Source organism: Thunnus albacares, chromosome 10, assembly GCF_914725855.1.
Source record: "Thunnus albacares chromosome 10, fThuAlb1.1, whole genome shotgun sequence".
NCBI classification, from domain to species: Eukaryota; Metazoa; Chordata; class Actinopteri; order Scombriformes; family Scombridae; genus Thunnus; species Thunnus albacares.
Window position 1 is genome coordinate 7,111,852 of NC_058115.1, and position 72,089 is coordinate 7,183,940.

At 40.1% G+C, this 72,089-nt stretch overlaps 6 non-coding genes across 6 annotated transcripts; all 6 read right to left on the minus strand.

The window, feature by feature from the left end:
- Positions 1-17,633: 17,633 nt before the first annotated feature.
- trnal-uag lies at positions 17,634-17,715 on the minus strand. The gene has a single exon. It is a non-coding gene; the product is annotated as a tRNA-Leu (tRNA).
- Positions 17,716-18,689: 974 nt separating this feature from the next.
- On the minus strand, positions 18,690-18,771 carry trnal-aag. Its single transcript has one exon. It is a non-coding gene; the product is annotated as a tRNA-Leu (tRNA).
- A 663-nt stretch (positions 18,772-19,434) lies between these two features.
- On the minus strand, positions 19,435-19,516 carry trnal-uag. Its single transcript has one exon. It is a non-coding gene; the product is annotated as a tRNA-Leu (tRNA).
- Positions 19,517-20,488: 972 nt separating this feature from the next.
- On the minus strand, positions 20,489-20,570 carry trnal-aag. Its single transcript has one exon. It is a non-coding gene; the product is annotated as a tRNA-Leu (tRNA).
- A 663-nt stretch (positions 20,571-21,233) lies between these two features.
- On the minus strand, positions 21,234-21,315 carry trnal-uag. Its single transcript has one exon. It is a non-coding gene; the product is annotated as a tRNA-Leu (tRNA).
- A 972-nt stretch (positions 21,316-22,287) lies between these two features.
- Positions 22,288-22,369, minus strand: trnal-aag. Its single transcript has one exon. It is a non-coding gene; the product is annotated as a tRNA-Leu (tRNA).
- Between the last annotated feature and the right edge of the window lie 49,720 nt (positions 22,370-72,089).

Sequence of the window (72,089 nt, forward strand, 5' to 3'; positions counted from 1 at the left end):
TCTTTGAATGCTGGGTACTATGTCTTTTTTTCCATATATTTTGCGACACTAATCTCTTTAGGCTGTAAGTGGATGCTGTAATGTTCAGCAAGATGTTTGAGTGCCTCTTCATTCAGGAACTAGTCTGAGGCAAGGTGACATGCCTGTATGCCCATCAAGATTTTTTCCTCGACTCCAGGAAAAACTCTTCTCAAGCTCCTCCATCATTCTATCAAGAAGTGATAGATTCTCTTCAGTAGTGAGGTCTGACCTTGTGCCACAAGATGTCTCGACTACATAGTCCTCCATGTTTTTTTCTGCTTCTTCCTATGTCCCAGTACCATGAATATCAAGATCTTCACATAGGGCCTTGATCTTCTCATACACTTCATGTGCTTTCTCTGAACTGCCATTTTGTATCCTATTGTTGAAATCAACTGTTTCTTTCTGTAGGTCTTTGTGCAGGCCCTGAGTAACTGAGAGCAGTGTCTCAAACATTACAAGCATGTAGGTGGTACTGAATCTGCAAAGCTTGCTTTCCAGTCCCTTAGCTAGAGGTACTGAAATGCTCCCTAAGGTCTGGATCAAAGCAGGGAGGTATTGTAGCGTGGCATTCCCAGACTCATCTGGCATGCCCAGCAAGTCTTGGACAGCTTGATAAGTTCTCTGTCCCCTACCCCTAGTTGCTTCTTAAAGGCTTGTAATTTATGATGGTGGACAAGAGATGTGGAAAAGAAAGAGTAGAGACACTCCAGGAACTCAAAGAAGTTGCATGCCTCTGGGATGGCTTTGCAAGTGGAGCAAGACTAAGTTCATGGGCATGGCAGTGGATATATAGTGCCTCTAGATGCTTTTGTCTGAATCAAGCTTGTACACCTTTCACTGATCCAGTTATAACAGAAGCACCATCATAGAATTGAGCAACGCATGTAAAGTGTCTTATTCCATGTTTCTCAAGTTCCTTCTCTATGGTGTCAGTGATGGAGCTAGCATCAAATGCCTCAAGCTGGGGAAATCCAAGGAATCTCTCTTCCAGCGAGCCCTGTGGACTAATGCATCGCACACAATGCAAACTGCGCTGAATGATGATCCCTTGCTTTATCCACCATTATCAGGTACATTTTTGCCTCTTTAATCTCAGAGATGATCCTTGAAGTTATAACATCAGAGGTGCTTTGAATCATCTCATTTTGATATGATGGTGAGAGGTAGGTTACATATGAAAGTGGTTTGTATTTTGTTTGTATGTTTGCAGGAAAGGATCAAACTTCTCAAGAAGCTGTATGCACTCCATGAAATTCCCTTGATTGTCACTGTCTGGTGCTTCATTGTGACCTTGAAAAGCAATCCCCTGCATCCCAAGAAAGGCTGTTACTGCTCCTATACATTTGAGATACTAGCTACGATCCACAATCTCACTGATGTTTGCAGCTTTTAGCTGCTCTGTGATGTCCCACCGGACCTGTGTGGCTTTAAAGCTCTTCAAACACTTCACTGAGGCCTTGTGCATGTTGGATTTTTCATGCTCCCTAAAAGAATCTAATGCTGTCTTCCAGTTTGTGTAACCTGTGGTGGTAAGTGTATCCTTCTGATCCCTTGCCTGTTTTCATTTGCCATGTAATCTCCACATGAAGCAGAATGCTGCATTGGTAGTTATAGAGTATTCCAGCCACTCAAATGTGTCAAACCAACTTGGTTGGAATTTGCAAGCCAAACATGCAGTGATGTTTTACTTGCCCAGGCCTTGTATCTGCAGTCCCTAAATCAGTTCAGTTGGGATGTTTCCTGTTGCCTCTTGGGATATTTGCAGCCTTCTGTTCTGGTCTCCCTCATCTTTACTGTCTATTTTATCTCCCTCTTCTGTCTCCTTTCCTTCTGTATCTCCTCTTCTCCCTTCCTCCTCTATCCTGCCTGGCTCATCTGTGATAATTGTATCAGTAGACACAAAAAATAATGATCAATTATTTTGTCGCTCCTGTTCCTGTTTACTTTAGTTCAGTTTAGTTTAGTTTAGTTTAGTCTAGTCTAATCTAGTCTAGTTTAGTTTAGTTTATTTTATATTAGTCATTTTCAATGTATACAATTCAAATACACATGTAAATAACAGGTATGTGATTGGCAAAGCCCAGAAAAGCAGGAAAAGATACAGTGTGCACAGCATGGCCCAGAATTTTATATATTTCATATTATTAGCCATAGTTAACAACAAACACTTTCAACTCATTTACTACAAATCCTGTATAACTGTATACATATCGTCTCAAGACTCAAGAGGTTGTTGCTGAGCCCCTGAGGGGACATGAGCAACCACAATATTTCACTTTCTGTTGCTCACTGGGTTATTTCAAGTGTGTGCTGTAGACAACTGTACTGGTTTATTTGTATGACTATCCACATTGCGCAAGGCAGAAAACATTTTAAATGTTTAAATTGTCGTCTAAAGCGCCAAGGGTTTGGTAAATGCCAGTAAATAGTCAGCGCCATGAAGTGGGATGAACTAAATTAGCTGCCAGCTAGCATTAAAGCTACTTGAAAGTGAAACGATACATTCTCTAAGACAGTGGACAGAACAATTCGCCCAGAAACAAGGTGCCTGTCAAAACCTGCTCATAACAATTACTTTTTTCCCTAGCAGCACATCTGTGTCGTTAGTTGGCGGCTAATGTTAACAGCTGCTTGTAGTCTGAAGGCTGCGCATGGCAAATAAAACACAAACATGCATGCTCACTTTGTCTTATAAAATACACCAAACAACACACACATAATTTCGCTGAAAATCTCACTTAAAGGCAACCCCCAGTTCCCCTTTTAGAGAGAAATCCCAAATTTCTCCCAGCAAGTTCTCCGCTGTTGAACTCATCAGCCAAGAATGCGCCAGCTGCCTTGTTCCCACTCTTAAGTCTTAACTTACCTGCTCTCACTCCTGCTCCTGTTGTGCTGGTATTTTTCTTGGAAAACCAATTCCATCCTGGTGTCCATTTTGGCTTTGCGTGACGCTGCGTGACACAGCAGTGTCGGCTGTGTCACTCACATCACAATGAGCACTTGAGCATCACTGACGGGCTGTCAGACATGGTCACAGGTCAAAAATCACATCAATCACAAATAGGTTTATATGTAAGGGCGGGGCCGCCATCAGCGACTCAGTGGGCAAGTTTAAATGAGCAGGCACAGCCCGGACAGAGAGACCTGTCAGCCAATAACACACAAGTATTTCCATGTATTTTCCTGTAAAACTTCTCTGATTGGTTTTGCCTCCTTTCTGTTCACTTAAGGTACAAAATTATAATACTGCTGTCTTCTTTAGTGACAAACTGCTCAAATTAGAGAATTATTTGGGGCTACAGCCCCGGATGCCCAGGCCAGGCAATGCCTTTGACTGTAACAACAGAAAACTTGAAGATTAACTGGTTAGTTTAATAAATGTAACTGTTACCTTTGGTTTATTTCCACACATCTGTTAAAAAACAGCTGCAGCTTTGTCACCCAAACATGCTTACAATGTAAGGCTGTTAGCACAGTGTTTGCATCCTGTGTATTTGATAGCATGATGTTAGCATGAGGTTAAATTAATACTGTGAAACATGTAAGTATACTGTACAGGCCCAGCAGAAAATATAAACTCATCCCTAAAGACTTTCATGGTGTTTCTCTGTTCCCCCTTTGTCAGATTTGCTGTTATGTCATGTTTGGCATCTCTCCCGACCAATCCTGAACCAGCATTCAATCTATGCACTCTATGCATTGCCTCTGTGCACTCCCTGTTGGCATCTACATCCTATCGGACTCAAACTTAGCTTTATAGCACTTACTCATGTTGTTCTCTCCTGACTAGATCCCTGCTTGTGTTGTATCAGCTCTCAGATGTATGTCGCTTTGGATAAAAGGATCTGCTAAATGAAATTGTAAGATTGTAAGCATTCATTGGACCACAAGGCATTCTGGGGATGCAGGCCCAGCAAGGGCATTTAGTGTCTCCCCATATGCTGAGAAGTACGGAAAGCACGTTGGGACACTCTTTACTCAGTCCAACGCCTGCAGTACATTTTAAATAACCTGATAGGTAGCTTTAAATCAGCACACCTTGTTTTGATGGTCAAAACTGCAATCTTTTAGTAGTTTCACCATATAACAACTATGTAATGCAAACAACATCCAAGTTTCATTTCTTAAAGTGTACACACAAAAAAGACACACACACACACACACACACACATTCACACACAAAGTGGGCACAGATGCATACGTGCACATGCTGTACATAAATGTAAATAGATTAGTTTACACACTGTAGCCTACTTTACCACTGCTGCATTGTACAATCCATTCACTGTGAGGAAATGAGAGTCATCAATATTATATATTGGGGTTTTCTATTTTGTTTGTGTGTGTATGTGTATGTGTGTTTGCATGCACATCTCGTCTCATATTGATTCAGACTGCAGGCTACAAACCAGTCAGCTAACATGCTTCTGAATAAAATAAATCTGGCCTTAGAGGCAAAGGCTCCTCACACAGAGCTGTCATATCCCCTTACTCTATGTCTCCCTCACACACACACACACATGCACAAACACACACATACACAGTGACGTTCATCGTTCATCTGCCCACTGGTGCGATTGCGGCAGCAACACTGAATGATTAATCACACCTGAGTTCAGGCGTGTGTGTGTCTGTAACACAGAGAGAGCAAGCGAGACCAGATGAGATCAGATGAGATCAGATGAGGGAAGAAGAGAAGGATGTGTGTTCTGTCTCTCAACTCCTTACATGATCTGCAGCTCCTCTGACAGAAAGAAGGGAGACAACAAACACACACACACACACACACACACACATAAACCCAACTAACTCAACCCGCTGGTGAAATGCTTTGGGCCAGGCTGTACTACAGGCACTGTTTTGCTTCTCTTTTTGAAGGCAGTGATGTGCAACACTTTTGGACAAGATGTTGCTGATAGGCAACATTTGTACATGTTGTTGTCTCAGAGTTGTTGTCTTACTGACATGAGACATCCTGAAAATATCTGAGCAGACATCACCTTTGGTACATACTGTATATTGCTTATACAACATCAGTTTACAGATAAACATAACGTCAGTACTGCATGATACTGCAGTTAAATTAAAACCAAAACCATCCCTGATCCAGTATGTGTTGCTGTGTGGTAAGTCAAATTAAAAAGTTACTTTCCTATAGTTCTGTGTTTAAGTACCATTACAAGATTAGAGTAAGGACTGTAGCACAATTTAAACAAGTTAAATCATTTAACCACTAATGCATTTTCATTGTACCTCATGCGGTATATAGTGATGATGGCTTATCAAATGTTAGAGGTGCAAGAAGAGAGGGTCTGCTGTGCAGTAAAATATGAGTGCAGTTTTGATCTTATTAGACTACACAGTAAAATTATCCTTTTTTGTAGTTTAGTGTCCTACTCTGCAAAGGTCTTAAGAGAAGGCTTTTCAGAGGTGGGATCCATATCTCCTGGAACTACTGTTTTATAGAGCTTTTTACAGACGACATTTTGACATGTCAACTTAAGAACACAGGTCACAGGTGTAAATAATAAAACTAATGATAGCTGAATTCCAGTTACACTGTCATGGCTTACTGGGGCAGTTAAATAGAACAGGGCCACCGTTAATATTATTGGTAAACCCCGTGCTTTTCCTGCTATAACAAGATGCCTGCTGTGAAAAAGATTTGTCTCTCTTTTTGATATACTCAGGACTCCCTGGAAATCAGTATTAATACTCAGTGGATCATCCCGGTGAAATAAAATAAAATTAGTTGAATACTCAGTTTAAAGTTGCATTATCACATTTTTAATTAACAATGGTTCAAATGACGTAATGTGTCTCATTGTGACACACCAACAGAGAATTATTAAGCAACTCTGTACTTCCTCTCAGCTCTACAGAGCATTTCAGCGCCTTACAGCTTACTGTTTTGGTTTTACATCCATGACTTTACTGTTTAGGTTGAGTCTTACAGCTCTCATCAACCTAGTTTCCAGCAGGAGCAGGCAGCTGCTTTCAGGGAAAAAACTCTGATAAACTGTATACCCCCTGCCCAGTACCAAAACAGCAGACAGACAATGTTAGCAGCTAGCTGGTGAACATAGTGGAGCATTTAACAGCTAAAGAGACAGATATTTCTCTCAGAAATTGGAGACCAAAGCAGAGCTAAAAGAAGAGTGAGTATTGGACCTTAATTTGTCAGGTGGCCAGAGGCATTAGTCCAAATGAATGTTAATGTTGCTCCGTGTCTGCTGGACGTGTAAATACGCAACTGCTTGCTAACACATTCACCATATCAACTTTATGAGGTGATAATGTCAGTGTTGTGTTTACAGCATTTTGCACTGCCCCAAGTGGCCAAAATAATCAACTAATGCAGCTTTTAAACGACGTTAATTTAAAATATTAAAGTGAAAAGTTACTTCAATAAAGTAATGGCTTCTTCTTGTATGATGCACTTAGTTTAATGCTTTGTAAAAACAAGATGTTTAAAGAAAATCTGAAACAAGTTGCTTTATATTAAAGAAAGTGGAATTATCTTACCACTGAGGCAGAAATGGTAAGTGTTACATGAAATGACATGGATGTTGTTTTTTGCCTAAATGAAATCTAAAATCTGCTTCAACCACTCATGTACCCTCAGATTTTTCATCATGATCTGGCCTACTTTTAAAAAAACACAGAATACACAGCAAAAACACATTATCCCTGAAGTACATTTTATGAACACATTTTCATTACTCTCAACCTGAAATTGCTAATTTCACAAAATTGCCTTAAAGGACCAGTGTGTGGGTTTTAGTGGCATCTAGCGGTGAGCTTGCAGATTGCAACTAGCTGAAACCCCCTCCCCTCCCCCTCCTCTTCCAAGTGTGTAGGAGAACCTACGATGGCCAAGAAACTCGCAAAAAACGTGAAAGGTCTCGAGCCAGTGTTTGCTTTGCCCATTCTGGACTACTGTAGAAACATGGCAATGTAACATGGCAGGCTCCATGGAAGAGAACCCACTCTCTGTGTAGATACAAAGGGTTCATTCTAAGATAAAGAAAACACAGTGATTCTTATTTTCAGCTGCTTACACACTAATTAAAACATACTTATGAATATTATATTCCATTTCTTCCAAGTCTCATCCACTAGATGCCACTAAATTCTACACACTGCACCTTTAATTTTAAGATAGACAGGGGTAAAAGGTAACAGTTGCAGTTCCAAATTTTGCATTGATGGTCAAGGTGTAATCCCCAATTTGAAGAGGCGGCGTGTTCTTGCTGTATTGTACTTGTTAGGCTACACAAACCATTTTTTTCTCCATTTCATAAAGTCATGTGTCCACTCTCATTTTGTGTTACAAGCTCAATTTTTCCCCAGGATTTTGATCTATTTACAGGTGGCTTCAGATATTCTTTCATCTCTGGATTTTAAAATTCCCATTTTTGAACTACATTCTCTGCATGCTGCATATTCAAGCATGATGTGTAATTTTTAATTCATAGCCTTAGTGCATCAACATTTTGTTCAACAGTTAGAGATATTAACACAAGGGTGTTTCATGATGAGACCTCATTTAAAATGTTTTAAATAGGCTTTTACAGAGGTCAATAGTAGGTCTTAGTGTTCTAAGTTTGCTATGTTTGAAATTGCTTTGTGATTCAGTATTAATATGGTCTAAAACACTTGAAGAATAAATTCATTCACCTGAAATGCATCACTAATATTCTATGACATGCAAGCTCACAGGAGTAAGAGGAGAGTTCCAGATGCTGCACACACTGTGGGCTGCACACACACACACACACAAGTGCACACACTCCTAGTGGTGCTAATAGGCAATGGTGAATCAAATGAATAAATTATTTTCTGTCCTTATCCACTCAGTGAGGATAAGGAAATCCATTCTGTGTAATGGCTGTGGCTGTAAGGATAGCAGCAAACGATTACTCTGTGTCTAATCGCTTAGGGTGGCCATAGTAGAGTCACTTATCATATTTCTAATGAATAAGCTATATACTGTAAAGGTTCAGATGTGGAGGTTTATTTGAAAGCACCCACTGTTTCTGCTTTTCCCATCTGTACAGTATAGAGTGTTTAGTAGAGGTAAACACATTTTAGTTAGAAGCATAGCTCTAGAGATGGCACTGTCATCTGACTGGTCCGTTGGTCCAATACTTTTGTGTAATATTCATATTTTTACCCACTGGAGCTGCATCATAATGCCTGATATGATAGCTGTTTTCTATTCATTTATTGCTCATTTCATTATGTGATGGAATGATGTGCACCTCTGGTGTTGTCTATACAGAGATCCAGGTGTGGTCAATAATTTTTTGTTATTTCCAACCATGTGTGGTTGAAACCACATTATTTTACATCATTATTCCTGACTGAATAAAGGATTATAATATACTTTTTTTCCTGTGTTTTGCCTATGAGTGCCGGAAGTACATCTTTTTTCTGTGATTAGGTTTTGCAGCTTCCAAGAGCACCTTTAAGGTTCATGGACCTTCTGCATGTGAAACTGATCACTAAATGAGTTTAGAATGAACTGTTCTAAAGATGATGCAAGTCTGACATAAAGCTGAGCCTTACAAGCTGAGTCGGAGATATTCTAATTTGGCTATTATACAAAACACAAACCATATTCATTTAGGTAACCATCCTAAGGCCAAAGTTTATATATTTACCCCACCAGTGATCTAAGCAGGGGCACAAATTCAGCCACCTGATGCCAAAATAAAGATGTAACATGCAACTGTTTTGTTTGGAAAACATACAGATTCAATTTAAAATCTGAAATATCAAATTATAATATTAATAAGTGTAACAACAGCTCAATCTATACTAATACAGCAATGTGAGATAGGATATGGTGCTTTTGATCACCACTAATATGATTACCACTGTACATGCATTTCCATGATGTGTCATAATGTTTGCATTAATTACTTCACTGTTAACTTAGCATGCCAAAACAGGGCTGGTTGCCAGTAGCTGCAAATTACAAGTCAGCTGCTGATTACACATGTAAAAATAAAACAAAAACACAGGCAGAGGTATAGCAGAAACTGCACGTCTGAATTAACTGAAGAGGTTTCAGAAGATAAACTGTCTGATGATGAACCATTTCCTTGTTTCAGTTATTCCAATAATAAAAGGTTATTCGAAAGTATTACAGTGCATGTTTCTCAAGATTAACACTACTAATACCCCACAAAGAGACTGTATCTGAATTTGGGCCCACACTGTGATTTCTGCCTACACTACTGGTAGGAGCAGTCAGAGAGGACACATGTTTGTTAAGCTCATCTTTGAGTTGAAAACTAAGCATGTAAACACAAAATTCACTGGTATTGTTCACATAGGAGTAGTTTCACTGAAGTTTATGTCATTACTTTTGTAGAGAATGAACAGTCAGATAGTAGCAGGAGCTGGGCAACAAGGTGGAGGAGAGAAAGCAGGTAGTTCAACAGCAGCAAGGCCAGAAACAGATGATGAATCAGGAAGTTCAGGCAGTTTGGAGTCTGAAAATGATCAGGAAGAAAGAACAAATGATGATATGCCAGAATGCTGGCATGCCAGCAAGCAAAGGACAAGAAGGAGCTTTATCCATAGCTTGTATATCAAGGTAAAGCACTTCAACTTGCAACAAGCGGCTGGACCAAAGATTGGTGGAAAACACAAGCATGTTGCAGAGCAGTGGATCAAGGTAAAGATGGTTACGTCAGGAATAACAAAAAGTGCACAACAACAGTCTCTCAGTAAGAAATTCTTCAGACATTCACAAGGCAGCTGAGAAAACAATGGAAACCCTGACTGCTGAGATGATGAGGGATCAGTTTCTGGCCACTGACAGGGTGTTTAGAACCACTGAACATCCAAATCCTGATTGGATTGGACATGGGAATGACTTTACATTCAGAAAAATCTTGTGCAAATATTAGCCAGCACATATCAAGAGAAATATGTACTTGCAAGTGTTCGAGAAAGCAATTCAAAGATTCCCATTCCAGTTCATGAGTCAACCAGCATCAGCAAAAAATCAGTACTAATAATCTATGTCAGAGCATGTGTAGACAACAACGAAGAGCCACTGACATTCTTTTTGGATATTGTAGAGCTCCCTGCCACCACTGCAGAGGTAATTCATACAATGTTGCTCAGTAACCTGTCTCACAATGGCTCTACAGAAGACATTTTAAAGGGGCGGCTTGTTTGTTTTGCATGTAATGGTGCCTCAGTCATGCTTGGAAGAAAGTCAGATGTGGCGACCAGAGTGGTCTACCAGTTTGCCGGCATTTTCATCTGGCACTGTATGACCACCTCTTAGAGCTGAGTGTAGGTGATGCTGTTGAGGAGGCTGCAGGTCTCAACCAATTTCGGTCTTTCTTTGATAAACTGTACAGCCTCTATCATACATGTGCTAAAAACCAAAGAGAGTTGACTGCATGTAGTGAAACACTTTCAGTGCAGTGTCAAAACATAGGGTGAATTTTGAGCACAAGATGGGTAGCTTCCAACTACAGAACTGTGAAAACTGTCTGGCAACAGTACCCAGACCTATGCACTTTTCAGAAGCATCTGTGGACCCAAACCGAAGCTCTTTAGAAAGGGTCATGTTTCATGGTTCTACCTCTCCCTGCAAGGTAGAAGTATGACACTTTACAAAGCAGATGCATCATTCAGTTGACAGATTCGGGCACTGAAATCCACGGCTGCCTCCTCGGAGCTAAAAGCACAGGAGGTACAGCAGACAGTGGAGTTAAACATCTTTAAAACAGTTGCACTAGAACAAAAAAACATGAGACATGACCATGCAATTAACCAGGGGTTGTTTTGAATACCCTGGCTAGATGTCTTGAGCAAAGAATGGGGTGTTTATCAGGCAAGCTGTGCAACAGAGACATCAGCAGTTCCTCGCCAACATCAAAACCCTGCAGCCTTCCAATTGGCCAGAGGAGTGTGGGGTGAGATATGCTGAAGCAGAGGTGCTGGAGCTCTGCACTTTCTTCAAGCTTGAGAGTTGAGAGGCATGAGGGAATATTTTGACACAGTCAAGGCCACTGGTGAGAAAAGTAGGACTCTAAAGGAGCTAAAGCACAACACACTTGTCATCTCCTCTACAGAATGCGAACATGGCTTCAGCCAAATGAATATTATAAGTGTAATGAGGGCCACCATGGAACTCAAAAGCTTATCAGCTTTGATTTTCAGTAAATGTGTTGGTCCTCTGTAGTCTTGGCTTCAGAAAAAACACATCTTGGCTAGCAACCTCCAGGCAAGAGCATGCAAAAACAAACTGCAAAAGCACAATTATGAGCCAATATGGAGTCTGTTGTGAGCAGCTAAATGATAGTAGTGATAGTGAAGATTGGAGTCAGAATCTTGTACAGCGCTCATATAATGGTTTCACAGAGAACACAAACTTGTTCTTTTTTCATAGATCCCACTCCCTTTGCTGGTTATTTCAGGGATGCAAATATTTCATATTTATTTGATGTTCAAGTTTTTTCTAAGATGAGTTTTATCTGACATTAACTAACTTTAATGGGCTACATTAGGCTATAATGTTCTCTATCTATGCTGCACAATGTTCATTATGTGTCCTTCAAGGAATTTAGATGGTGAAAGTTTTTGAGGGGTCATGTGGGTCATGTAACTCAAAATGGCCTTGCTTGTAGTGTATTGTGAGAAACATGAGAAAACCCTGCCTGAATAAACTCAGTCCACTGCATAAAATTTAAAGGTGTATTTACTCATTACTTTAATATACAGTTATAAAAAGACAATTATTGAAGGGAGAGAGGGAAAATAATTGAATAAAATGGAATTGTAGAATTAGAAGTGTCACAGTTATGATTAAGGCATCCTGCAACAATGTCCTTTGGGACGTGTACATGGCAGTGTGTGTTGGTTTGTGGTGTGGAGGCAGGGAGGTGCTACCACTGGGCCATCCCTCCTGTTAAAAATTAATAAACTGCTTACTGCATACAATCCATGTCACACTTTACCAGAACTATGTTGTAAACAGAGATTTAATCTCTTAGTTAACAATGATCATTTGTAGCAGCCCGTCCTCACAAGAAAAATAGGTCAGTATAGGTCTAGAATTCAGGCCGATATATAGTTACATTTGAGTGACAAATGCCATCTAGCAGCCGTAGTGATTATGACCCAGGGAAGTGACACAGTTCAGATGACGTCAATATAAGGTGACTTCCTTATTAGGAGAAGGTGGGTTTGGTGGATGGCTAGATAGCTAGTTAGATGACAAAAGATGCAGAAGAGAGATGCAAAAAGTGGACTTAGCTGTAGGAGACCGCAGTTAGACCGCTGTTCCCTTCCTGTTTCCAACTGTGAGTCAGGGCATTTAAAAAAAAAAAAACGATGTTAAGGTTTTGTTTAATTTTGCCATGATGACGAAGGTTGTGTAACTTTAAAGTTATAATCTTGAAGATTTCATTAAAATAAATTTCTGTTAAATCTTAAGTTAAGTTATCTATCCCCGAATGAGGTAACACAATGGTGATTGAGCCTATGGCCCGCTGATGAAAGCTCTTGCATTTTCAGTATTATGATTGTTACAAACCGGGTGTTGGTGATGACTTTCCCACCATGCATTCAAATCAGCAGAGCTGATGCAACAGACTCGCTCTTTATTCGCTTGTGTGTGAAGCAGTTTGTCTTTAAAAGCTATTTCTTATTGGCTTTTTACTTGTGAACCCTTTATTGCACATTCACACACACACTGTATGTGCAGCACACACACATGAAGGGCTGAGCCCTGCCCCTCGCTGCTCCTCAGAGCAGAGAAAAGTAGGCAAAGTAGCGCGGCTGTAAATGACAGCAAAACACAGTAAATACTCTCACACTGAGCTGAAATGAAAAAAGTACACATAATTTAAGTAAATAGTATAAATAATAATAATTTTGCTGTCATTTGATCCCAACCAGTCAAAGCAGATGGCCACGCACCTAGAGCTGGGTTCTGCTTGAAGTTTCTTCTTGTTAAAGGGGAGTTTTTCCTTGCCACTGTTGCCAAGTGCTTGCTCATGGGGGAATAGTTGGGTCTCCGTAAATTAAAGAGGACAGTCTAGACCTGCTCTATGTGAAAAGTGCCCTGAGATGACTTTTGTTGTGATTTTATAATTAAAATTGAATTGAATTGAATTGAATTGAATTGAATTGAATTGAATTGAATTGAATTGAATTGAATTGAATTGAATTGAATTGAATTTATGGTCACGCCATATCCTCTCCTCTCCACTCCACTTGTGTTTCAATGAGGGCTCCTTGTGTGTGTGCTGCATACACAGCAGAGCAGAGGACAGTGAACCAGGTGAAGTACTTGAGTTGATGACAACAACATTCGTTACGTTACTGTAAGTGCAATAAAAGCTTTGCTTGTAAAAAGCCAATAACAGTAATTTATTAATGTAATCTGCGCAAAAGAATAACACACCTGCAATTACCGCTTATTGCCATATGGTGATGCCAAAGAGAATGAAACAGAGATCTTTGAGATTATAACTTTAAGGACGTACTAAATAAATTATGTTTCAAGTGATCATTTTAACCCAAACCATGATCTTTCCCAAACCCTAGCCAAGTGGTTTTTGTGCCTAACCTAACCAGACCTTAACCACTGTGTTATCACACCATAAAACATCATTATTTTTTAACAGTGATTTGTAACGGTTTTGGAAAGCCACATTTTATGCTCCTATTTTGGTAAGAAGCATATCACACTACTGTGGGTCATTCTGTAAAACAGTAGTCCTCGCCAAAGGGCGAGGACCCTATTGTTAGGGCCTGAGCACCAAAGGTGCGAAGGCACTATTGTATTTCATGTGTTTGTTTCTTTATCATTACGGGACATCACACCTAAATTTGACCCCCTAAACATGCTCAAAAACTCTAAATATTAACCCCTAAAGTGCCAAAATGTGCTCTCTAGTGCCACCTATGTAACTAAAATGGCAGCCACGGCCCGTATGAATGTTGTAGAGAGATTAAACTAAAACTCAATTATTCGTCTCATCAAATCATATGCTGACACCCCTGACCTAAATCCAACAGGATGTCCGCAATTAAACTTTCAAAATAAGACTTTGCCCCAATTTTGGCCCCTGAACAAACGCTATCTCCTCCAAGGGCGTTAATGGTATCGGCTTCAAACTTTAATGGGTGACTTATGACACTATGGTGAAAAAAAAGTTGTTAAAAACTTTGTAATAACTCCCAATGGTTTGGATTTTATAAGCCCTGAAAGTTGCAGTGCCACATCACACCTTATAATGTAAAACAATGGGGAGGCAATCTATGGGCATGGACTTTATGTCAAACAGAGGGTTCTGACGACTAAAGTATAAGTCTGACCACTTTCAAACCTGTATCAATGGATTCTCAATGAAATTTCCTTCTAAAATGACTAAATATGATTTTTAATGTAAGATTTGGCCAAAATAATAGGATTTATGAGGAGATTTCACAAAAAGTGTACTCTAAAATCCTCCTCTCCAACTGCTTCTGGTGAAACATTCCGCAATACACACTCATTATAAAATCACAGGAGGAGCAAGAAAAGACTTTAAAACTCACACTCTAATATCTCAAAAACAATAAAAGATAGACAAAACATGTAAATTCAAGATTTGTAGGTCAAAGTCTTGTGACTCATTTAAAGTTCAAATGAAGTTTGTATCTAAAACTATGTGGAAGCAGTAAATGTTCAAAAAGGTGTGGGTTCGCTTACACTGTCCATTCAAATATATGAGCATTTTTCTGTGTCCAGCTGCAGTTACTTATTGTCTCTACACTCCTGACAGTACACATTTCAATCAAACTTTGACCAAGTCATGTGGGTTAAAAGTCTTTCCTTTTCTAAAAATAGACTTGATGAAAATTAGGAAAATATTTTGTTTTACACACAAACTCATCAAGAGTTTTCAATTTACTAAATGAAATTCAAGTGAATGGGCCCAAAACTTGCATCATTTTGATGACACAGATGTGAGCAAGACAGACATGTCTCACCCTGCAGAAAACTCTCATCCTGTCAATCAAACTTTCAAAATAAAAGCACACCACACTTGTAAGAAATATCCCTCATTTTTAAAAAGCAAAATGATCTGACCCTGACAGGCCAGAGTGCAAGATCCTGACCAACGCTGCTTGCATTATTATTTGGATCGGATTTTATGGCAATTTAATTAAAATAGTTTGTTGTGAGGTGGAAGAAATATTAGAATCACCTTTTCATACGATAACACACATCACAAAGTACATTCTCAAAAAGTACCATATAACACAGTCAACGCATATAACTTAAGTGGTATAAACTACAACTGAACCTGTAGAATATTGATGAAACCAGAGCAGAAAACGGAGCTAAATATCATTATCCTGCTAATAACTTAAAGGTTACTGTCTCTCTCTCTTTCTCATTTATGAAACCGTGTGTACAGTTTATTAATCCATCACTCTGTTTGTAACTCCATGCTCTATTTAGTACTATGACTCTACAGTTTATTGTTAAGACAGACACCTTTATGTACTTAAAAAATTAGATTCCATAGCTTTTCTTTCGTGTGCAAAAACTGCGGTTCTTCTGTATATAGGTACAGTATATATATTTCATAGACTTTCATAGCACAGCAGAAAATATACAGTGATAGTTTATGGGTGTTACAATGTTCACTGCTATAACATTTTATATCAGAATTGTAATATTTTTATTCCGCTGAAGCTTGGGTTCTTTATTATTTGTACAATCAGGAATACCAACTATTTTAATTGACAGACCATTACATTTAGGGGAAGGTTATGATCTTTTTAACATAATTTCAAAGCTTTTAAACTTTGATTAATCTTTTCAGTTTTTCACTTGTGTCAATTCATCTGTTTAAACAGGTAAATCTACTGACTATGTAATCTGTCTATAAGGGATGTTCCCAAATACAAATACGTTATTCAGCAAAGCGCAAATAGGGTTTTTTTTTTTTTTTTTTTTTTCTTTTTTACAAATATTTGTTTCACACAAATTATTTGTTTGGGAAGAAAGAAAACACCAATGTCGAATACCAGAGTGCAGGTCGGTTGCATTGCTATCTAAGTCTCTCTCCTCTGCTCCACTGTTACGTCTGTCAGCAGATCTCAATGAGGGAAGTCACATCAACCTCCTACATGACACACATTTCCTTACTTGGACATCACTCCCAGAATTGGGGGTGTTCCCCAGATATAAAGCTGAGTTAGTGACACAAGCAAAGTGCTATAAAGAGACTCACCATAACCTGTTGTTCCCCCTTCTCCTTTTCACAAAGTTAGTTTGTATTGTATTGTAGTTCTTCCCTACACGTTACATGGTGTGTTGTCTCTGTGTTATGGGTGTAGAAATAATAGGTCTGTCTGTGATGAGGCAATGAGTAAAGTTTTAGCTCAAAAGTCCGCACAGTTGTCTATGATCTATGAGACTCCAGTTTTAAACTTAGTATGGGGACCTCCTTTGTAAGGTGGTTTATTAATAAAAATTTACTGTAAAACTTAAATTTTCTTAAAATTAAAAGCATAATAAAAACAAAAACATGATTTTTAAGCCTCGTTCCACTTTTATTTGAACACAAATGCAAATACAAACAATTTGTCTGCCTTAACAAAGATAGATACAAATACAAATATGGGGCTCTCTGCATATCCCTAGTCCATAGCGACATCATAAATGAACAGTGCTGCTATCCAACAGTATTGAGCACCAAGTGTGAAGAGCAGGAATTTTCCGGGTGTCTCTGCTTTGACCAGCACTATTTCTAAATAATGAAAACTCAAATATATATCGGGTTCACGATCACCAGAGGATGTTGCCGGGCATTTTTGGCACAAGCCTAATACATACAGAGGCCCTGAAAGGGACAGTTTAATCATCTTTGCCTGGCCATGTACTTGACAGGTTTACTTGAACAACGAAGGACAAAATGTCTGACTGGCAGTGGGACTGCATAAGATGAAGACTGCATGGAGCCTTGCTGGATGTCAAAAGGTACGATTAGCAGAGGATGGTTTCGATCCATCGACCTCTGGGTTATGGGCCCAGCACGCTTCCGCTGCGCCACTCTGCTCTACGTGAAGGAAAGTAGGGCTTTCACCTGCATTTCCCTGATTTAAAAACCAATGTCAGAGCACCTGGAGACTTTCCTTAAATCAAGTGGACCTCCACGAAGGAGGACCAGATTGGCAAGTCCTATGCAAATCTACTTGGAAGCAATGCACCAAAGTGAAAATGTTTCAATCTGAAAAATAACCTTGTCATAAGAACGTGAATTCTTTCATTCTGAAAATGCTGATGGAAAAGCACTGAGTAGGGGCACATTCCGGTTTAAGAATTGACCGGCTTCCCTCTAACTGCATGCGCTATCAAGCAATTACACAAGACCTTGCTTGGAATTTTTATTGACTTTTCCCATCTTCATCCTGTGTTTACAGCTAGAAATTCCAACTTGCAAGAGCTGAAGGTCACAGTGGTGGATTTTGAAACCACGCTGGTAGAGATTGCACATAGCCTGAGACAACACTTTCAGTTGGCAAAGATCGGTTTGGACGCTTAGCTGAAGGATGAAGTGCAAACGTCTGACTGGCAGTGGTGGGACTCGAACCCACGCCTCCTGAGAGACTGGAGCCTAAATCCAGCTCCTTAGACCACTCGACCACACTACCTCCGCTTTGAAGGGGTCATGTTTGACCCGTGGTATTTCCAAGAGAGGAAACAGAAAGTCAATCAAGTTCTTAACTGTCAATGTCCATAGCGACATAAAAAAAGTATATAGTGCTGCTATCCAACAGTATGGAGCGCCAAGTGTGAAGAGCAGGAATTTCCCGGGTGTCTCTGATTGAACCGGCACTATTTCTAAATAATGAAAACTCAAATATATATCGGGTTCACGATCACCAGAGGATGTTGCCGGGCATTGTACAAGTCTAATACATACAGAGGACCTGAAAGGGACAGTTTAATCATCTTTGCCTGGCCATGTACTTGACAGGTTTACTTGACAACGAAGGACAAAATGTCTGACTGGCAGCGGTGGGACTGCATAAGATGAAGACTGCATGGAGCCTTGCTGGATGTCAAAAGGTACGATTAGCAGAGGATGGTTTCGATCCATCGACCTCTGGGTTATGGGCCCAGCACGCTTCCGCTGCGCCACTCTGCTCTACGTGAAGGAAAGTAGGGCTTTCACTCGCATTTCCCTGATTTAAAAACCAATGTCAGCGCACCTGGAGACTTTCCTTAAATCAAGTGGACCTCCACGAAGGAGGACCAGATTGGCAAGTCCTATGCAAATCTACTTGGAAGCAATGCACCAAAGTGAAAATGTTTCAATCTGAAAAATAACCCTGTCATAAGAACGTGAATTCTTTCATTCTGAAAATGCTGATGGAAAAGCACTGAGTAGGGGCACATTCCGGTTTAAGAATTGACAGTATGCGCTATCAAGCAATTACACGAGACCTTGCTTGGAATTTTTATTGACTTTTCCCATCTTCATCATGTAGAAATTCCAACTTGCAAGAGCTGAAGGTCACAGTAGTTGACTTTGAACCCACACTGGTAGAGACTGAGACAACACTTTCAGTTAGCAAAGATCATCTTGGACGCTTAGCTGAAGGATGAAGTGCAAACATCTGACTGGCAGTGGTGGGATTCGAACCCCCGCCTCCTGAGAGACTGGAGCCTTAATCCAGCGCCTTAGACCACTCGGCCACACTACCTGACAGGGCTGTTTCTTTAACAGCTACGCTCAAAGATCTGTCAGGTACTTAGCAATGAAAACCATGTAGTCACAGCCTGCAACGGCACATATTGCATCACCTGCTTGCAGCGTAACTATGGTGTCCACTACAGCAGCATAGGGGCGGGACATCTCTGTTGAGCAATTTGCGGCATATGGTGTGTGTTTGTTTGAACATTTGCTTATATGGGCATGCATGGATAAGAGGGAGTTTGCATGGAGCCTTCCTGATTGAAAACACTGACAATTAGGAGAGGATGGTTTCAACCATTGACCCCAGCACACGTCCCCTGCGCCGCTCTGCTCCCCGTTGCTGCTATTGGAGCTTGCACCACATTCTGTGATTCCATACCAATTTCTTGTCTGTAAACGCCTTGGGAATTTCTGTAAAGTCAGTTGGACTTGCAAAACAGGATAGCTTGTCATAATAACTCATCCACTTTCAATACGATGAAGAAGCACAGAATGGGAGCGTGGCGAAATTCTGGAAGTCATTGCCTTGCCATTCTGGGAATGCATAGTTAAGCTGTAATGTGAGACAATTGTTGGGATTTTTGCTGAGCTTCATTCTGAACATCATTGGCACCTTACTGCCTTCATGCCCAGTTTATGGAAAGAAACTCCAAGTACCAGGAGTTAAATGTGGCAGTGGTGGGATTTGAACCCACGCCTCCTGAGAGACTGGAGCCTAAATCCAGCGCCTTAGACCACTCGGCCACACTACCTCCGCTTTGAAGGGGTCATGTTTGACCTGTGGTATTTCCAAGAGAGGAAACAGAAAGTCAATCAAGTTCTTAACTGTCAATGTCCATAGCGACATAAAAAAAGTATACAGTGCTGCTATCCAACAGTATGGAGCGCCAAGTGTGAAGAGCAGGAATTTCCCAGGTGTCTCTGCTTTGACCAGCACCATTTGTAAATCATGAAAACTCAAATATATATCGGGTTCACGATCACCAGAGGATGTTGCCGGGCATTGTACAAGTCTAATACATACAGAGGCCCTGAAAGGGACAGTTTAATCATCTTTGCCTGGCCATGTACTTGACAGGTTTACTTGAACAACGAAGGACAAAATGTCTGACTGGCAGTGGGACTGCATAAGATGAAGACTGCATGGAGCCTTGCTGGATGTCAAAAGGTACGATTAGCAGAGGATGGTTTCGATCCATCGACCTCTGGGTTATGGGCCCAGCACGCTTCCGCTGCGCCACTCTGCTCTACGTGAAGGAAAGTAGGGCTTTCATTTCCCTGATTTAAAAACCAATGTCAGAGCACCTGGAGACTTTCCTTAAATCAAGTGGACCTCCACAAAGGAGGACCAGATTGGCAAGTGCTTTTCCTATGCAAATCTACTTGGAAGCAATGCACCAAAGTGAAAATGTTTCAATCTGAAAAATAACCCTGTCATAAGAACGTGAATTCTTTCATTCTGAAAATGCTGATGGAAAAGCACTGAGTAGGGGCACATTCCGGTTTAAGAATTGACAGTATGCGCTATCAAGCAATTACACGAGACCTTGCTTGGAATTTTTATTGACTTTTCCCATCTTCATCATGTAGAAATTCCAACTTGCAAGAGCTGAAGGTCACAGTAGTTGACTTTGAACCCACACTGGTAGAGACTGAGACAACACTTTCAGTTAGCAAAGATCATCTTGGACGCTTAGCTGAAGGATGAAGTGCAAACATCTGACTGGCAGTGGTGGGATTCGAACCCCCGCCTCCTGAGAGACTGGAGCCTTAATCCAGCGCCTTAGACCACTCGGCCACACTACCTGACAGGGCTGTTTCTTTAACAGCTACGCTCAAAGATCTGTCAGGTACTTAGCAATGAAAACCATGTAGTCACAGCCTGCAACGGCACATATTGCATCACCTGCTTGCAGCGTAACTATGGTGTCCACTACAGCAGCATAGGGGCGGGACATCTCTGTTGAGCAATTTGCGGCATATGGTGTGTGTTTGTTTGAACATTTGCTTATATGGGCATGCATGGATAAGAGGGAGTTTGCATGGAGCCTTCCTGATTGAAAACACTGACAATTAGGAGAGGATGGTTTCAACCATTGACCCCAGCACACGTCCCCTGCGCCGCTCTGCTCCCCGTTGCTGCTATTGGAGCTTGCACCACATTCTGTGATTCCATACCAATTTCTTGTCTGTAAACGCCTTGGGAATTTCTGTAAAGTCAGTTGGACTTGCAAAACAGGATAGCTTGTCATAATAACTCATCCACTTTCAATACGATGAAGAAGCACAGAATGGGAGCGTGGCGAAATTCTGGAAGTCATTGCCTTGCCATTCTGGGAATGCATAGTTAAGCTGTAATGTGAGACAATTGTTGGGATTTTTGCTGAGCTTCATTCTGAACATCATTGGCACCTTACTGCCTTCATGCCCAGTTTATGGAAAGAAACTCCAAGTACCAGGAGTTAAATGTGGCAGTGGTGGGATTTGAACCCACGCCTCCTGAGAGACTGGAGCCTAAATCCAGCGCCTTAGACCACTCGGCCACACTACCTCCGCTTTGAAGGGGTCATGTTTGACCTGTGGTATTTCCAAGAGAGGAAACAGAAAGTCAATCAAGTTCTTAACTGTCAATGTCCATAGCGACATAAAAAAAGTATACAGTGCTGCTATCCAACAGTATGGAGCGCCAAGTGTGAAGAGCAGGAATTTCCCAGGTGTCTCTGCTTTGACCAGCACCATTTGTAAATCATGAAAACTCAAATATATATCGGGTTCACGATCACCAGAGGATGTTGCCGGGCATTGTACAAGTCTAATACATACAGAGGCCCTGAAAGGGACAGTTTAATCATCTTTGCCTGGCCATGTACTTGACAGGTTTACTTGAACAACGAAGGACAAAATGTCTGACTGGCAGTGGGACTGCATAAGATGAAGACTGCATGGAGCCTTGCTGGATGTCAAAAGGTACGATTAGCAGAGGATGGTTTCGATCCATCGACCTCTGGGTTATGGGCCCAGCACGCTTCCGCTGCGCCACTCTGCTCTACGTGAAGGAAAGTAGGGCTTTCATTTCCCTGATTTAAAAACCAATGTCAGAGCACCTGGAGACTTTCCTTAAATCAAGTGGACCTCCACAAAGGAGGACCAGATTGGCAAGTGCTTTTCCTATGCAAATCTACTTGGAAGCAATGCACCAAAGTGAAAATGTTTCAATCTGAAAAATAACCCTGTCATAAGAACGTGAATTCTTTCATTCTGAAAATGCTGATGGAAAAGCACTGAGTAGGGGCACATTCTGGTTTAAGAATTGACAGTATGCGCTATCAAGCAATTACACAAGACCTTGCATGGAATTTTTATTGACTTTTCCCATCTTCATCATGTAGAAATTCCAACTTGCAAGAGCTGAAGGTCACAGTAGTTGACTTTGAACCCACACTGGTAGAGACTGAGACAACGCTTTCAGTTAGCAAAGATCATTTTGGATGCTTAGCTGAAGGATGAAGTGCAAACATCTGACTGGCAGTGGTGGGATTCGAACCCACGCCTCCTGAGAGACTGGAGCCTTAATCCAGCGCCTTAGACCACTCGGCCACACTACCTGACAGGGCTGTTTCTTTAACAGCTACGCTCAAAGATCTGTCAGGTACTTAGCAATGAAAACCATGTAGTCACGGCCTGCAACGGCACATATTGCATCACCTGCTTGCAGCGTAACTATGGTGTCCACTACAGCAGCATAGGGGCGGGACATCTCTGTTGAGCAATTTGTGGCATATGGTGTGGGTTTGTTTGAACACTTGCATGCATGGATAAGAGGGAGTTTGCATGGAGCCTTCCTGATTGAAAACACTGACAATTAGGAGAGGATGGTTTCAACCATTGACCCCAGCATGCTTCCCCTGCGCTGCTCTGCTCCCCGTTGCTGCTATTAGAGCTTGCGCCACATTCTGTGATTCCAAACCAATTTCTTGTCTTCCTTTACACAAAGTTAGGATATAAAAAATAGGCAATAAATGAAAAGTGCAAAGTAATCATCGCTTTTGAAGTTCTTCGCTACACGTTACATACTGTGCTGTTTCTGTGTTATGGGTTTATAAATAGGCAGAGGTCTATCTGCAATGAGTAAAGTTTTAGCTCACTAGTCAGCACAGTCATGTATGATCCATCGAGGAGACTCCAGTTCGAGACTTGGTGTGGGGACATCCTTCATAAGGTAGTTTATTCATAAACACTTATTTTAACACTTTAATTTTCTAAAATTAAAAGCGTAATAAAAACAAAAACAGGATTTTTAAGCCTCTTTCCACTTTTATTTAAATAAAAATACAAATAATTTTGCTGCCTCAATAAATATAGATACAAATACAAATACTGGGCTCTCTGCACATCCCTACTGTCTATGTATCCCTGAGGCACAGGAAAGTCGCTGACATAGAGAAGGCTTGAAGTCAACAAACTGTTATTGACAACCAAGATGGAACAGTGATTGGCTGTTATCCAAAGCTAGCATATGCTTTCATGAATAACCGAAGCTCGAGCACCATGGTGGCTGGATGGGTACTGTGCATGCTACAAAACAGCAACATCCCCAGTTCAATACCCAACTAAACTGTTTCATCAAGACTGTATGGGTGTATGTTTCTTTCTTCAGATTTAATTGCTTTATAATGAACCACTGTCAAACAACCCACTAGCTGTCATCAGAATTTGATTTAAATGTTGCTAAATACTGATTGGTGCGTGGAATTATGTGACATCACATTCTTCCTACTGTGCCCCAACCACTTCCAACTGGTGAGAAGATTACAGATAGAAATCTTTAATGTGACAAGAACCAAAACTGTAAAAAAAAAAAAAAAAAAAAAAAGATGTGTCATTGCTAATAGTAAGAGGCCGATTGAGGAACTGGGATTCCAGGGACTTTAAGCAGGCAAGTGAAGGCAGGTCAATTGACTCAGAACTAATTAGGTGATATACATGCATATAGCCTATGCAGTCTGGATCCTTGTCAGGGTATGCAATTGACTTGATCTCATTACTAGATTTTGAATCTTACCACGTTCTCTGATAACTTTTCTGAGTATAATGTGCAGAATATATATCAAAGTGGAGTACTGTCCCGGGTTTACTCCTCTCTAGTGAACATTTCAACCCTACAGCATTAAAATTTATATAATCTCACTCTCTTCTCTCTCTGTTTTGCGCACATCCTGTACACATACACATGAAGAAACCTCGCTTTGTGTCATCTATTAAGTCCGCCAATACTGAAGACGCAGGAAAGGGGAGATAGTTGGAGAGAAAGGAGAGTGATGACAACAAACAGCGAGAAGAGGATAGGATTTCCATAGTTATGTGTATTTTTGAAAACATCTGTTTTTGGGATTACACAAAATCCTTCTGCCTGCTGTTTTCCAAGCTTTAGCATATGCTACAGGCTTTTGTAAACATCTAATTAATGTTTTCATTCGAAGAAAAGCATATTGGTACCACAAATGACTCTTGACAATCAGGCCTATCGTGCTGCTCTAAGAGTAGACCAATTGGGGCTGAGTGTGAGTCACGCTGTAGGCCCTTTGGTGCAGCTCCATCTCCAGGCCTATTGAGCTTTGGGGTGAGTCACTGGTGAATCATAGGAAATAGAAAGGCTTAGCAGTGTGTTGTATTCTGCGGAAAGCTCTAATCTCTAGTTTTATTATTTAACTGCAAATGAGAGCTGAAAATGTTTCCCCATATGTTTCATGACCCTGTCACAAAAGCAAAGCATGGTAGTGAAAAGTCAAAAAATCATGGCTATCTGTGGTACAGTCACATGTATTAATCTTTTTTCCACTCTTAAAGTCTTTGAACAAACAGGGAACTCAAGGAACACTGAAGAAAAACAAAGCATAGATGAAATGAGGATGCACATGTCTGCACTATTCAATATTTTTATATACATTTTTATATAAATGAATCAAATGACTATGTATAATGTGAAAAAAGTCACTTGTTGAAGCCAACCCACAGAGAATTATTACATAACTTTCAGCTCTACTGAGCTGGTTAGTGTCTTTCAGCTCATTGTTTTGGTTGGCCCTGGACCCTGGGCCTTCAATAGGACCACATATGACAATAAAAATAATAATAAAAATAATAGCCAGAGCTCTGTCACATGGAACCAACCAACACATAAGAGTGATTCTGGAAAACCAGTCACACAGTGCTGGCTATCCTGACATCACTAAATTTAAATATGACGTGTAAACGACTAGGCCTATATTATTTTGTGAAAACAAATTAAACAAGGAAATCACATTGACTTGTTTCATATATTTGTTTAGCTGGAATGAAAGTAAAATATCTAGAATAATTATTAGCTACTGTTCAACAACTAAAGATGGATCCAATGCTAATCCAATGTTTTTGTGTTTGTTTGAGCTTAGACAAACTTGAATTTCAATGTAGAAGTAAAGACAGCAAAGCCATACAAGCAAGTTGACTTCTGTGCCTGAACACTACAGTACCCAACAAAAATCAGTCACAGTTTTAACTATACAAATGCCCACAGATTGATAGTGCTCGCAATGACACCAGTTAACCAGCAACTTGTGCCCATGAAGCAATCAACAACGACTTTCTGCTTCTTTATGGCAAGTGAAGCCATCATGGAAAGCTTGGAGTTTGCATATATTTTCAGAAACATCTTTAACCAAATATACTGCAGTGTCCTTGTCAAAGTTTGCCCAGAATAAGGCAACAAGTAAATTCATGTTTCTCATTCAGCAGAGAAATGGAACTGGGGTTACTGCATTCTCCCTCGCTCACTCACTTACTGCTTTTGTTCATCCACTAAGTATTCACAATTGCCCGGAAGATGTCGGGATATTATCCTGCCCACAACTCAAAAAAATATGATTGGCTAAAACAACTGCTAAAATCAAATTCATGCCCACATTGACTTGAATTACACAGGCATTCATTACAGCTACTGAAGGTCCTGGCAGGGGTAGTCACTGATTAACCGAGATACCGTTGGAAGAAAAATTGTGATCAGTCCATTTCGTGTTCCATTACATTAACCCACTATTTGCCAAGACATATTAGTCCAAATTTATAATGATCTAGAAATAATTACTATTATTTATTTCATTTAATAAAAATAATTAAAAAAACATTACGATTACAAAAATTCTTTCAATATTTTTTCTTTGGCCTTCACTGAATACCTTGAAGGCCCAGAGGGTTCCCCTCTGTTTGGTGATATAGCATGGAACTTTACTGTTTTGGTTCCACCCACAGCAGGCAAAAAAGGAAAAAGCTCTGAAAAATTCACTGTGTGGTGCCTGCCCAGCACCAAACTGAAAAGAGACACAATTACTAAATAGCCAGCAAAGCTGGTGGAGCATTTAACAGCAAAGGTGCCAAATATTTCCCTCAGGAGTGGAGATAGAAACCAAAACAGCTAAAAGGAGAGTGGATATTGGACTTACAGTTGTCAGGTGGCCAGAAACGAGAACAAATGAATGCTAATTGGACAGTTTGCTAACATATTATCCATTACATCTTTTGTTCACAACTTGTTGCACTTCCTCCAAGTAAACCTATTATTATACAGCAAATTTGCATGAATATTACAAAAAAAAGTAACTTTTAGGACATGCTAACACCTGATAGAACAGCCAGGGCCGACCCTGACTATGTTGCTGCCCTAGGCAAGATTTTAGATTGGAGCACAAAAAGTGCAACAATAGTACCTCCAGTCCAAGAACTTCATATATAAACTCACACTAAAATAAAGTGCAACAGTGGTTCCTCCAGAAAAAGTCCTCTCCCAGTCCTCTGGACAAAAAGGCAAGTGGGGGTCAAATGCCGTACAGTGAGTATTTGGTGGCATGGCCTGAGCTAGCACAGGAAGTTTGGTGGCTGTTGGGTGAAAACTGACCGACCATTAAAAAGAAACCCATTCAACTCAATGGGGAAAAAAGAGAGGGAAAACATTAAGGGGGCAAACAAGTGCATATTTCCAAAAGCTGTACACAAGCACACCTGTCAGTGAATCCTGCCCCCCTCCTCATTTGGTGCCCTAGGCAACTGCCTATGTGGCCAATGCCACGGGGCATTCCTGAGGGCAGCATTTCTCTTAGACTGCTTTTGTTCAATTACAAAGTACTTTAGAGTGCAGGGCATGAAATTCAATGCCCCACATCCCATGTAATATAGAGCAGGGGACCAGAGAAAGTTTGGTTAGTGTGTTTAAAGGGGTGACTGGTTTATGACTAAAAGGAACTGCAATGTTACATAACATACTCAACACACCTTTTGACTCTGGCTGCTGTCACTGTAATAGTGCTATGGTTATTACCACTAGGCGACTTATTAATTTTTTAACAGGGGGGTGGCCCAATGGGAGCACCCCCCTGCCCCTACGCCACCACCAACACACACACTCATGTACACCTCCCAAAGGACATTGATGCAGGATGCCTTAATCGTAACTGTGACACTTCTAATTCTACAATTCCATTTTATCCAATTATCTTCCCTCTTTCCCTTCAACAATTGTCTTTTTATAACCATGTATTAAAGTAATGAGTAAATACACCTTTAAATTTTATGCAGCAGACTGAGTTTATTCAGGCAGGGTTTTCTCATGTTTCTCACAATACACTACAAGCAGGGCCATTTTAAGTTACATGACCCACATGACCCCTTAAATTTTTTTACCATCTAAATTCCTTGAAGGACACATAATGCACATTGTGCAACATAGAAATGATAACATAATAGCCTAATATAGCCCATTAAAGTTCTACTTTTCTCACCACTGGCCTTGGCTGTGCAACGGGTCACAAAACTCATAGTTTGGATCGTTTCACAGTTTTGAGTCACACATCAGATCATTTTTCAGCAAAAAAATAAAATAATAAAGGGAGCAAATATAACTTTCCATTTATTCTAAAAAACACTTAAAACAACATTCATGATGTCCAATGTTTAAATAAAATCCTAAAATATATAAAATACTCAATACTCTATTATTAAATTAAAGTGCATTATAAGGCATGATACCTTCCTCCTTTAAACATGGTAGTGAATGAAACAATAGCCTCTGTTCTCATCATCAAAACCTGAGGATCCTGCAGCTTAGCCTGTTGAATGAGCCACCAAACAAACATTCATCGGGGAAAAGTGCACTGCTAATGTCAGTTAGCAGCTAGATATCTAATTAGCTGCTCAGCTGCAGCACATTAAACAGCATGTAAACATACCTGCAGATGTCACTTTGGACCCATTAGATGCTGGTTTGGCCATTACTCTTCAAAATCCCTGTTAGCAACATGCTGTCTGTCCATGACTTGTACTTAGAGCAGTTTGTTTACCTGGTCTCCTATGAGACATTAAATTTAGCAGTTAATCCGCAGTTCACATGCGTGCTGAACTGTGGGGGGCGATCCGTAAAGACCACAGGTCAACTATGTTCTGTTACACCACTAGTGTCAGTGTATTCCCTCAGGCCTCTCTGTGCCTCTGACTCTCAAGCTTGAAGAAACTGCAAAGCTCCAGCACCTCTGCTTCAGCATATCTCACCCCACTCTCCTCTGGCCAATTGGGAGGCTGCAGGGTTTTCATACTGGCGAGGAACTGCTGATGTCTCTGTTGTGCAGCTTGCCTGGTAGACACCTTATTCTCTGCTCAAGACACCCAGCTAGGGTATAAAAAACCCCTGGTTAATTTGCATGGTCATTTCTCACATTTGTTTGTTCTAGTTCAACTGTTATAAAGATGTTTAACTCCACTGCCTGCTGTACCTCCTGTGTCTTCAGACCTGGGGAAGCAGCCATGGATTTCAGTGCCCAAATCTGTCAACTGAGTGATGCATCTGCCTTGTGAAGTGTCATACATCTATCTTGCAGGGAGAGGGAGAATTCAGACAGTTCTTCCAAGGCATCAAACATAGGTCGTAGGTTGAGTGCAAATGTTGGGCTACAGAGCCAATGGCATAAACTGTGGAGCATGACCCTTTCTGTATAGCTTAGGTTTGGGTCAACAGATACTTCTGAAAAGTGCTTGTGCAGGTCAGGGTACTGTTGCCAGACAGCTTTCACAGTTCTGTTGCTGGAAGCTACCCGTCTTGTGCTCAAAATTCACCCTGCACTGTTTTGACACTACATTGAAAGTGTTTCACAACATGCACAACTCTCTTTGGTTTTTAGCAGAAGTATGATAGAGGCTGTACAGTTTATCAAAGAAAGACTCAAATTGATTGAGACCTGCAGCCTCCTCAACAGCATCTCCTATGTTCAACTGCCAAGGGGTGGTCATACAGTACCAGATGAAAATGCTGGGAAACTGGTCGACCACTCTGGTCGCCACACCTGACTTTCTTCCAAGCATGACTGAGGCACCATTACACGCAAAACAAATAAGCTGCTCCTTTAAAATGTCTTCTGAAAAGCCATGGTGAGACATTATTGAGCAACGCTATATGAATTACCTCTGCAGTGGTGGCAGGGAGATTTTTCTGAATGTAAAGTTCATCCTATGTCCAATCCATTCAGGACTTGGATGTCTATGTCTGTTCCTAGGTCAGTGTATGGTCTTCTGGATTTTGCGATTTTATAAACAGTTAAACACCCTGTCAGTGATCAGAAACTGATCCCTCATCATCTCAGCAGTCAAGGTTTCCACTGGCGATGTATTTTCTTACTGAGAGACTGTTGTTGTGCACTTTGTTATCCCTGATGCAACCATCTTTACCTTGATCCACTCCTCTGCAACATGCTTGTGTTTTCCACCAATCTCTGGTCCAGCAGCTTGTTGCGAGTTGAATGACCAAGTGCTTTAACTTGAAATACAAGCCATGGATAAAGCTCCTTCTTCTCCTTTGCTTGCTTTTCTTGCATTCTGGCATATCATCATTTGTTCTTTTTTCCTGCTCATTTTCAGAATCCAAACTGCCTGAACTTCCTGATTCATCATCTGTTACTGGCCTTGCTGCTGTTGAACAACCTGCTTTCTGCCCTTCACCTTGTTGCCCAGCTCCTGCTGCTATCTGACTGTTCATTCTCTACAAAAGTAATGACATAAACTTCAATGAAATTTCTTATTTTCTACAAGACTTCTGCATGAACAATACCAGTGGATTTTGTGCCTACATGCTTAGTTCAACTCAACTCAAAGATGAACTTAACCAACGTGGGTCCTCTCTGACTGCTCCTACCAGTAGTGTAGGCAGAAATCACAGTGTGGGTGGGCACAGAGAAAAATAAGGTAGGCCTAGCCCGTCCAAGACCAATCACACTTTATAGGTTCTGAAACACATATGTTTACCAAAATAGGCCATTACAACCATGCTTGCCTGAATGCATCACATTCATCATACAAGCCTTATACATCATCAGAGCTAAAGTTACAAGCACCAAGCCAAACATTAACAGCATTGCATAGCCTGGCAGGGTGGCCACATAAACCACACACACGCACGCACGCACGCACACACACACACACACACACAGCAGACACAGCAACATCAGCATAAAATCCAACTGTACACTCAACAAAAACTATAACTTATAAACAATAATATTGAAATGAACGTCCGAAATTGTAAATTAGGATTAGGTGTCTGGGTTTAGAATGATGGCTGAACATGAGCTAAATTCTCTGCCTCCTGCTCTTCACAACATCTTTTTGTGACTGCTTTTTAAAAAAAAATCTTACCTATATTAAAAGCAGCTAGCTAGCGGACAGTAGGCTTCTGTTCCTCTGTGCAATGCAGGGCTGTAAACTGAGTGAGAGAGGAGGGGCTGCTCACAATCTGGCATTTGCAAAATGCACTGCCACTCTAAAAATCTGACCTATCAACATCATTATATGGTAAACAAGAAGCAAGAAACAAGAACTGTATTATTTTAATTGGTCGTGTAGTCAGATAATTGAAACAGTACTCATAGACTGCTATTCACTGGAAGATCCGGAAAAAAAAGGACACCCTCTGATTGTATAGGCCTGAGTGCCAAGTGGATGGGCCCAGGCCCACCAAGGCCACTCACACCTACACTCCAGGCTCCTACTGTGGAACTCATGGATGTATGATATATGTAAGAGAACTGGATACAGTGTTGGAGGCAGGGCTCTGTTCATTCCACACAAAGCCAAAATAGTTCGACTTCTGGGTATTAAATTACCCAGATCTTCTGAGATAGTGTGGCCCATAGAGCAGGCCACGCCGGCTAACTTCCACTTTAGCCCTCCTCTAATGTGAATGAGGTTAAAATAATTCAATTGTGCGGCTCTTCTAGACTTTCCAAATGTTACTGGGCCAAATGGATGAAATTCTGATAGTGAAACGAATCATTTCGCCAGGGTTGTGATGCTCAAAAAAATGTATTCACTGATTTACAGACGTCTCTTTCACAATGTAAGTCTATATGAAAAAGTCTTTTTGGGCCCGTGTGCATCACGTGATGGATGCAGAAGTTGTAATTACATGGTTTGGCCACTATATTAAATTGGCCTCAAAGCCTGGTGCTGTTCCTGAACCATGCAGTTCCACCAAGCCCCCAGGTTCTCTTCCTCCTTCACCTCTTCCTTCTGGCCCTGCTGCTGCCATCTGACTTTGTTCATTCTCGACAAAAGTAATGGTATGAACTTGAAGAAATTCATTGCTTTGTTTCCCCCGGTGCTACTGTGTAAATCATGCTGCTTTTGGACTGTCTGTATATGTTTAAAGGCGATATTTACTTTGTGTAAAGCAGTCACCCAAGAAAAGGAAGATTTAAGTAGGGCTGTAGTCTCCTGGTCGACTGGTCGATTAGTTGGTCAATATGGTCTCTTCCGACCAAATTCTCATTGGACTAACAAATTAACTGTGAAAACAGGGGTGTATTCAAAATACCCCCGTTGTTTTCACAACTTTGAACTTGCCCAACCTAATGGATACTGCTAGGTTTAACTGTACTCAACGTTTACTGAACATACTGAACATTTACTGAATCAGTGTTTCTCCTATAATTATCACAACAAGAACCCCCGCCAGGCCAAAAAAAAAATTTTTAATGCCAAAAATGACACCAAATATCCATTCATTCGAAAATCAATAGCGCTTGGGAGTCTCTGTGTAGCGCTGTTCTGAAACGTGAGTCAACCTCTGTGTCATTACCTAAGAAACTATTGGTAGCCTAAGTCTGTTTAGGAATAGGGCAGTGCGTAGTATGTTTGCATAGCGAGTGGGAAACAGCAATCAGCGGATCAGTGGATGCAAGCGGAGCAGAGGAAAAGGTTAGCAGTAAGTTGTCAGTCTGGCAGTAAATGTGTAGTACAGACTACAGTGTGTCAGTTAATAAATGCTAAAAAGTCCCGTCTGTTGTTTCCCTAAGTGCTTGAAAAGTGAAGGCGTTAGCTCCAAAGTTAGCAACAATAGGTTAGCCTAACCTGAAGATGCAAAACAGAGAAATAGAGAACGGAGAAATGTGTGGCTGTTGAGTTCACTGTGCACTCTGTCCCGTTACAAATCAAAACTAATTCTCACCTGTCCTTTTCATTTTGAAAAATAAACAAATCTGTTCTCCTGTTCTTTTTATGTCATTCTGACCACAAATTAACAAATTTTTTGCCCCTTGAACTGATTTTTACTCTGAAATAATGTATAATTATTAAAATATAATTTTTTTACATAACAGTTTTATTTGAAAAATAACAAGTGAGAACAGCAAAAACAACAAAAAAAAAAAGGTTTATGAGCATTCAAGATCACTTTTGTTCCAAGCTCTGTTCATTTCTGACCCATCCTCTGTCATGGTGAGGCCACACTTTCTCTTTCCCCTGTCTGCTGTTGTGCTCCTCTACAAGAGACCCACATCCGCCTGAACCCACTTCAGTATGGCTACTTTATATTAGGACTGTAGGATTATCATATAAGCCTAGTCTTATTCTTGATTAAATTTATTTTGATAATTTTGATTTAATAGAATTCTTAGATCTAATCTAATCTGACTTGCGCGAACCTCAGTCAGATAAAGGATCAATGAGTCAGGCAGACAAGACTAACATATTCAACTAAACAACCCCTCTGCCCCTGCACTCTCTCTGCTGCTAGGGGATGGAGAGGAGAGATGGCAGGTTAACAAGGGAGATGCATTTTGGCTATTTTGCTGACAAGGGGGATAGTGTCCCCCCTCATCCTCCCATCATCCTCCCTCAGCCTACTGGCTGTATGGGTTGTAGTTTATCATTTTGGTGCGTAGGTTTGAGTCATAAATCCCAAACTGATTTTTATTCCTACTCCACCCCTGATCGGAAGTGTTATTATTCCCATGAATGGAACTTGACTGAGTGCTCCTCCAAATATTTTCCTTCTTACACTTTTTCAATCTGCTCATTAGTAATCCGTCCACTCTGTTTAGCAATCCTGATTTCCATATCGATATTCTTTTCTATCATGTGACGTCCAGGGAGTCTCCGCAGATTATTGATGTGACTATTTTATTTTTAAGTCAGTTTAATGTATTTTTTAATTCATCAGCTGAGGCAAAGATTTCTGATTTCAGGAGGAGAGACAGACAAAGAGAGAGAAAGGGAAAGATGAGGAATTCAGTTTATTCTGATTGATCCAGTAGCCTCTAGCACTCAAGAGAGACAGTATGTGTTCAGGTTAGTCGGCTGACCTTATTTCACTGAGTACACAGGTTGAACGGTGTCAAACGATTGGTCACCCTGTGCCTTGCCTTAAGGCAAGTTCACAGACAGTGCACTCACACAGCGAGGGCTGAGGCTTCACAGTAGTATACAGTAGCAGCGGTCAGACTGCATACGGTGTAGCTCTTGCTTTCTTTCTGCCTGCTGACTTGTCGCTCTGCTCTGTGCCGCTGCTGCTGCTTCGTCCCCTGCAGAAGAGAAGAGGAACTGTTTAGGTTTCTTTCAGCTCGTACAAAGCCTCTTCAGCACCAAAGCTTTCTGCAGTGCCTCCCTGCAGTCCCAGACGACAGCTGGCCTCTTTTCAGTTGCAGGCTAAACTGCAGGGGATCCAACTGCAGCAGGAGAGCCCCAAGATGGGCTGCGAGAACTCAGCAGTGCCTGTCAACCTCAGACCCGTCTGTGAGCTTAAATAAAGAAACTCCCTGTAATATGAAGAAGAAACAGGATTCAACTGGGAAGGGCAAGGCATAACATTTACATTATCTAGACTCAGACAGTGGACTCTGTTTTTATCATCACATTAGGGAGTAAACAAAAACTAAATCTCCAGGAAAAAATAATCAGTAATCAGTAGTTGCTCCATTATTTAGAAGTTTTGAAGGTTTGGTGGCAAATTATTAAATGCCACTAATTTGCCTTAATGAACTGACTTCCACAGAGGAGATCTCACTAAATATTAATCTATTCAGATGAAATAACAATGTAGTGTAGAGATATTAGGATATTCTGTGGTTGTAAAAATATGTTGTGGATCTTAAAGGGATACTTCGGATTTTTTGAAGTGGGGGTGTATGAGGTAGTTATCTGTAGTCAGTGTATTACCTGCAGTAGATTTGGGTTGGCACGCTGATTATGGATAACTACATTATACAACCAAACTTTAAAAAATCCAAACTATCCCTTTAACAGTGAAAGAAGCATATGGTGCTTACAAATCCCCACTGTTTGCAGCTAATATAGAAACACAATGGAAAACAACATCTAAACTGGCAAAGTCTGAGAGATATTGCAGGAGCCTCAAGCTTTGACTTGAATCTATTTGTTGACATAATATTGTAAAGGTTGCACCACCTCATTTGCTCAATATGTTTTTCTAAAAAGTGCTAAAAACTCAGGACCTATTTTCCCCTCAAGCAACAGAGAATTGCTTGCATACCAGAAAAAGTCTTAGCTGCCAGTAGATGGCAGGGGTCGAAAGCTGCCTTCTCTCCTCAGTGACTGCTTTAATAATATTAGCCAAGCTATAGTGCATTATACACTTTGAGAAAAGTTCTTTTAAATAGGCAGAACCCTTTGTATTCACAGCAGGGGTGTTATGATTGTGTGGTGGTGGTGTCTGTTCTGCCTACACAAGCCTAGAATAAATAAGTTATTCTTCAGCCTTGCTCTGCCTGCAGTTTCCTACATTTGGGTCCACCTGCTCCATTCCACATAAGAGAAGGATCCAATCAGTCATGGACCCAGCAGACACAAGCTCTTTCCTGGGAACCTGCCTGGCCCTGGGAGGTCCTCGAAGCGTCTTCCAGACTCCCAGGCTTTGTGAATAGAAACCCAGTATTTTTTGGGCCGTGGTACCACCATTCCAGGCCATTCCAGAGCCTGTCTTGTCAGCCCCTATCAGGTCCTGTCAGCTCCCCAGCACCACAGAGTCTTCCCTCCCCAGTGCCACAAAGACTCAGCCCCAATAGCCCGTTTCCCAATCAGCTAACCTCCAGCGTACTGGTCTTCAGCGTGCACCTTGGACTGCTAGCCTCCAGCCTACCACTGCCCCGGAATTGGCTAGCCTCCTGTCTGATCATGCCCCTCCAAGTCCAGCCCCAGTCCCCACGACACTGTCGACAGTACAAACTGGCCAATAATGGACCCAGCAGACATTCAGTTGCTCAGACTGCTTTTACCTGGGAGGCTTTTGACATGCCAAGAGACATTTTACTTGATGAAGATCTTGGATTTTTATGCTCCTTGCTGTCATCTGGAAGACATATCCTGAGATGGCCCTGGAGATGGCTACTTCCAGCTGGAAAGTCTCTTTTTTCCCTGTTCCTCCCAGACTCACCACTTCAGCCTCCTCCCAGACCTTCAGCAGTTGGCTGTCTTTGCTGACCTCCTCCCAGACCTTCAGCAGTTGGTCGTCTCCACCGACCTCCCAGACCTTCAGCAGTTGACAGTCCCTGCTGACGCCCAGTCAGACCTCCAGTCAGCAGTCTCTACCGACCCACAGCCAAACCTTCCAGACCATCAGTCTGCTGTCTTTGCTGACGCTCAACCAGACCTCCAGTTGACTGTCTCTGCTGACCCACAGCCAGACCTCCCAGATCATCAGTCAGCCATCTTCACCGATGCCAAGCCAGATCTCCAGCTGCCTCCCTCCTGCTCTGCACTCCAGCGGTCTGCCTCTCGTGCACCCTGCCCCAACCTACAGCTTAATCTTCTGGTGCTGGCTGCATTTCCTGGCCTCTGTCTTCATCTCCAACCTCCCGATTGGCCCAGCCTTTGTCACCAACCTCCAGAGCAGCCCAGGCTTCGTCACCAACCTCCAGATTGGCCCAACCTTCATTGCCAACCTCTAGAGCCCTCCGGAGCAACACTGGCCATCTGTCCTGCCTTCCAGTCAACCTCCTGAGCAACTTTGCCCATCTGTCCTGTCCCCTGGTTGTCCTCCAGAGTAATACCAACCTTTAGTTCTGCATCCTGGTTACCCTAAAGATCTGTAACGTCCTTCAGCCCAGCCCCCAGGCCACCTGCCTGAGGTCCCATGCTCCACCCTTGTTCTGCCCCCAGGACACTTGCCCTTGAAACTGATTTGTGACAGTTTATATTTTAACAGGATTGCGCATGATTATATTGTAGACTCTTATTTAACTCATGGATGAAGTTCTGATTTTGATTTATCCTCAGCCCAGAGCAGCTATTGTCTTTTGTGTTTTTTCTTGTTTTCCCCAGCCTGCTTTTCCCTCCACACCTGCCCTGTATTTAGTCTCGTTAGCCCTGCCCTGCTCCCCGTGTCTCCCCAAACAGCCTCTAGCCTGCCCTTGTGTCTTTCTACCTGTTCCTTGTTGCTTCCTTTTTAATTAAGTTCTGGTTTTCAGTTCAGCTTTGTTGGATCCTTTGTTCTGTATAGTTCTGTTTCTGGTTTGTTCTGTTCTGTCTACACAAGCCTAGAATAAATAAGTTATTCTTCAGCCTTGTTCTGCTTGCAGTCTCCTGCATTTGGGTTGACCTACTCCATTCCACATAACAAGGGGCTGTGTTCACAATCATTCTGAGAATACTTTCAGAAAATACCTTGCAAGAAGTGCTGTCTTAATTTCTTCAAGTTCTGAGAGCTATGCTTTGAACAAGGAACAGACAAGACCTTTTATCTCAGCATGGAGGTGAGAGCAAGATATGTCTTTTACACAGTGTCCTTATTCAACTACAAAAAAAGCACACAAAAATACTGAAACGCAGCTTGCCTTTACTTAAAAATGAAACTCCCTTAGAGCACACTGTTTGCAAACAGAATAATTATATAATATTTTTTACCTTTGTTTGTGTGGATGCTATGAACATGATTTTTTTTATTAGTTTGATGTCATGACAGGGGAAATTGCTACATTTCTAATAATTTTGCTATGGTTTCTCATCTGTTTTGCAAGCCTACAGATTGTAACTAGGGTTGCTGGGTCCACTGAGCGATCCTAACAACAGAGAAGTCTGTATTATTCATTAATGCTGTTTTGTTGGTTTCTAAATAATGCTAATGGTGTAACTAAAACATATTTTGATCCAGATCAACCACACGCACCATGCCTGCACTAATCTGCATCCCTTTATCAACTGCTTTTATTCAGCATTGTCATATTATTTATCCTGGCTCCACTCCTTGCAGTCTTCTTCATATCTGCTGAGAACATTTTTAGACAAGTTTGGATTCCTAAAAATATTAGTATTGTGCTATTACCACAAACTCTTTGTGAATTAGCTTTCTGGATAAGGCCATACGACAACATGAAGTTATGACATTACAGCTGCACGTGTAGAACTGCTTACATGTGTGAGTTTACATACTTTATACTTTGACAGTTTTTAAGAAAAACAGTCCAACTGTTGAAGCAGATAAAATTATCTGCAGTCGTTGAGAAAGATTATTAACATAATAATAATAATAATAATAATAATAATAATAATAATAATAATAATAATAATAATAATAATAATAATAATAATATAGTATTTATCACAGAGAAAAAAATATTATTGTGAGCAACAAAACAAGGAGACAGGAAGGGGATGTAATTTGCAATATAGATCTAAGAATATCAATAATACTTTGAGTTTCTGGATGCTCATGGGAATTCAGCTCTAGGAATGGCAATGTTGTTGGCTTTTGGTCAGTCCACCACTTTGGTCCACTGAATTGCTGTGAAATTTTGTATAGACATTCATGGTCCCCTGAGGATGATCCCTACTAACTTTGCTGATCCTCTGACTTTTCCTCTAGCACCACCATAGTTGACCTTTTAGTTCTTTATTGAAATATCTTGACAACTTTTGATTGGATTGCTTTGAAGTTTGGTACACACATTCATGGTCCCCAAAGGATGCATTGTAATAACTTTGATCACTTGACTTTTCACCTAGTCCGTTCATCAGGTCAAATTCTCATTTCATACAAAACTTTGGTTTATGACCAAATACTTTAAAAACAAATGACATTCCCATCAGCCTCCACTGTAGTTTGTATTTAATGCTAATTAGCAAATATTATCATACTAACATGCTAAACCAACATGGTGAGCATAGTAAATATGATACCTGCTAAACATCAAAATGCTAGCATTATCATTGTGATGCTGATGTTTGCATTTGGCTCGAGTGCAGTCTCACAGAGCTGTCAGCATGGCTGTAATGGCGTTTTCACACATATAGTTCATTTTGCTCTGGTCTGGATCAGTTGATAAGCTGGTAATCATGTTGTCCCCATGGTTAGTTTTTTTCACACAGAAAAAATTCAAGCAAACCAAAATGCACAAGAGAAAGTTCACTCCGGTCATTGCTTCGATGTGCTTTGTATTTGAGTCAGATCGAGTTCGGATCATGTTACTAGCATGTACCATTCCAGAATTATTTTGGCAGACTGGACTGAGACCACTTCCTCCAACAGGTGTCATTGTGATTGTTTGTTTCATGGTACTTGCAACTGAATATGATCTGCCCAAATGAATTGTACCAAGGAGGAAAACCAATCAGTCTGATTTAAGCAGATTAAACACAGGTTTGAAAACACCCTTTGTTTTCAATCCTACATCTTTACTTCATTACTGGCAGCTTTTACTGACACTATTGATATCATTTAACACCACTGCCCTCAAACTATCTGTAAATCTGACAGCTTAGGGACTTGATGGCACAAAACGCAGCATGCTGCCCAGAAGAGGCTGCCAGTGGTCTCCATGATTGGTACAGTTTGTTTACAGTAATTATTCTAACGTCCCAAAATGAATGTAATTTATTGGTGTTAAAGTGCTACTCATGGCGCCTTTTAACTCTATTTACAGCCAACACTGTTTAATTCTTGGCAGAGGCTTGACAGAAGCACAATAGCTGAACTGAGAGGCAAACGACTAGATGGAGCCTCTCACCCTGACTCATTAAATCATAGCAGCAGTGCTCGTGTCATGTTGAGCCTGGCCATCAAATAAGCCCGCAGACCATTCCAGATATTGACCAGTGTTTTGCAGTACACTCTTCTCCAGTTAGCTATTGCTTCCCTGAACTTATTTTTGGGTCTCCCTCATCTGCCTCTGATGTTTTCCTTCAGCGATGTAGCAGGCATTCAATAAAACATCCCACTCTGAGGATATGTAGAGATTTATTGGTTCACATGGCCAACTGATGGAGGGAGGTAGAGATAGGGAGACCTCTGAATGTCAATTGACAGGAACACACAAACACACACACACACACACACACACACACACACACAGATAGTTCTACCATCTATCTCTCTCAAACACACGCACTATCTCCCTCTTGCTGTTTTTCTCACAAACACAATCATACTGTTGTTCTCCCCTCTCCCACTCTATGCTTATCACTAGCATGTGCTCACACTAACTCCGACACACACACATACACACAAACATATTCTGGATTTCATGGAGTGAAAGGTGCTTGTGCTAACATTCTAATCTACATTCAAACGCCAGCAGCAATTTACCTTAATGTCACCAGCAACATTTTCCTTGCTGCGCGCAAAGACACAAGTCACAAGTCTCAGTGTGGGTGTACAAGCATGCCCCGTGTGTGTGTGTGTGCCCTTTGCAGTAATCCATTCTCCAATGCAGAGTATTTTTAATTAGTCGGGAGAGCCCTGAGAGGAAGGGAGGGTCTCTGGGTGTTCGTCAATTTACAGCACAGACAGTGACATTAAACAAAGCCTCAACATCACACACATGCACACACAGTCACACACATGCCCCTATTGACTGATACCTGCAAACACAATCAACACATGCATATATACACACAAGTAAATAAAAACTCTTGGTGTATGAAGAAACAGCTGCAAACATACAAAGACACATACAAACCATTAAAAACTGCTGTGTGAGCTTTGTCTTAACATGAGTCCAGTTTCTCATCAATGATCACCAAGTGTCCATGTTTGTTGTAGTAGTTTGTGTGCATCGGTGACGATCCGTATATTGAGTTACTGACTTAATAAAACATCCCTTGTTTGTCATTTGGGAGCTGGAGGTGCTCATCATGGCTGGATTCATCCTCTCTATTTTATTAAGGGATTTGTAACCATCACTTGTGGAAAATATGTTTGCCTGCTCATCTGTTGTAATACCAAAGAGGAAACATAAAAACTGTGGTATCAAGAGAATAACTTTCGACTTCAGGGCTTTGTAGTTTATCACTCTTTTCACTATGAATAAACCAAATGCCTCTTTCCATTATTAAGATATTTGTTATACTTTGCCCTCAATAAGCTTTGTCCCCTTTAATGTGTGCTTAGTTATTCAGGCAGTTTAACACTCCTGTAAACAGGAGCTGAGGAACAGAACAGTTTGGCAGATTTATCAAGGGAACAGCGGGAAACTGTGGGGGGAAAAAAAAAGAAAATTATACTGTTGAGCAGATTGTGTAAGTATTAGCTTTATATAATTTGCATAATACATGAGATTATCACAGAGACTGAGATGATATCAAATGGCATATAACTATACCGACAGACAAAAATAGTAAAATAGGTTTGTGAATGTGGATAGGTAAATATTCATGCCTACAACAACTGCTGTTTGCTAAAGTTTGGCAAATTTTTCAGAACACACATATTGACTGAACAGAAACATAGTTGAATAGAAACCTAATAGAAAAGACATTTTCAATGTCAAAGCAACTGAGTAGTGATGACTGCTTTAGATGTGCTCTTACATAGACACCTTACCATTTTACTTAAGTAAAAACACTAGACGAGGACTTATTATCCCTGCTTCTTTTCCCTTTTGTTGCTGTACTGGGATCTGAACTCTCCCTCCAAAGGCTCCTGCACATTAAAACATTCTTATATTTGTATGACTTGAGCAAAATATAGTTGTCATCACTAACTGCATTAACTAATTATGTCACAAAGACAAAACCCAAATAAATCATGTTAAGCAGAGAATGCACGTTTTAGACAGCTACATGCCATTTTCCCACTGCCGTCTTACTCCTACTAGTACTGCTACACTCTCCACCTCTGCAAAGAAAAACCTGCAGTATTTTTTTTTTTTTGCTGTTTACTCTTTATGGCTGTAACATTATTACTACAGACCAAAAGTTTTTTTTAAAAAAACATCCAACAGCCAGATATCTGCAGTTTCAAGAGTCAGTCGATTGCACTTCCACAATTAATGCTACAGGAATAAATCTTCATATATTTATAATTTTTGTGCACCTTTGGAGCTCCTTTGGCACCTGGCATTTCCTCAAAGCTCTGACTGGTCTTCTCTTCATCATCATGAAGCACTGGTATGAGGTACTTCCTCCTGGCAGAAAGAGTATTCAGGTCTTTATTTTCAACATTATTTCCATGCATACACATCTTCTGCTTTCTTACATAGCATGATAAAGTCTTGATACCAGTCTTGAAATAAAACTTAAAAACAGAATCAACTCAGGAATGGTAGTTGTGATATTATGACATACTGAGGGTGGCCCTGCTAGCATGTTTTTTTTTTTTTTAGCATGTTTTGTTTTTTAACACTAGCAATGTCCTTTCTTTGAGAACATATCTGTAATTTTACAGCATTTAGCTGCACTTTCCTCCAGAGCATTTCTTCTTTTAATGTGCTCCTTCTCAGCTCCACCTCATGTCATTCTCCAGTTCTCTTTTTTATGTGTAGTCCATTTTTTTGTCCACACTGCTCAGCTGCACACACACAATGCACTGACTGAACAATGTGTTGACGCGTACATGCATGCAACCATGTATAATGACAGGCAGAGATCATACCATTAAGTTAAAAACAGGTGGGGGGGTTGACAGGCTTAAGTTCTGAGTGATTGTAGCTACCCTGTGTTGTTTTCACTTTTGCATTTTTAACACTGGTTGGACACTCAAGGGCAATCAGCTGGCCAGGCCACCTTGAATTCTCCCATTGCTCCCGTATTCACCAATAAGGTGCTATAAATATGCAATGGAGAAACAAAGCTGAATACTGAATAACATTAACAAGAAATATTTGTATTGAAACTGAAAGGTGACAGATGATGTCAGAGTTTGGGTAATTTGTATAGGAAAAGATAAAAGCTGGTTGCATCATTATAATTCATGTACATCAAATTCATAAACATTGTAAATACTTCATCACGATCTGTAATGGTCCACCACATTACACACGATAACCACGCAGGGGTTCAGTGAACAAAAAATAACCGTTGTATGGAATTTGCTGCTAAAACATAATATTTGCCTTGAAACTAGAGGTTCTCACAGGTCCAAAATATTTGACTGATCTGAAATAGAAATTTGGAAGACCCACCCAAACCTGACTTGCATAGATTAACTCCAAACCTGAAGAGAGTAGCAGTACATGTGATTTTTCCTGAACTTCAAAGTTCGTACCATGGGAACTATATTTTTCTTCTGTAACGAGAGCTGATAGTCCGCTGGGATCCATTCTAGTATTAGACAGTATTTGACACTCATACCTGAGACCCACAACAATAGAAAACAACTTAAAGAGGTTATATTATGTCCCTTTCCCAGTTTAATATTTTCATTTTCATTGGCTGACTGTTTTCTGAGTGACACTCACCCAAGCCAACCACAGTAATTGACAGCAAAACACAATAGAGACTTACACTGACGGCGGGCTGCCCCTCCAAGACAAATGCTGAGCATGTAGTTGTCACATCACAACCTGATGGAAGTTCAAACAGCTCATTTAAAGGCACAGTTTCTGAATACGCACTGTGTGCATTTCTCCGTGGACTGAGTGTTTCGCTACTTTCACAGTATTTAACACCTAGAACTACTTTGTAATTAAAAAGGAAATGGAAGTCTCCCTTTCTACAATATGTCCCCTTTAATTAACCTATTAGACTAAATATAATATGTACTCAGGTTTACTGACTAGGAATTGAGTCGACCTGAGAAGACCTTCACTTGAAACAGATAAAAAAAAACTGTCTTATGCTTTAACTTTTGTCCAACCTGCTTGAAAGACAAGTTTGAACGCTGCCTACAATCTCACCTCTACGCAATCATAAGTGTTGGATTGTCATTTTCCCAAACCTTGCTGATGTCATAATTGGCAACTTTATGCAACTGACAATCTGACAAGCACCCCTACTTCACAGAGCTAAAAACTGCTAAAGAGGAGAAGTAAATGTTATACTCACACTGGTACACATAATAAAACAGATTACAGTATGTTTCCGACTGCTGCATTTCTCTATAACTTTCCACTGTCAAGCATGTAAAGAACAGTTCCTCGCAGATACATTTTGTTTATTTGCAAACATTTGCAAATGAGGAAGAATTCAAACACTTCAAAGTTACAAGTTTAGAAAACTTTTTAAACCTTAATGGAAATCTCACGTTTGCTATGTGTGTGTGTGTGTGCTCACTGCCACATGCTGTGGGTTCCAGTCCTGTTATTTCAGTGGCCATTAGAGAAATGGTGACCACTTATGGGGCAATACACATACACACACACACACTTTCACAACAGGAAAAGCTCCATACAAAACAGGCACACACACACACAAACACACACATTAAAGCAACACCTACGCATGAGTTCACACACACAGTAGGAACTAAATGTTGTACATTTGCTTCCTGAAGCTGAAGTTCTCTCCTGCAGTACAGCAGCTTGCTGGTTATCCACTGTCCTGTGACTGGAAGGTGACCAGTTTGGGAAAGAGGCAGCGGCTCAAGCGAAACCAGATGCAGCCTCACAGTATGATGTCAAGCACTAAGAATTTGACATAACAAAATGTATGCAGACAATGGACACTGACATGGTAAGACTCTGCTTCAACCCAGATACTTTAAGCTGTTTTCCATGCCAATGTTGCCATGAGGACTATCAAACATACAGTATATATATAAGATATAACATAAACGACAAATTATGCCGTTTGTCCCTGCCTTATGAAACAACCCCAATAAATTCTGATTCTAATTCTGATCTGATGCCCCAATCAGCGAATGACATCGTTTTATTGGTGGCTTCCAAAACACTTACAGATCTGTTGCACAAATGATTCATATGCCTACAGCTGGGGTAGCCAGCCATGTGCCATGGAGGGCCAAAAGATTTTCAGTCAACCCAAGCAAGTTGAATCTATATTTTCCTATTTTTCTGTTTTTCTCACCCAGCTCTGCTGTTCCCAACTCTAGTGTCTTTTAGCACATGGTTTTACAGCTCACAACAAGCCACTGTTGTTTTTGGCCTCAGACAGCAGCTCTTTTCAGCAAAAACACACATCTCCAGTACCAAACAGCGGTCAGATAAAGTTAGCAACAAGCTGGTTAACATATTGGAAAACTTAGCGGCTAAACAGCCAGATACTTACCTCTGGAGTTGGGTGGTGAATGTACAAATTACAGGAAAATATTGAATACCACTTCAGATAGCATTTGAATGAAGACTTGTGAAGATATAGATGTAAATTCATTCTGCATATTTCTCTATATTTTGAGAAATATAGACTTACGGACATCAGGTCTTCGATTAAACATGACTGTAGAGTATGTGGAAAAATTTCTTTCAAATCTGCGCAGATAATTATTAGATATAAACTTTCAACATTTGTGGTGTCCCCTAGTGCCATAATATCTCAGGACTACGCAGTGAGGCTGGGACATAGCATCTGAACATGTGTAGCAAGTTTGGTTACAATAGCTTAAGCCAATTTTGATTTATGAGTGTTTCTGTAAAATTGAACTTAAAGGCACAGGTTTCAAAATGTATAATTTCAAAACAGTATGGAATATCACAAATCCTAAAAACTACTTTTTCCACTTTGGTCCAGATATGCTATATCCCAAATCTTGTTACAATTGTTCAAAAAAGAAATTGTAAAAAAATTGAAAAAACAGATTCAAGATGGCAGAAAATCTATCATGGTGCAAATGGGTGTGGCTTATATGGATTGATTCATCTGGACCCACAGAATACAGGAAAACAAAACATTTTGTTTCTGAGACTTACAGTTTAAGAGTTAGAGGCCAAAATGTAACGTTTGTTATTATAGCGCCATTATCTGGCCAACCTGCATTATATTTTTTGTCTGAGTCATGGGTGAGATTTCCAATCAATTTATCTTTCAAGTTTGGGAACTGTAGCTCTCATGGTCTCTGAGACCCAGATACTTTTGGGGCAGAAGAAGAATAATCCCATCAGATAAAATAGCTTTGCTGCTTGGATTGCTAAATGATCATGTTAGCTTTATTCATTCTTGTGTGTTGATTATAAATGTGACTGTATATCAACCAAAGCAGACAAAACAGACTACAGTTTGAGCCCAAAATATCAGTATTTTTCCACCCTGGTTGCATGTATCTGGCTTAATCTCTCTTTGCCCTCTCTTTTTCCATGTGTCACTGTGTTTCAGTAAGTATTTAAACTTGTGGTCAGGGGTCACCAACTGCTCTGAAACAGCCCAATTTCTCTCTAGATACATTTGTCTCCTCTCTTTCCTATACTCCCACTCTCATTTTACTGCACTGTGTCCTTGCAGCAGTTTGGGTTTTAATAAGTACTTCCTACTTTCTATTATTTTTTAAATTATCTAATAATGTTATTTCACAAATGACATTATTTCCTCTACATTTAGGGGAACATATGCATTTACCGAACTGCACCGACATTGAATGTTTTTCCAGTCTGGGACAGTTAAAGGACAGGTTATTTCTTCACTCACATTGACTCAAAATGATAAGTTTAACCCAGAGAATGCCCTGAACATTCAGTTCCCATGTGAACTGAGAGGTTGTTAACTTATTGTATATAAACTATTTAGCGTACAGTATGAGATGGGACTGGAAAGTCTTTGGATAATCCAGCTTTAATCAGATTTTTTTCGTAAAGTGATAACAATATTCAGGGTTTAAACGTTACATTTCCCCCCCCCAATGCCCTCCCCCCACCCCCAAATAACTCTTTTTACCATAATTTTGGTGATTTATTATACATAATATGTACAACAGTGAAGTTTCCTTTAGAATTGGCTGTTTGTCTTTAGTTACTGACATGTAAAGTTGATATATTACAAAAATATACAAAGTATAAAATTAGGCACATATTGGATCAGTAAATGAATGGTGTATAAAGGTAGGTTTCTACATATTTTGTGTAAAGCCAGATAGTATGGAATACATAGGGAGAAGAGAACAGAATTTATGATAATAACATTTCAGCAAGTAACATTTCAACCTAAAATCAGTTACAAAAATCAACATTAAAAACTTCTTTTCGTAGCCTCATAAGTTTCTTTCACTGACATTTTTTTGAGTACCAGTGTTACACCGTATTTGGGGACCCATCAGAGGTCTGATGTCGCTGGTAAGAGGCTAGCGGGCTAAGAGCACAGCCTTCTCCACATGTATTTCAATGAATCACAATGCATTTCATAGGTCACTTGTCTTAAATGGTGACATCTCATAAAACATGCTCACATTGATTGGCTAGTCACTGGCCAATGTTGAACCCTGATATTGAAATTGGAAAGTAATTGTTCCACTGAGAGAAAAAATTGCTTACATTGTGGGATGTTGGGCTGTCCCACACAAAAGTTGACATTTGTGAAGTGTGGTGTTAGTAGCTTCACTCTGAACCACCACTTGCAGTAAATATAATGTCCAAAAAGCTCAGATCTGGGCAAAATCTGAAAATCACATCCATATTGGATCCACACACACACACACAGTGAGCAGTATGAGTTTGCCTGTATTTGTACTGCAGTTTTTGTGTGTATGTGTGTGAATGTGTGTGTGTGTGTGTGCATGTGTGTGAATTACATCCTTATCTTGTCCCAACAATAACCATGTCTCCAGCAAGACCTCTCATTCCCACTTTAGGGAAACAGGATTAGTGTACACACACTGACTATCTCTGGCAAGGGTCAACACACACATACATACATACACACACACACACACACACACACACACACACACTCACACACAATATCGCTGAGCTAAGAGTTCACAGTAGGATATGACTATTAATGTTTTTCATTTTTCTCATCGTGCACAAAAGTAGTTGATAGCATTTTGCTCTGAAGTCAATAAATAGGTGCAATCATTTAACCTTTGGACGTGAACAGTCTTATGTATGAGATATTAGCCGGTTTTCCCATGCTGTGTGCTATCTCTGCCGCATACTGAGATGTAAAACTCCTCTAAAGAATAATAATAGCGCATGATGCAATAGGTTGTGTAGGTGTGATCCTGTGCAGAGACCATTGATTACCTCGGAGGCTAGCACTGCATTTGCACATCACAGATATCTGAGAATAAAATAAATCTTCTGACAGCTGCTTTTAAATGTATGAACAGCAGATTGAGGCAGCAGGAGCCTTGACACGAGGAAAGTGGGCATGTGACCTGAAGGTTTGAAATGTTGGACCTGATAGGAAAACGTGGGAGGGAAGAGTCAATGGTAATGGAGTTTTCTCTCATAACATGTGCTGCTGAAGGGCCCTTGAGCCACATGTATCACCCCCATCTGCTCTAGATGAGCTACTCAGTGGATAAAAGAATAGTCATACCAGGCAGACTCAGTCTACTGAGCCTGGATAAATAAGTACAGAATAAACACACTGTTAAAATGAGAGATGTGGATATTGAAAATGATTTGCTTTTATGCATTAAGATCTGATTTGGTCCTTATTTTGAGTCTAGTTATGAGCCCAAAAAAAGTCAATAAACCTATCCGCATTTAAAAATTGAAACATTTCTAAGTGGACTTAAAACAAGCGAATATTTCAACGCAAATGTAAGCAAGACATCACCGTTCTCTTTTCCTCCAGTCAAAGCTTTTTAGTTTTTACCTGAAGGACATTCTTTGAAGCTAGATCTAAGGTGCTGGCATGGTAACACACAGGGCCAACTAGCCTGCAGCCCCTCTACCCAAGTGTTCTTTGTATTATCTGTCACTCCGGCTCCTTGTTTCTTCTGTCTCCTCCCTCACATGGTCATCTTGCAGCATTATCTGTGTTTTTGTTCCTGGGTGACTCATTGAACCCTGTCTTCTGCAGCACACAGCGGTTTTTGTAATACATTGTGTTATGCAGGTGTTGGTGGCATATCATGCAGTCTGTGAGGTGCAGTGCAGCTGTCAGAGAGTCCTCAAGCCTCTTTTTACTGACTCAGTTGGATTCTGTCCTACCTACTGTTTGTACTTAAGCCCAAGAGAATGAATCGTATTTCTAAAACCTTTGGCGATAAGATGATATATACCATCAGACAGTAGTATCAGGCAGATTGGAATGTTGCAAGTCAATAAACTGTACTTGATGGAAATACTGGATTTACAGGATTTATGTATCAGTGTGATGAAATAAAAAGGTATTTATTTCAATGGTTTAGTGAAAAATAGACATGCATGTTTGATTATTTTGACTAAAAATGGCCTCTGACTTAAATTTACCATACCACAATCTATATTCACATACACAATCAATATTTACACTAACAGCCACTCAAGTAGTCTAACTATCATCCAAACTGCGGCAGCAAGTCTTGCCAAACTCTGCAGGAAGCAGGAACAATATCCACAGGCTAACAAGCACTGAGTCTCCTGTTCTCTGGTACACAAACCAATCATGTGAGCCCCAAATCCTTCAGATGGTCTCTTCTGTACTTTTCAGAATATGGGCATTAGTCAGCATGTACAGGAGGTGTCCAGGGCATCTAGTATGTATGAGAGTTGTATTCAGTATCAGCGTAGTCGAGTCAGGTCGATGGGAGTATACAGGTTTGTAGTGCTGAACATTCTCAGCAGCAAGTGCACACAGCTACGGTAAGCCCTGAGGGCAAAACATGCATCAATCAGACACCAATTACACTGCTTTAAGTTAAAATTTGTCACCCAATACTGATTGAGGTTGTAACACTATTTATAGTTTTTATATTTCCATTTCAATAACTGGCAGTTAGTTTGGTTATATTTAAAAGCCGAGACTCAGACCTGTTACATACTGAATTTGAAAAAAGAATTGTTACAAAAGACTTTTTTTTCCAACATTACCAAATACCTTGTTGTCAAGAATGGTATACATATTATGATATTGGTGGAAAATTCAAGTTTGCTTCCAACTGCTACAGCACACAAATTTTAAGCTATTAGCTCTAATTGCAACATATTTCCCAGTAATGGACAGAAGTTCTGTGTTCCTATCACATTAACTGCATTAAGAGTGAGGTCTGCTTACAGTATAAGTTTGTATTCTTTTGTGAAGGTTATACTTAATGAGATGTGCAAAGTACCCCTGCTTTTGCTCCCTACCTAACTATATAATGCAACAAATATCTGCTGATTTATTGCAGTAAGATGTGCTGAATAATTTCCTATGATAGCTGATTAGCTGTTACTGAACACAAAGTCACATTTAGGAAATAATCACAGACACTCAGCTCAACAAACTCCACTGAAAAATTTGATGTGATCTTAAATTGAAAGCATAAGAGGAAAAATATTGCCATTAGCACTAATTAAATTCTACACTAAGGCCAAAGATTTTTATATTTGATTGACATAAATCTAAGAAGTCCACAGCAATGTTAATTCATTAAAGTAAATCACTAATGTAATAGAACCGCTGTATCAGGTGCATGCTGCACTTTTAAAATCACTTTCCTTAATTCTACATTAAATGTAAAAAAAGTTAGTGCGGTATCGGATCAGAAATTAGGGGACAGGATGCAAACATAGGATATGGATGAGTGCACTACAGCCAAAATTGGAGTGGTTTCATCGACAGATGTGAACTCCCAGCTGTCCCCTGGACTGAGCACCGGACAAACAAGCATCAGCAGACAACTCGCTGCTGGATCAATTACTGTATGAAGAGCTCAGGATGATGTTAGACACCGTCCAAATTATAGATCCTTACAACTGGGCAAAGCTTGCCTATTTATTTTGCTGTCTGCATGCTCTTTTCAAATCAATATCACATGTTTGTAACAGAGAACTGCAGGTTTCATAAGAGTTGGTGAAATACACAAAGTCTGACCACATGTTGTAGATATAAATTATTGTTTTTCATTTGTTCATTAACCCAGAACTAGAAGTGAAAGGAAAACAGCATAACGTAGACACAATATTATTTTAATCATATACTACATAAAAATGTAGTATATGATTAAAATTTAGCAACAAACAGCTTTACAGTCAAAGAGTTTGGTTGTTAATTTGTAAGCTGCATTTATTTTCTCTCTATGTCAAACTATTGAATGTTTCTAGGGTGTGAAAATGTATCTCTCACCCTGTTTAACCAAAGTATAAGTATTTGTATTTTAAAGTGAGACTATGCAGCTGATGAAAGAGGAAATAATATAACCCTTCTCTTAAGAAATCTTAAGTCTAAAACATACCCCTTTGCTGCTACAGCCTCACTTGCTCATCACACTGAAACTAACCAGGAGACATGTTTCCTGCTCATGGTCACGAATGTTTTACTGATTCAGAATAATCTTGGGGAAATGAAGGGAAACCGAAAAGGCTGCTGTTTAGTAAAACTCATGCAGTGTCTCTTACAAGCATCTTGTAGAAGCAAATCCCCTTTACATTAGAAATGCTAGTATTTTACCCTCAACAGTTACTCAAGTGTGATCTTTTACCACTTCAGCAGTCTCACCCAAGACTCTTTGCTGCTCCTCTTAATACCCCCATTAAAACAAATAAAACCAAGTTGTATTTCTTGTCAAACAATGTAGATATTGTTTCTATTTCAAATTGTATAGAAACTGTATGCGGCAACAGATACTCATGTTTATACATTACAAACCAACTGAAACTGGATTTTTGATAAGTTAAAAAAAACAAACAGATAATGATATTTTGGCCAGTATTCATTTTTCAACACATTTTTTGGTGAATTGTATCTGGGATGTTTTTTCTTTGCTTTTTTTCATTTGGTCTGACCAGTCATGTGTCTGGCTTGGAAATTTGAGCACAGGGCTCCAAGCTGGAGCATGCAGTATTGCAATCAATATCAGTACTGGTGAGTTAGTCATACCAGCTTATGTCAAGAAATCCCAACTATTACGCTAAAGCTTCCTCTTACTCTTGAGTAAATGACACTTAATCTGCATTCAGTTGTTCCTGATTATTGTCGTTGTGCTTCTGCAGATTGTTTGGCAAGTCAACACGAACAGGACACTTAAGCTGGAGTTTGGTGGCATTTAAAAGAACATGAGTAAAAAAGTTTAAAAGACGCTTAAAAGAAGCTTTTCTCACCCTAATGTCAGCTGAAACACCAGTACCATTAGTGCAGATAACATAACACAATGCCAATTTAGCTTTAGACATTGAGAACGACATCTTTAAAATTCCAAAATAGACAAAAATCATGCAATCACTAGCAGGGGTTGATTGAGTTATTTGGGGGCTCCAGGCAATCCCAGGTATGGGGCTTCCTATTTTCTCTGTTTCTCTAATGAACAATTTTGGTATTGGCAGTGGTAGAAGAAGAACTCAGACCATTTAATCATGGAAGACAATTTATACCACACTGCGAAGTTAAAAGTAGTCCTGTATTCAATCAAGATCAGAAAACCTCTATGAGTCGCCGTGGAGTGCATGGACCAACGATGTATTTTGTCATTAAATTTGGAGGACTTGTTGGATGCATCACACATGCTGTTGCTTTTTTAATGGTGCTGGTAGGTACTGAGATTTAACAGATGAACATAATGTAATTGTACATAGATATAATCTCCCTGGCTGTAAACATTTCACATTGTGGAATTCATAAGGCTTTATTTTAGACTGACAATGTTGAAGATTTATGTTTATTTTTGTACAGCTTTTAATTAGATTTTGTTCTTAGTCCTAAAATCTGCTACTGGGTAGATTTATAAGTGTAAACGTATAGGGAACCTCTAGGCTCAACAGAAATAGTGATTGCATTTTTTCCCCATATCAGTCAATCCCAGTATAAATCACAATATAAATAAAATCTTTATAAAATAACACGATACATTTCTGCCAGCCCAGCCCTACACGCAACACTAGTTTTATGTCACTAAAGATTCCATGTACAACAACACATGTTTATCCTCAGACCTCCAATGTAATACGATGAAAGAATATGCAGCTAAACTATTAAATTGCACTGTTAAGAGTAAGAGAGTAAGTTTTCACTGAAACACATTATAATGCTGGTAATACAACTGACAAGCCATATTTACTCATACACTGCCACACTCAAAATGACTCCTGCTGTCAGAATTAGACAGAATTAAACAGATGGGGAAACTGTGGGCTGAATCATTACATTTCTTTTATGGTGAGACTTGTAAATGAATTGAGTGCTGACTTTTAATTGCAAACTAGGCTTCATTTGTTTGAAATTAAGATTTTCTTCTTATTTATAACTCCATATACGTGACTTACTCCCACCTCTCTGTCTCCCTGTTGATCTCCTTTATTCTCTCCGTCTTTCTTTTCTGTATGTCTCTAATTCTCCCGCTCTCCTGCCCTCTATAATCCAGCCATCTAGGGATGCTCTGGACAATAAAACTGTCAGGAGTCAATCTCGGCTGATAAACCAGCTCTTCCTGCTTTACAGCGAATGGGGGACGCCGCTTCGCTCCCGGTCCATTTCATTGGCTGCGCTCCAGGAAGCATTTGGATGGTGTTTTGTATATCGAATCCTGCTTGGGGGAAATGGGCTTACAGTGCTTGACACACCATGCCAAGTATACAGGCGTGCACAGATGCACGTGATCACATGCACACATATATGCGTGCACAAAGATGTTTGCAGCACTTAGTACTTTATGCCAAGTACACAGCACATGTTTGCTCTCACATATACACTGTGGATCACTTGTGAAGTATCATACAAGCTGGGTATGAAAACTACACTGATTTATGTACAAACACAGAAAGAAATCTCTGTGAAGAAGAAAAAGAAAGTAAAAAGCCAGTGCAGACATTTTTCTAACCGTTTCATGCTCATGCTATCTCTTCATGATCACATGTACCAACTTTGTGTGTGTGTTCAAGTGCCTGAGAGTGATGTGTCTGCATACTTGTATGAGACATTTGGTGTATGTGTGTACTGTGTGTTGTGCTCATTTGTGTGTTGTGTGTGTGTGTGTGTGAGAGAGAGAGTGTGTGCATGTCTGTATGTGTGATGGATGTGTCTCATTTTCTCAGTGAGCTGCTCTTGTGGTGCAGGGGATCAAACAGCCATATACACAAACAACAAGGACAACAAATAAAAAGAATGACCAAAAGAGAGTTATCACAATAACAAAACAGCAAAATCATCATCAGACGAAATAAAAGCACAAGACTGATGATGGTAAAAATGATCAAATTGACAACAGTGAGCTCTGCATCCAGTCTGTAGCTGGGTATTTACAGCAATAAAAGTTTCTCTGCATATGTTTGTCCAGAAAAAGTGTTGACAAGTTTTGAGAAATATCTAAAACAATAACAGTGGGATTTAAAGGGGCGCTCTACTGATTTCACACATAAATATCAGATTATTGGGAGTAATACTCAGTGAAAACAGTCGTATAATGTCCTCTGTGGCTCTGTAGGGAGCTTTCCAAAGTGAGAATATAATGCTGATGATGTCATGGTAAGGTCATCTGGGAGACTACATATTTATAATGGAAAGCCTGGATTACAAACTGGGGTTGTGATTTTTGAAAGACTTTCCAGGGAGGGTTTAAATTTATGTGGCCTAGTTGCATTATGGGAAGTGTAGGATCCAGTGTTTATGGAGCTTGACCCCTACCGGGCCCCAAAATTTGTGGTATCTCAACTTCCACTGCACCAGTTTTTAACTCCTTTTTTATACCATCTCTCCTAAGTTTTGTGGTGCCCCTTTAAATTCAGAACAAGACTAGAATTGATTTATATTTTAAATATAACTAATACTTCTTCTAGAGCAGCAACAGTAATGTTTACCACAACAAGACTGTAGCAAGTCTCGCTGCTACTGTGAGTTTCCTCAGCATGCAACACCAGCACGACAGATCAATCACAGAGAACTGCTTTTATTCTCCAATGCATGCATACACTTTAATATAACTACTTAACATAAAGCCATCATGCACCTGTGGTTGCCTGGCTTCTTCTGGTGCATGTGGTCTGGTCTCTGGAGTCACTCAGTCCTACAAAATAATAGTTTCAGGCTTCGCTAAACAATATCTGACAGCCAGCGTGCCGTCTGTCTCTGTGGTGTGCAGCAGTCATCTGAGGTTCAGCACGCTACTGCGTTTGAAAGGGAGAGTACAATTAGTCAACGAGCACCAGCTGTGCCAATCAACTCACCTGGCACTGCTTTCATGAACCATCTCTGCACCTCTCTCTCCTGCAGCTGAACACCAACCACACCCACCTCCACAAAGTCATTATATAAATATCTCACTAGAAACAAATGTCAAATGACAATAAAATAAATATTTCTGACATCAAAATACTGAGTGAAGTTAAGAAAGAATGAAGAAAACACACATCAGTCAGTGTCAGTCATTCATCAGGTCCTCTGTCCTCCTCACTCTGCTGTTGATGTGATTCACTGCTGTGCAGGTAGCGCTGGTAGAGAGGAGGGGCTGGTTTAGGCTAGTGGGGGGCTGCTGTCTCAGCCAGCAGAATTTACAAAATTTGAAGATATATGGCAAACTAAGCTAAACAGTTAGACTACATACAGACAGCTCTGGTTTTAGCTTGTTCATAACAATTCGCTATTAGGGGAACCAGCACACTGTGGTGCATGACTTTACACTTTCAAATTGCATGCAGTGCATATGCCAAAGTCCAATACGCCAAACTTTCCCAGGGAAGTGACGTCAATATAATGTGTCTTTTATTTTATAAGGTCATTTTTGGCTTATCATGAGGAGGCGTGTTGGGTGGACGGCTACATAATTGGCAAAAAGCAGCATGAGAGCACTGTTCAAAACCATGAACTGGGCATCTTCAACTTCACGTCGGGCGCCGGAAATTTATAGCATCATGTTGGGACAGTTGTACAACATTTTATTGTTTTAAACCAAACCATGATCTTTCCCTAACCCTAACCAAGCGGCTTTTGTGCCTAAACCTAACCAACAGCATCAAATGAGACATGAAAAGGTTAAAATGCGGCGTACCACCTGCACGCAAAATTGGACTTTGGTGCATGCACTTGAATGCAGTTTGAAAGGGTAAAGTTATGTTATTTGTACGCAGATTGTGAGACTGGGTTGGTAAAACCGGCAGTGGATGGGAGATTGCAGACAAAGCAGGTGTAAATATGGCTTTTCTACATGTCTATGCTATACAGGTGGTTTAATAAAGTACTCTTATTGGGTTTTTACTCGCGGAGGTTTTATTGCACTTACAGTAATGAGGGTAGTTGTCATCAACTAAAACAACTAAAACATTTTCTTTTACTTCACTTGGTTCACTGTGTCCACCTCTCTGCTCTGATTGCCCACTCCGTGTGTGTGTGTGTGTGTGTGTCTTTTGCTGACTAATCAGATGTGAAAATAGCAGGAGGAACTCATTCTGAGTGTGCTAATTAGTTTCTTAATCTGCAAGATGAACTTGATGAACTGTTTACAACCTTTTTTTCTTGCTCACCTTTAAAGACCCCATGAGACGGAAGTTAGAGCATCTTTAGCTTTTGTACTGTGACGCATTTCCCAGTCAAACAGAATATTTGAGCAGTGTACAGTTACAAGAGGGATTTAAATCAAATCCTTCCTATTTGATTGGACTACTAAAAAGTGGGCAGGGCTCACAGATTAAGAGTGAGCCTTCTCACCTGTTGTTAGATCAGGAGGAGGATGAGAGAGAGAGATGAATGAATTAGACCTCAGCCACATTGTTTTGGAATTTAAAACAAAGAATGTTCACCCTGCCATGACATGTCATCAGACTGCCTCACTGAGCCCAACCAGTTATAGGTTAGTCGCCGCAGCCCACCTACTACTTTATTATTCCAGCCGCTTAACAGAGCAGTAGGGGGCCCAACCCAGACCAGTTCACATGGACATGAACTGGATGAAACCATGACCTAACATTGCAGGGGTCACAGGTCATACAACAGATACCTTGCACACCCCATTCCCTGAGTCATCTTGGATCACAGGAGAATGGAGGCGTATAATCCCCATAGCATACAAATAACTGTTCAGCCTCTAGCTGAATAATTCTGGACCTAAATGAACTCCTTATGCTCTTAGGAACAAAGGAGGAGTTTGGTCTGAGAGTAGCACCACTGTGGTCACCACAAAGCAGCAAACAACTGGGGTGAACCAACAGAGTGCACAATTCACTCACTCTTTTAGCTGAGGTCAGCGCAAGTGGCAAAGCTGTCTTGAATGACAACTTCTTCAGAGTGGAGCGTTCCATATGCTCATAGGGATCACTCACTAGGGCCTCGCACACCAACGGCAGATCCCACTGGGGGGTGGAGACACGCATTACTGGCCGTTGTGTCCTAACCCCCTGTAAGAAACATTTCATGAGGGGGTAGGCGAAGACAGGTCTGTTGCCTTTAGGACATCTTGGATGATTCATGGATAATTCACGGGTAAGACAGCCTCTTTTTAATTTCAAACTGAGAGACATAGAGACTGCCTCACCCTGGACCTCAAATGGACCTCTTTGCCAAGTGAGTGTCTGTTAGCAGGACATTACCCAAAATTTAAACACTGTGACAAATTGTCCCCTGGAGTCATTTGAACCAGGTAAAAGGACCAGATAACAACAACACATGGACAGAGAACCTCCCTCTATTATCTAAACAGACCAAGCCAGAAACTCTAACTCACCTTCCTCTCCCTGCAAATCTGAGCCAAACCTGAATTTTATCTAAATTAAATGTCTAATCATTATGCAAGTTATGTAATGTTATTTGTCATGTAGATACACGAACAATGGCATAACTTTAATAGTTATGTGGTAATCTACTTAGGAGATATTAAATGTTGATTTTATTACCTTTTACTACATGTGACAATACTGCCCTCAGGTGTTAAGATTTTGAATTTCTTTATGTGAAGAGTTAATGAATGTTTACATGGAAACTATGAAATTGTATTTTTAAAATCACCAGTTTAACTTTTGATCTATTAACCTCATAGACAATCATATTTTAATAGTCAAATTAGATAAGTAGTTGTATTGAAAGAGTTAATTTTCTGAAGTAACAGGAATGTAAAGATACAATTGAAGAATTTCAGCTGAAAGAGTTGTGTTGAATTTATATTTGAATATGTTTCTGAAAGTAATATAATCGCGTAAGTGTTGCTTGAATGGTGCTATAGTATTAAACGTTTATTTCAGTGCAGATGGTTGGAGAAAATTGAATCAATTAAGGTCGGATGTCTAGACACCATGAAGTGTTGATATGAAAGTTAATGTTTGATATATTGATAGAAGAATGGACTTATTATAAAACAAATGTATAATGTTGAACTGTTTTTCTGAATGGTTTTACAATATATGGTACACGAAATGTTCAGAGTGACTGAAGTGTGAATTTGCATTTAAAACTCAAAACTTAATCCCCCAGTGTAAGAAAGTTATTTGCCATCTCAAGTCAAAGTAAACCACACCTTAAAAGTCCCTGAAACAAATAAATTGAATATTCATCAGTAATTCGGTGCGAAAACATTAAAACACACCCAAAACTCTGCCTATCCTGTTCAAAATTATAAAAACAACCTTAGAGGAATTTTTCTCTGAGCTGGTCTCCAAACTCATGAGCCAAGACAAATTCTTACTAAGGTGTCTCCTTCCTTAGTTTTTTTTTTTTTTTTTTAATTAAGTATCTGTGTATTTTATTCTTTTATTGAAACAAGTTTAGTTTGTTTTGTTTTATTTGTAACATTAAATCTTGTGTTTCCACATACAATATTTTATTTTTGAAGTAAATGCCACTGAAGATTTGAGTGTAGTCAGATTAAACTTTATTCGGCATTAAACTCAGCCAACCAAAGCCTGAATCTTCAACTTAAATGCCCGAAGAAGAAAGCAACGCTTTAACTGGATCTCTTTCTGCTTGCTGAGAGCAGTACAGCAAACTGGGAGTTAAGCCGACTTAAAGACTCATTCCCAAGCAGCCTGAAACTGCTTGACTCCTCTTCCCTAGCGGTTCAATACTGCTGTATGACGAAGACTCATCTATAACACAGACCACACTGCACTGCCCAAGCTGTAACTTGCAGCCAACTACCAAAACAACACTGGACCTGCCGAAACAACATCTCTGTAGCAACTCGTCAGCAGTGAGACATAACATGGCTTTGTGGTCAAGGGTTGATGTCCGATAATGTTAAAATTAAAAGATAATTTCTTTAGAGAAGTTGAATTAGCTTTTCCCCTAGCACTCAACACAGCATTAGATGTTGTGTCAGTGCATCCATCTCCCTCCATATTTCCTACAAAAAATAACCAGGGGGGAGTGGTACAGACTTGGTGTCTCCTCTCCTCGTTCTGTGTGTGGGCTCAGGGCATTACTCTCTAAGTAGAAAGTAAAGCCCCGGCCACACTATCATGAAACCAAGTGGTGAGCTGTGTATGGCGGTCCCATGCAGTGGGAGACCGTGCTGACACTAAGTAGACATGAGGCGTTCCTGTATGAGGATATAACGCTGTTTGTTCATTATCGTTACCTGGGGAGACGAGCCACGCTGGCCGGTCTGATAAATAATGATACTAGCTAGTGCCGCAAGAGACAGATCTGCTTTTGAATGTCGCTATGTTGGGAGGGATGTGTTTCTTTCTCACCACATCACCTTTAACTTAGCGCTCATGGATGAGCTCAGCGCTGAGATCATTGCTCTAGCCTGCGATGCTCCGCAGTCGCAGGAGGGCTGGTGCTGTGGTGTCTCCGTTGAGGTGGTTTGGGATGTGGCAGAAGTGGCAGAGGCTGACACCCTGCTCTGCCCTGCCTGCATGCTGTCCTCCTTGCTGTGGCATTGCGGCGATGCACCTCATCTACTCTCTGGCTAGCAGAACGTTTGAGTGGCAGATGCAGGTTCAGCTGCACCTTCTCCTCTTCCAGCCTCTTGAAATGCTGAGTCACAGAGAAAATGAACCGGAAGAGCCCAGAGCTATAAGAGCTCCCAGGAGGTCCTCTCTGTCCTTGCTCTGTAGGGCAGTGAGTCCCAGCCACATGTGACATGAGCCTATTGTGGCAAGTGACATCACTCGCCCTGTGGCAGTCGCAACACCCAGAACCAGGTTATTAATTTGACTGATGGTGCGGCCCGGAAAATCAGCCTGTTCTGCTGTGGATGGGGCATCCAGCTGTGTATTAGCTGCAGCAGCACCCAGCATTCCCAGATTGATAGCTGCAGCAGCCAGCTGCGCGCCCAGTTGGAATATTTTCACTTTCCTGCACCCGCGGAATCTGGAGCATCCTGCTCGCTGCCCAGCCAGCCAAATGAGGAAACAGGAGGGCTTCAAGGGCCTCTTCCGGAGGGGCACACTGGGACAGCCTGTCTCCATGTGGCCCTGCACTCCCAGGAATGAAACCAGTCCTGCCGCTGGTGACTTTGTTTTCAGCGACTCCTTCCAGGATGCTTTGACACACTATCAAATGTCCAGGAGAGGAGGCAAAACAAAGGCAGGTTGAGCCAGATGAGCTGGGCTGTAAAAGCCGTCATGAAGCTGGCTGACTGGTTTGGAGGGTATATTTCATGGGGCCTTTAATACAAAGCAACATCCACTTATGACTTTTGTGCATGTCTATCATTTCAGAGCAGTTCAGTTGAAGAGTGATTTCCCCTCTCAGACTATTTGTTTATGGGGTCCCAAGGAGATAAAACTATGGAACATTTTACGAGAAAAACAAAGAAAAATAAAGCTGAATTTTCTTCTTTTCCTGTTGTCTTCCTTTCATCTTGTGACCCCTTCAAGTCATCATGTGACACCTTCTTGGGGTCCTGACCCCCAGGTTGGGAACCACTGATGTAAAGGAATTGCTCTCAGTATCCTGTGTATGCCTGTAACCAGTGACACACTGTTTGATGATTTGGTTTTATCCAGTTATTTCTTTAGATGGGAAATGACTCACTGAATAATATCACAGTCTCATTCTGGTACTGGTGCAGTATGGCCACTTTGCAGGAAACACAGTCGCAGAGCCAACTGCTGAGTTTATGTTGTCAGTTCAATGAAATGAAGACATTTATTCTCTCTCAAATATACTGATGTGTTGATGTGAGCACAGCATGCAATGTCTTAATGTGAATTCCAATGGATTTCCAGGCTACGCAGTTTGCTTACTTCTGTATTTTGAATTAGAATCACATTTAAAGACTGAAAACTGCTACTTTTCTTGCAAAAGTCAAACTGTGTATGTAATGCTGGTTCAACTTGCATTATGGGGATATTTATATATTTTCTTTATTATTTTGAAAAACATTTTGAGAGAAACATGTTAAACTGTAACTCAATACACTGTTGTACTTTTTGCATGCTGTACATTATTAATGCATCAAACCTTCTTACAGCTTCAAAACAAATAGACTGCTTATTCCTGACTGTCAATTTTGCACAAGAAATCAATTTTAAAGAAAAAAGAACAATTTCCATCTACCAGTGTAATATTTTACCTCAAATTACATTCACAAGCAGGTGACAGTAATGCAAAAAGTTTGCAGAATGTGACTGAATAAACTTTGAAATTGATAGTATTCTAGTTATTCCACATTTGAAGCAAAGACGTGGAGGCCTTTCTTAAAAAGAGGAGACTGTTGAATGTTAAAACTTGCAGCTGAGACTTTAATTATCATAGCTAAAATTGTGTTCATAGCTGGAGAAAACACATCAAAATTTTTGTGTAACAAAATATTCTATGCTCAAATGTTAACTTACTAGCTTTTCAGGACTTTTTTTGCATCACACGGTCTTTGTTAATGACTGGAGGAGGATCAGGTGTCATGTGACATTAACAGTACGTAAACAGCATATTTTGTTTGGACATTTCGTATTAGGGCTTTCTCCGAATGTAGCATTTTACGATGAAGACGTGGGATATACCAATATTATTCGGGTTTTAGGAGCATTCTTTGGACATGTATACAGCGCATTCACAATATGCATCTCAGTTGGGGTTTTTAACCACACTTTGCAACACACGGCCTGTTTATGGTCAGCTCTGTGTGTTGTAAACAAACCAAGTTGCCAACAGTTTGCATGGCTGGGATAGAGAAGCATGATGGGCTGGTTGTTTAACGCACCCCTGCACAAGCAAAATGACATATGCTGCAGCAGGAAGGGAGACAGAGGAGAGTGGAGAGATATTCAGGACATCTTCTCCACGACGGGGACGGAGGGGTTTGGTTATTATCCTGTTATGCAGACATGGACTGACGCTTGACGACTCGATGTGATGTACCAAAAACACTCAGCAGTGTAGTAAACATCATTGGACAACCTTGGTACTGGGTGTACCTGTAACTATAAATTTATAATATCAGTTATATCAATATCACTTATAAATATCAGGCACAGCAGCTCACTAATGTTTACTTCACTGCCTGCAGAGATCTTGTGATTCCCGTTCCCACTGGAGCACAGGGAAACCCTGAAAACACTGCATGTAGATGGGAATATTAGTGGAATATTCATTTTCATTAGCCATGTAAACAGCTTGGTAGGAATAATGTCTTTTTCAGAATAAGGGCAAAAACCGTGGTTGTGATATGATGTTGTCTTCTGACTGCAAACATATGTGACGGGAGGGGTTATGTATTCTCAACAGCGATCATTTACATCTTGTCACGGTCATTTTTTAAACAACTAGAGTCTTTCTCTCTTCTTTTTTTTTTTTTTTACATATTTGATGGACGTCAACATTAAATAAACATGTCTATCAGATGCAGAACATGTAGAAGAGAGAGGGAACTATAAATTATTCACAGCAAACAGAAACCACCATCCGAAAATGAGATGTGAGAGCGTTTTTGTTCTGGCTCTCCTCCCCTCTTTACCTCTCTTTTTCTCTCTAATGCTCTCCCTCTCTTCTGCTCTGTCTCTCTCTCTCTGTTTCTCTCTCTGCCCACTCTCTATCTTTGGAGTACCTGCCAAATTCTCTATGATATTTCCCTTTGAGAGGGATAAAGAGGGAGATGAGAGGGAGGGATGGATGGATGGTGGGAGATTTGGGGAGAGAGCGAGGGCGCAGAGGGACTCCGGGAAGAGGGTGATGGAGCGGGTAGAGAGAGGAGGAGAGGGCAGAGGCAGGTAGGAGAGACAGAGATCCACTGAGGGAAATGGTAAATTAGGGAAAGAATAAAGTGAAGAGTATAGATAGGAAAGGAGAGATGGAAGGAGGAGGCTGGATCAGTATATCAGTCACTTATTTTTTTATTATAGGGTCCTGGAAGGGGAAGCAGAGAGAGGAGGAAGAGGCGGACTTTGATTTAAGAATCCTTTTCCAAATGAGCAAATAGATGCTTGGTTAATACAGGATTTCCTCTCTCTCATACAGACGTGTCTCATTCTCACACCCACATGCATGTATTTACTCTCATATCGGTTCTGGGTTGATTAAGATAGAAACAGACCTGCAAACAAGATCTTGCAAGAAAGTTAATTCTTGCATGTACCTGACAACAGTTTGTGTGCTGTAGCTGCTAATAATGAAGAATCAGAATTCAGTCATAATTTCTATGCCTATAAAGCATACTTTTGTTACAAAAAAATGAAAAATAGATTTTAAAATAATATTAAAAAATGTGTTGCAAAAGATACAATAATACATCAATTTACATAAGATAAAAGGATTCTGCGCTCTTCATCACTCATCACTGTCTTCTTTATGTTCTTTCTTGTCTTGTGTTATCATTGTCTTATTTTTGCAGAGAAAAATTAGTGGAAAAATGTTTTGGTGCTTGAAAGTAAAATAATTAACTTCTTGTGGTTTAATCTTTGTTACGGATCAAATTAACACGAACAGTCAAAGTGTAGAAATATTGACTTCAGGCATACTGCACAGTATTTTTCTCAGTGAGTGTCATGTTTCAGGATGAGAGATAATGTCTGTGTGGGATTTCCTGCTTAATCTAGTGTTTCATAATACTGCAGCCAGTAGCAACCTCACTGTTTTACATTAGGTAATATTTTAACATTTAAAAATAGCATATTCATTTGTCAGATGTCTGAAAATTGTTTAGTATTGTTAAGTTGTAATAATTTTCATAAGTAGAAGTTTACTTTTTTTGAAACAAGAAGGGGAAAAAAAGATTTTTTTTCTTTTTGTATGGCTTTTAAATACAAATACTGTTAGTAACCACAAAGCATACAGTTTTAACAATTATATATTGAGCATTTTGAAAGTAACTCACCTCACCTTGTACATATTTCCTTTTGATTAAAGTGAAATGTGGTCAATAACATTTTTGAATTTCCTGACTGAAAAGTACAATGAAAACAAACCTCAATTAAACATTTAAACGTCAAAGGATTCAAAGGATTTCTGAAGTTATCCATTAATTTAGTGTCACAGAAGCTTTTACATAGTTTCTCTTTACCTGGATGTTCAGGTTGTAAAACTCTGTTGCTCGGGGCTTTGTTTGTACTGCTGCACCAAGGAAAGTCTATCAATCTACAATTAATGCTCTGGAGATAAAATTATGCCTCAGGATTGGGGCAGTGCGATTAACAGGCATATAAACACGCACCCACACACCCACACACACACACTGCCACACCTTGACAGCTGGTATCATCAGTACATTCCAGAAAAATTGTGCCTGAGGACAGAGGCTGGGTGCTGGAGGTAAAATTTGTTTTATACATAAATTTTACTCACTGACATTGCAACAGCTGCTTTGTATTCACCTCTCTTCCCTTTCTTTACTTTAGTTCATCTGACTCATGTGTGCTGTTCACAACCTCTCCTGCCACTCCTCACCTGCCCAGTAGCCATCATTGTTGAGTCTCCACCTGACCCACCCAGCTGCTCCTTGTTAGCAATCAGCTGTCAGTGGCTCTCTGCCTGATTGTCTGTGTTGCTTTAGTGGTCAAGACTTTAATCTCTTCTGCCTATGTGTGCTTTTTCTAGGGCCTGAACTATGAAGCAAGGTCAACATACCCAGGATATCTTTTTGTTAGCTGGTTTCACTGAACCTAACACTGGCCGTCCAGGTTATCAACTAGCTCAGTCAACTCTGAGTTTTCCAGCTACGAGCACGTTCATGTGAAAGAGGCGGGGTTGTTAATTATGAGCGACATCATCAGAACCATAAATGAAGTACTTCGTATGATATAAGATGAAACGGTGACACAAAATACCTGTGGAAAACTTTTGTTTTAGGGACGGCAAAAAGTCATATTCAATGAAGTGAAATGTAAATGAGCCTGTAGTCATACAACAGAATAAAAAGATGTGGACACGCTAGAAATAATTTCCAAATATTAAAAGTAGGCAATGGCTTAAAATACATGTAGGAATGATTATATATGACTTAAGTACAGGGAGAGTATTTTTTGCTATTTAGTTGGATGATGAAGAACTATTCTGAATATGTCACATAAAAAAACTTAAAAGTAATGTCAGACTATTTCTGCTACCGAAGCAAAGAGTGTAAAAGTAGTTAATGACTGATGAGGTCTATCTGACCCAAATGTTGCATTTATAATCATGGAAGCTAATTAACAGTGTGTAGATTATTTCATAATAGAAGACAATCTTTAATTTTTATTTCCAGTTATCATCACACAGTTGTCTCATGTTATTCTGAGCAGCAGTGATGGACTCAGAGTGTAAAATCGTCCATACTGTCAGCTGTCAATTAACTTTGCACAATTAAAATGCTGCTAAAATCATCATTATGTGTTTAGTATCATAAATGTCCGTTTGTTAGAAGCTCTGTTTTAAACTAGAGTGGAAATAGAAAAATAGAAAGATTGGATCAATAAAATGTTTCCACTGACCTATAATATATATATATTGCTCTTTTTTTACTTGTCACTCTATTGTAAACTCAGGACTTTTGTCCATGACAGGATCCTATCGTCTGAAGTTAACCTGCTCCGGAGCAGGTTAGCTGTTCAGCATGAGTTACCATGGTGATGTACACCGGTTACCTCGCTAACCCCAAATCCTGCTTCATAGTACAGGCCTCTGATGACCACCTGCTCTGTTTATCTTCTCATTGCTGACTGACAACTTGCTTTGACTGCACCTGTTCTTCCTCTGCTCCCCCCCCCCCCCCCCCCCCCCCCATACACATGCACACTAAAACACAGCATGTTTGATCATGTTATGTAAATTTAGGAAAGCGTCTGCTTGTCGCATTACAATTCTCCAGTTACATAATCAGCTTCATTTAGAAGAGGAGGTCGAGACAGAGAGTGAAAATGAGGGTGGGAAGGAAGGAGAGATGGAGGGATGAATATATCAACAGAGTTTTATAGAAAGACCCTAAAAAGTGAAATGATGTAAAGACAGTGAGAGCAGTTATTACAATAGTGCATTAATTTGTTACTTAAATATTCATTTGCCAATCAAATTAATCTAAGAGGAAGTATAATTTGCATTCAATGATTGTTTCCTGCAGTAAATTGTCCTGGTCGCTGAATCAACCAGTTCTACTGAAACTTAATGAAAAAGCAAAACTTGTAGTTCATCAAACTAGAATGGGCAAAGGTACATTTCTTGAAGTTGTAAAATTCATTAAAATGATTGTCTGTTGATTGTCTGTTATGATTTATCATAGCTTTGATCACATACACACTGAAAAAATACTTAAAGCTTCAATAACCAAGATTTTTACTACATTGTGTTATTTTTCTTGCTAACCCCATGTGTGGCCATACTTTGTTCAGATCCTGAGAACTCTATTATGAATTCTCTTCATGTTCACAAAGTTTTAAGTGTTGCCGAACATAATGGAAATTGTATAAAATGATGCACAAGACACAATCATTGTGATGTTGTGGGCCTTTTTTTCACACTACTACTACTGAATATGTGACATTGTTTCAGAAATATTGAATCAAGCGGACTTGTCAGTCCAGTCCAGCGTTAGAAAAAATAGATTTTTTGCATGGTTAAACACATTATCAATAAGTTACTATACTTTAAGCAGTATAATTTTCTACTTTCCAGGACATTGGTTTGATGTCTTTATAAACTGTGAAAGTGAATTTTCAGGCACTTTAAACTTGCTTGAGATAAGGTAATCCATCACAGTGAACACTTTATTCCTGTTGTTTCAATAGAAATTTCCTTATGGTTGCCTCAATCTCAACACAATTCTGGCTTTTAATAGGAATTTCAGCCAATTTGCTAATAAATCAGGACATGTGCTGCTTGAAGTGCAATTTAACATGAGCTGAAAATCTTGTTTTTGCTGACCTCCAGTGGTTAAACCGCTCACCTTGATGTAGCATGATAGGAGTGTGCTCCAGGGTGTGTTGGTACGCTGTGACATCACTGCTGGGTGTGGTCAGAGTTGGAACAGACTTGAAACAACCAGACAGGGAAGTGAAATAAAGCTTTTCAGCCTGGTATGAAGTTCCTTTTTAATTCTTTTTAAACACTACAGAAAGCAGGATACTGAAGCTTATACAATTAACATTTTGGGTCCTAAGTGTTGTTAGATCAGTGTGTTTTTAGAATCTGGAGGGAACTGTGGATTATTAAAGATCATGATTTTGTTTTGATTAAGTCAAATGTCAAAATGTATCATTCTTCAGTTATAAGAAACGTTATTATGATACCTGTCTTACCTCCATGTTAAAATATTAAAGCAGCAGTTAAACATATTACTATTTTACTTTTGGTTTTCATTGTCTGTACAAATTCATTCATTCATTCACAAAGTGTTATGGGAATTTTAATCACAAGTCATTTGTTAAATTGCCACGGAAACTGCACCGGGATCACTATTTTTCCCTCCTGCATTACAAGTAACCCACTATTACTAAATCATGCATATTCATTTCTGTCAGTAGCGATGCTTAGTTGCAGGGTATCAAAGGTTCATGCAAACATCTTTAAATGAATAACACTTTCACCACAGTATGGCCAAGAGCCAAGTTATTCACTGGAAGTAATCACTGGCTCTCAGTCTCACCACTAAGATCACTCTCTGCACAGTTGTGTAATAAAATACTGAATTGACAAAACAAATCTTTCCGTATGGGTTACTGGGACAAAATCTCCTCAAGTAGGGGTCTGAGGCCTAACGTTGGGAGTATTTGGGATCCATGACATTAAAAAATGTACACAACAAAAAAGCTTCTAAGAACAAAAAGCCGGCTAAAAGAAATCCAGTGCTGTAAGTACAAAACGGCACAGACTGGTTACACAAGCGCACAGCTGCTAAGTGGCTGTGCAGGCGAAGCAGAGAAAATCAAACGGCTTTGGATCAAAAGACAAAATATAATTTTTCCTCTGTCTCAGATCACTGTGTGTGAGTGTATGAGTGTGTGTGAGTGTGTGTGTGTGTGTGTAGGTTTATCCACACATAGGAAACAGTGTAGGCTGCAAACACTCCGGGCTATTCCTATTTTTTTTTTCTTTTTTTCTTTTTTTTGCTTGTGTGAGTATGCATGTGTGTGTGTCTGACAAGAGTGTGTGTGTAAGAGAGAAAGAGAGGAATTGTCAGTGTGGGTGTATGCAGTGATTTGTGAGTGTGTGTGTGTGCACACGTGTGTGTGTGTGTGTGTGTGTGTGTGTGCGAGAGAGAGAGAGTGTGTGTATGTTGTGGTAGTGGTGTGGGTGTGTTTCAGAGAGAGGGGGAGTGAACAGGTCTTTTCTAAATGAGGGGGAGAATGAGAGATCAGGAGAGAATTAGTCACAGAAAGAGACAGAATGAGATCTCCTGTGCCTCCAATATCCAGTTTTTCCCTCACTTCTTTCTTTCTTTCTTTCTTTCTTTTTTCTTTCTTTCTTTTCCTCCCCTCCACTCCGTGTATCCTCTTTTCTGCTTTCCTCATAGCTACAGTATCCCTCTGTTGGTACATTTAATTGTCCTTCCGTGTTTACATGCAGAAACTTATGTTCTGGTCTGAGGTTTATGTATATAAACCTAATTACATGGTCTAGCTAAAACTACCTTCCAATAATGAGAAACCTGTTTAGTATGCTCAGCTTACTTCCACATTAAACAGGTCAACATACTGTAGTATCTTATGTAGAGTGGTGGTTCCTATTAATGTCTTTCTGCAGCATTAAACATAAACTACTATTGCTGAGTCAAAGAGGAAAAGGAAAAATTGTGTTATAGTAACTGGTTTATTAATGACAACAGGGAGACACAATCTGAATTAGATTTTAACTCTGCATGAACTCTGACTAGCTAAGCCATTATTTCTCTCTTGTCAAGTTTACTATCTTCCCCTCACACCAGGGATACTTAATGTAGCTTATCTTGCTTAGCATTACAGTAGCAGCTGTATTTAGTGAGAGAACAGCAGCCCCGGAGCTGGTAGAGATTCAGTTTCTTGCTCAAAGACACTTCAGCAGGTTGAACTGTAGCCAACAGTGGTCATTACACACCACTGTTAGTATCAGCAACTGTTCATAATCATGTTTATTACTTGCCTTGCCTTGTTTTCAAGTCTTTGTATTTAAAGTGGTATTCCACCCACGTTTAACATTTGAGTATCAAAAATTTGATTTAATGGATTAAAAGGATGTATAAAGGCCCATCAAAGTCCAGGCATTGCAAATCATCTGCAGAAGCTTTTGGTCAGTGAAAATGCTGTCTTGACACGTGACTTCTTGTAGTCGTGAGAGTAATTACTGTTTGTTGTAAATAGTAAAGGCAATAACATCATGACATTGCTGTGGCATGTATGGTCACATTACACTTCCATCCTGCTTTTTTGTTCTGTCTCTCATTCACTTGAATTCAAGCTCACACGACAGATGAATTTAAGTCTTTGAATGCGCGAATGTGCACAGTCAGCCAATAGAAACACTGATGCACCGTGTTTGGAAATGGAGTTATTGTTTTTTTGGTGTGCCATTACCGTCTTTAGTACAATATTACACTACCAGACTACAAATTGTTGCACCTCTCTTATACACCGTTGACAGTTTGTGATTACTCTGCCAAAAATGTATGTATATCCACATCGAAATCATGACATCACAATCTTCATTGGGGCAATGCTGTTGAACACAAAGTTACTGTGACTTTACCTTTAGGGAGGAGGTTTGGCCGAGATGAGAGTGTGGTTCATGTCATGTCTCATACCAACATACAAACAGGTGACAAATTAAAGGAAAAATTGGTACAGGTCTGAATGCTTGACCCCTACAGTGAGGGGATGTGATGGCTCTGTTATGCTTTGGAAGGCATTTTGCTGGCATGATTTGGGTCCACTTGTCCCCTTAGAGGGAAGGGTCACTGCAAATCAATACAGTTGTTCTGAATGATCACCTTTATGATGGGACTGGTCTCTTCCAGGATGACAATGCCCCAATTCACAGGACATGAGGGGTCACTGAATGGTTTGATGAGTATGAAAATGATGTGAATGATATGCTATGACCTTCACAGTCACCAGATCTCAACCCAACTGAACAGCTATGGGAGATTTTGGACTGACGTGTTAGACATCGCTCTCCACCACCATCATCAAAACACCAAATGAGGGAATATCTTTTGGAAGAATGGTGTTCATCCCTCCAAGAAATTGCCTTTTCAGTCATTTATAAGAACTTGTTTGATACGTTGCTGTTGACACTTTGACACCTTTTCTTTGCCATGTACACTTATCAGTATTGGAATACACTGTAACTGACTGAATCCAAGTTGACCTCAACTTTATATTCAAACTACACACTTTTTACAGCAATCATGCAAGTTTACAGGATGTTAGCAAGAAAGTGCAACTTTTGCTGTCACACGGCCACTGTAAGTCACAAATGACAGTTAAGGGATAATGGTAAATGGTAAAACATAGTGTGACAGTGTTAGAGAAGAGTCATAAAACTAGCAAACTGGTCTGCTATGCAGCATCTAAAATTTGCTAACATTAGCTAGCATAAGCTACAGTACTGTCTTTCACTTATAAGAGGAAGACTGTGTTATTTCATCTTTCAAAAGTTACACTGTCTCACTTTATATATAATACATATAATACTCAAAAGACTAATTTTGGATGAAGTACAACTTTAAATGTGTTACACTGAAAACAGGAAACCCTGCTAATCTAATCTGTATGCAAACCAGAGTGTGGTAAATGTTCAGTGTGGCAAGTTAAACCTGCGCCAGGACGACTGAAAGTGGAAAACGCATGATGAAATTACAAGCAAGCCAATTTGGTTTTGATGAGAATTGGTTTTGGTCCCAATTGACTTATTCCTACACTGCTAATGAATGCTAACAAGAAATTCACTGCTGATGTGTCAAAAACCTGTCACATTGGCATAAAAAGTTTTGGAGAGTTCTTTAAAGAGCTGCAGCCTGTGATCAATGCGTAAGGTGTCTTAAAGATGCCAAACCTGCCCTTATGTTAAGACAAAGCTTGTGGAAATTACTCTGGTAAAAAGACAGATCAATTTAAGTAAAGACAGGAGACCAAACCACAGAGGAATGCTTCAAAAGAAAATGAGGATTAGGCAGACTTGGAGGGAAAATGGGGGATGGTTAGAGACCGGAGAGAAAGAGGAACAAAGACAGAAGAGGAAGCAGAGATGGAGGGAAAGCATGAAGAAGAGAAGAAATGAGGCAAAATATGAAGGGCTGAAAGAATGAGAAAGTGGGGAAAAGACAGGCGGAACAAGGAGAAATGGTACGAAAGTGGTGACCCAGAGAGAAGGATTGCAGGTAGGAAAAAAGGGATGATGATGACGAGAGAAAGTGAGAGGGAGAGACGCAATGAGGGGGAAAAACAGGTTGGATTAGACAGGCGAGCATTAGAAGAGTGGATTGGAGGTTGGATGGAGGGATTGTTGGCAGAGAAAAGGTATTCGAGGAAGAGTGAAAGCCTTTAGAGGAGTTGTTAGGAGAGCTACAGAGAGATCCCTGCTTAGCAACAGAGGATGAACAAGTGGGAGAAGTATGTAGCACTTCAAAGTATATACTCATTGGGGAGGTTTATGCTTGTGTGTCTGTAAGTCTGCCATTTGAGGGTCAGCCTTAAAGTGATGCTTTACCAAAAAGCTGTCTTTTTAGTATTAAACACTCATAAAACTTAGGCTTAAAGGCAGTTGTAAAAAGTTTGTGGTTTCCTCCTTTACAAAGAAAATTAGCTTTGATTTTCATAAATGTACCAAAACATAGAAAATTCTCAAACTGCTGCATTATCCACTTCTCTGCTGTTCCTTCATGTGGTCAAACAGTGTTTCACCAAAATACTGGTGTCCCTTTTCTGCGGAAGAACATACAAAAGCATAAACAGCATGAATAGTTGAATGTGAAAGCAGCATTTCTTCAGCAGATGGAATTTGCTCAGTTGTCATGGAGTTGGCTCAAGTATGGAGCTTTGTGATCACATGACAGGTGGTCATATATGGGGGGAGATGGTGACACCTGTCTCTGTTCAAAGATGGTCTTTGGCATTGTGATTTGAAATTCTTCCTTGATATTTTGTCCAGCTGTTCACAAACTCCTGGCTGATGACTTTGACTCCAGTCGATGCTGTGAGCAGTCTCTTGTCCAGGATCCTTACCTGATGTTGCACATAAAAAGACCTGAGTGGAAACCAGGACATTCAAAAAAGTCTTATAATATCTCAAAAAGCAAATAAAGAAAAAGTTTTTCTACTTTCTCAGGTGGAAAAATTGCTATATCAGTAAAAACAAAATGTGACAAAGTGCAATGGAAACAGACTTAATGAATAAATCAACTATATGACGCATGTGACAGTATGTCACTCAAGCTTCCACTGGAGAGACAAGCAATACCCATTGGTCTGGAGTGCTCGCCAGACAAGCTGGACCTCCTTCTCCCTGACAACTTAAGTGACTGTTGAGTTATACACTATTATATATGATGGG